General features: G+C 58.6%; 3 protein-coding genes across 11 annotated transcripts; 2 read left to right on the top strand and 1 right to left on the bottom strand.

Moving 5' to 3' along the window:
- Positions 1-8,717: 8,717 nt before the first annotated feature.
- Positions 8,718-26,893, top strand: GTF3C5 (general transcription factor IIIC subunit 5). 4 transcript variants are annotated; one of them, XM_061154327.1, is made up of 12 exons: positions 8,718-9,144; positions 14,694-14,913; positions 16,108-16,306; positions 19,969-20,164; positions 20,965-21,069; positions 22,336-22,450; positions 22,660-22,719; positions 22,893-22,973; positions 23,167-23,264; positions 24,281-24,363; positions 25,342-25,484; positions 26,310-26,893. In XM_061154327.1, the coding sequence occupies exons 1-12, from the start codon at positions 8,977-8,979 to the stop codon at positions 26,468-26,470; spliced, it is 1,629 nt and encodes a 542-aa protein (XP_061010310.1). In that variant the 5' UTR covers positions 8,718-8,976; the 3' UTR covers positions 26,471-26,893. The 4 variants fall into 4 exon arrangements, with proteins under 4 accessions (XP_061010310.1, XP_061010309.1, XP_061010312.1 ...); XM_061154326.1 differs by having other exon boundaries at positions 23,143-23,264; XM_061154329.1 differs by lacking the exon at positions 22,660-22,719.
- Positions 26,894-29,524: 2,631 nt separating this feature from the next.
- Positions 29,525-38,629, top strand: CEL (carboxyl ester lipase). The gene is made up of 11 exons (XM_061156154.1): positions 29,525-29,632; positions 31,720-31,870; positions 31,948-32,070; positions 32,278-32,475; positions 33,067-33,197; positions 33,358-33,465; positions 33,565-33,682; positions 35,695-35,881; positions 36,376-36,579; positions 37,769-37,969; positions 38,265-38,629. The coding sequence occupies exons 1-11, from the start codon at positions 29,567-29,569 to the stop codon at positions 38,578-38,580; spliced, it is 1,803 nt and encodes a 600-aa protein (XP_061012137.1). The 5' UTR covers positions 29,525-29,566; the 3' UTR covers positions 38,581-38,629.
- A 5,308-nt stretch (positions 38,630-43,937) lies between these two features.
- RALGDS (ral guanine nucleotide dissociation stimulator) lies at positions 43,938-67,419 on the bottom strand. Of its 6 annotated transcripts, none has more exons than XM_061154319.1 (18): positions 67,237-67,419; positions 57,655-57,765; positions 56,179-56,372; positions 55,321-55,416; positions 54,491-54,684; positions 53,909-54,219; positions 52,681-52,896; positions 52,365-52,468; positions 51,809-51,893; positions 50,577-50,645; positions 50,085-50,171; positions 49,644-49,676; positions 49,207-49,328; positions 48,922-49,017; positions 48,453-48,654; positions 48,073-48,315; positions 46,797-46,911; positions 43,938-44,961 (listed from the first exon to the last, which is right to left on the bottom strand). In XM_061154319.1, the coding sequence occupies exons 1-18, from the start codon at positions 67,417-67,419 to the stop codon at positions 44,783-44,785; spliced, it is 2,640 nt and encodes an 879-aa protein (XP_061010302.1). In that variant the 3' UTR covers positions 43,938-44,782. The 6 variants fall into 6 exon arrangements, with proteins under 6 accessions (XP_061010302.1, XP_061010307.1, XP_061010308.1 ...); XM_061154324.1 differs by having other exon boundaries at positions 48,073-48,144; XM_061154325.1 differs by having other exon boundaries at positions 48,073-48,141.
- Positions 67,420-67,675: the final 256 nt, after the last annotated feature.

Raw genomic sequence — 67,675 nt, 5'->3', positions numbered from 1 at the left:
TGAATTGATATTTCCCAAGATATACTGTCCCATGAAAAAGGCGGATATGGAAGGGAGTGTGTAGTAAACCCATGTGTCATCAATTCATTTAGAGCTGACTACATTTTGCCCCTGCGACAGGCGGGATCTTAGTTCCCTGACCAGGGATCGAACCTGTGACCCTGTAGAGGAAATAAGGAGTCCTAACCACCAGACCGCCAGGGAAGTCCGTAGAGTTCACTTTAAAAGATCAAGGATTCATGTTATAGCCTCTCGGGAGCCAGCAGGAGCATGTTCAGCTGTCTATGAGAGGGAGAAGAGACGAACAAAACCCCTTTGTGGGTTAGTGGTTTACTTTTTAAGGGGGGTGAAGAATATACAATTTTACCTTTAACTCTGTAGATTATCTCTAGAGAGATAAATAAGAAACTGATAATATTAGTCACCTCCAGAGAAAAGATGAGTCCCGTGTCTGGGAAAGGAGTGGGAAGGAGGTCTTTTTACCAAAAGGCTTTGGTGTCGTTGAGATTTTGAACCACCTGTATTTAGCTACGCATCCTCCTGAGAGAAAAATGTAAGTGGACGTGGAACACCTGTTAGGAGGCTGTTACAGTGGTTGCGTTGAGAGGTGAAGTGAGCTGGGCTGATGGATGCGCTGCATTTGTTTATCCATTCATCTGTCCCAGGACACTAGGGTTGCTTCTGCCATTTGGCTATTGCGAGTGACGGTGTTATGAACCCCGGTCTACAGATAGGTCTTTGGGGCTCTGTTTTTTAATTATGTTGGATGTATACCCAGGCGTGGAATTGCTGGACCGTGTGGTCATTCTGTTTTTAATTTTGAGGAACTGCCATACTGTTTTCCACAGGATACATCATTTATTTTACTTTGTTTATTTATCCTTGGCTGCACTGGGTCTTCACTGCCACACACGGGCTTTTCTCTAGTTGCGGCGCCGGGCTTCTCACTGCGGGGGCTTCTCCTGTTGCAGGGCAAGGGCTCGAGGCACACAGCCTTTGGTAGTCACGGCTCCCAGGCTCTGGAGCGCAGGCTTGGTAGCTGTGGCTTAGGGGCTTAGTGGCTTCACGGCGTGGGGGATCTTCCCGGCCGAGGGGCGCAACCCGCGTCCCCTGCAGTGGCAGGCGGATTCTTCACCACTGAGCCACCAGGCAAGCCACTCAGGGCCGCCCCATTTTACCTTCCCCTACTGGGTGGAGGGATTTTCCGCAGACCAGCTTCCGGTTCTTACTGCTGTATTGCCTCTGGCTCTGGACCTTCATATCATAGCACCAGCAAATTGTCACAGAAGTTGGTAAGACTGCATCTCTGGGAACCATTCCAGATGGCCATCAATAACTTAGCTATCACAGAAGGGACCACATTCTCAAAAACCTAAAATCAGAAGTACCACAAAAGTCAGCAAGTCCACTCCTGGGTATATATCCGAAAAAACCAAAAACACTAATTCAAAAACATACATACGCCACAATGCTCACACAATCATTTATAATTGCCAAGATAATGGAAGTAACCTAAATGTCCATCAACAGATGCATGGACAAAGAATATGTGATTAATACATTTACACGCACACATGCACGGGAGACCTGGGTTCGATCCCTGGGTCGGGAAGATCCCCTGGAGAAGGGAAAGGCCACCCACTCCAGTATTCTGGCCTGGAGAATTCCATGGGCTATACAGTCCATGGGGTTGCAAAGAGTCGGACACAACTGAGTGACTTTCACTTTCACGCACACACACGTATATATACACATACACACAATGGAATACTACTCAGCCATAAAAAGAATTAAATTTTGCCCATTTGCAGCAACGTGGATGGACTTGGAGGGCATTATGCTGAGCAAAATAAATCAGACAGAGAAAGACAAATACTATGTGATATCATTTACATGTGGAATCAAAAAAATACAACAAACTGGTGACTATAACAGAAAAAGGAGCAGACTCACAGACTGGGGAGACAGACTAGTGGTCACCGTGGGGAGAGGGGAGGGGGGCAGTGTTGGCACGCTTAAATTCTGTTAGCTTCATTGATATTTGCCTCTGCCTGGCACATTTTTGAAAATATTTAACTCGGCCATGTAAACTCTGTTTGTGATCAGTCTTTGATGTTCAGCCCTGGAGGTGGATGCTTATGAATTGTGGTACTGGAGAAGACTCTTGGGCCAGTCCAGTCCATGGACTCTCCAACCAGTCCATCGTAAAGGAAATCAGTCCTGAACATTCATTGGAAGGACTGATGCTGAAGCTGAAGCTCCAATACTTCGGCCACCTGATGCAAAGCACAAGCTGGAATCAAGATTGCCGGGAGAAATATCAATAACCTCAGATATGCAGATAACACCACCCTTATGGCAGAAAGTGAAGAACTAAAGAGCTTCTTGATGAAAGTGAAAGAGGAGAGTGAAAAAGTTGGCTTAAAGCTCAACATTCAGAAAACTAAGATCATGGCATCCGGTCCCATCACTTCATGGCAAATAGATGGGGAAACAGTGGAAACAGTGGCTGACTTTATTTTTCTGGGCTCCAAAATCACTGCAGATGGTGATTGCAGTCATGAAATTAAAAGATGCTTACTCCTTGGAAGGAAGGTTATGACCAACCTAGACAGCATGTTAAAAAGCAGAGACATTACTTTGTCAACAAGGTCTGTCTCGTCAAGGCTATGGTTTTTCCAGTAGTCCTGTATGGATGTGAGAGTTGGACTATAAAGGAAGCTGAGCATCAAAGAATTGATTCTTTTGAACTGTGGTGTTGGAGAAGAATCTTGAGTCCCTTGGACTGCAAGGAGATCCAACCAGTCCATCCTAAAGGAGATCAGTCCTGGGTGTTCATTGGAAGGACTGATGTTGAAGCTGAAACTCCAATACTTTGGCCACCTGATGCGAAGAACTGACTCATTTGAAAAGACCTTGATGCTGGGAAAGATTGAAGGCAGGAGGAGAAGGGGACGACAGAGGATGAGATGGTTGGATAGCATCACCGACTCGATGGACATGGGTTTGGGTGGACTCCGCCAAGTTTATGATGGACAGGGAGGCCTGGTGTGCTGTGATTCATGGGGTCGCAAAGAGTCAGACATGACTGAGCGACTGAACTGAACTGATGCAAAGAGCTGACTCATTGGAAAAGACCTTGATGCAGGGAAAGATTGAAGGCGGGAGGAGAAGGGGACGACAGAGGATGAGATGGCTGGATGGCATCACTGACTCAATGGACATGAGTCTGAGTAAACTCTGGGAGATGGTGATGGACAGGGAGGCCTGGTATGCTGCAGTCCATGGGGTCGCAGAGTCGGACACGACTGAGCGCTTGAAGAACAACAACCTGTAGGTACGTAGTTTAATTTTGCTTTGGAACCAGTTAACTAGGCAGACGAACGTCCTCTGGAACAGGGTGTCCCACTTGGAAGAAAAAAGAAAACCACTCCCCACGTCCCCATCATTGACCGTCATTGGTGGCACTGTGTGGGAGCATTCCGGGACCTGTGGCCACGCCTCCCGGGGGTCAGACCTGATGGGGAGGGTCTGACATCGCCCCCGCCCCCCGCCGCCGCCCAGAGCAGGCCTCTTGTTAGGCTCTGCTCCCGGTGCCCCCAACCAGGCGGCCTTCCTCTGCCGCAACGTCTCCCTTTCTCTTTTAGGGTGTCATGGACGTTGAGGACCACCAGGTGGCGGTGTCTGCTCATGGGGCGCTCTGTCGCCACCTCGTGGCCTAAAGTGAGCATTACGCCTTCTCCCCCGTCCCAAGGGTGCAGTGAGAATCCAGTTCCAGCTGGCAAGGGTTAACCCTTCACTCTGTGTTCTGTGGGCTGACCCAGAGGCCCAGGAAGGAATATTCAGATTCTGGGGCCTAAAGGAAACATTTTTCAAAGCCTTCCTTGCTCTCGGTTGATTGCATTATTCTTGGTGTTGAGTCACTAACTCCGACTCTTTGGGACCCCATGGACTGCCACACGCCAGCCTTCCCTGTCCATCACCATCTCCCGGAGCTTGCTCAAACTCATGTCCACTGAGTGGGTGATGCCATCCAACCATCTCATCTTCTATCCCCCTGACCTTCTCCCCTTGCCCTCAATCTTTGCCAGCATCAGGGTCTTTTTGCAAAGTGTCATTGTTCAGTTCAGTTCAGTCGCTCAGTCGTGTCCAACTCTGCCACCTCATGGACTGCAGCACATCAGGCCTCCCTGTCCATCATCAACTCCCGGAGTCCACCCAAACTCATGTCCATTGAGTCGGAGATGCCATCCAACCATCTCATCCTCTGTCGTCCCCTTCTCCTCCCGCCCTCAATCTTTCCCAGCATCAGGGTCTTTTCAAATGAGTCCGTTCTTCGCATCAGGTAGCCAAAGTACTGGAGTTTCAGCTTCAGCATCAGTTCTTCAGGACTGATCTCCTTTAGGATGGACTGGTTGGATCTCCTTGCAGTCTAAGGGACTCTCAAGAGCCTTCTCCAACACCACAGTTCAAAAGCATCAATTCTTTGGCGCTCAACTTTCTTTATAGTTCAACTCTCACATCCATACCTGACCACTGGAAGTGTCATTGTTACCTGTTCCCAATGCTATGAGGCTTCAGGGAAAGCCCCAGCTGCTTCTTTAAGGTTCCCGAGCCTTCCTGGCCTCTCTCTCGCCTCCCGGCCCTGCCTGCCCGCCCCACCTCTGCCTCTGACCTCTCCACCGTGGATCCCAGGCAGGACCACGGCCTCGTCCTTGGGAAGCTGCTGCTTTGGGGGAGAAGCGATAAACAAGAGGGCTTCCCTGGTGACTCAGTGGTAAAAAATCCGCTTGCCAGTTCAAGAGATGCGAGTTCAATCCTTGATCCGGGAAGATCCCACAAGTCCGTGTGCCACAACTACTGAGCCTGTGCCCCAGAGCCCGGGAGCTGCAGCAGAAGCCCCCGCGGTGAGAAGCCCACACAGCGCAACTAGAGAGTAGCCTCCACCGACCGCAGCTAGAGAACAGCCCAATCTGCAAGGAAGACGCAGCACGGCCCAAAAGAAACAAAATTACATTAAAAAAGAAAAGCAATGAAACAGCACTGCAGGCTCTGTGATGGGATGAGTTTGTGTGTAACAGGCCCAGAGCATGACCCCAAACGCTCCAGGCAAGGTGAACTCTAAGCTGCACCCTGAAGGATGCTGAGGAGTCAGCAGGCGGCAGATGGAGAATGGGTGGGGGAGTCACTGGAGACAGGTGAGATTTCATTCCAGAGCGATCACTTCTGCTTCCGTGAAAGAACAGGTTTGCAGAGACAAAGCCAGAGGGTCACTGGGTGGGAGCTAGGGGGTGGTCAGGGCCTCAGGAGCCTCCCTAAGGAGGTGGGTAGTTCATGTTTTTAATGTTTTGCTTATTTTTGGTTGTGCTGGGGCCGGCATCGCTGCAGGGGCTTTTCTCTAGTTGCCGTGTGTGGGTTTGTCTTGTGGTCATGGGTTCTAGGGCACACGGGCTTCAGTAGTCATGGCACATGGGCTCAGTAGTTGCAGCTCGAAGGCTCTGGAACAAGGGCTCAGAAGTTGTGGCCCACGGGCTTCGCTGCTCAGCAGCCTGTGGGATCTTCCCGGATGAGGGATCAAACCCGTGTCCCCTGCGTCAGCAGGCTGATTCTTCACCACTGAGGCCCCAGGGAAGCCCTGGTTGTGGATAGCTTAGAATCAGCTTTGCAGGTTCAGAAACTCATTTCCTTCAATATCCAAAGATACGTGTGCCATATTTAGCAAATAAAAAATACACCTACCTAATTGGAATTTCAGATAAATTATGAAAAAATGGTTATATGAGTATATATAACCATAAGTATGTATAACTTATAAGTATACTTATAAACATAAGTATGTCCCTAATATCATGTGAAATTCTAATTTAACAGTGTATCTAATGTTTTATCCATCAACTAGACTGTCAATGACAGACTTCAGGACTGACTCATGTGTATCAAACTCACAGGGGACTAATAGAAACACACCGATTTATTAATTTACAGTGGTGGAAAGGGCTAAGAATACACATCTCTTATTCAGACTCTCCTTTCTGGCAAATTAAACCAACCGATGCTCACTGCTTGGTGAGCATGGAATGAGAGCAAAGGACATGAGAAGTTTGAAAGGACATTTCATCTCAAGGTGAAACCGTTGGGTGTCGTTGCCAGGGCTCCCAAGAGCTGTGGCACCACACGCCTTTATGTTTCAACCCAGAAAGGAATTCAGCGAGAGGCCAAGTGGTAGCTAAGAAGCGACTTATTAGGACACTCGTAAGGTTCACAAGTGGGCAGGCAAGCACTGCACTGTCTCTGATACTCAGGGGGTTACACTTCTATAATCAGAGGAAGAGAGGGGAGGAGGAGAAGACCTTTTTTGTCTTTCTTGAGTAGACATGTCTCTATCATCAATTCCTCCCTCAGATAGGGCAGGGCTGTTTACTCGCCCCTCCCAATACAGGCAGGCCAGGATTGTCATAGCACCTTGGAAAAATATTTTCAGGTCTCAGTACAATGACAGTCTTTCATTTTGAGGAGTCACCTTCCCATAAAAGATTGCTTTTTGCGTGCACAGAGCCTGTCTTGGGGGTCATTAAGTTCGTGACCCCACTGGGCATGTTGTAGGCCTTATTTTTTTTTTTATTGTTTTGGGGGGTTACTAACTTACTGAGCTCACGGGGAGGATGTAGGTCTCATGCCACCATTGTTTTTGTTTGTTTGGGGACATGTCTTCTGCTTCTGTTGCATGGTTTTGTTGCTAAGCAAGTTAGCTGGATTTTGTCATTAAGATGGCCAATCTGACTCTGATGCTAAGTGATTTGTTTTGCTTCATGAGTGAAGCAAGCCCATATTGCTTCAGAATTTTCCCATTACTTTCTTGAGTGATCATTAGTCTTACTGTGGTCTCCCAAATCCCCCTGAAGTTCCCTATCTATAATTCCCTAATGGAGAATTCTGTCCTTATCCAAGGCATGGGAAAGTGGAGTATTATCCTGGCCTCACAGCTTAGAACCTTCTTTGGTAATAGAATAGGCAAGTTCCCACAGAACGAGGTAGGTCAGGGGCTGCAGTCCTCACGTCCACCCTCCTCTGGCTCGTCTGCCACGTTCTCTTGGTTGATTCCTGTGTTCTCAGAGGGGCCTTCCTTTCAAAGTCTCGGAGTCTCAATTTTGGATTACACATTTTTCTTTTAAAAACATATTTCTGTGGTATTTATTTGGCCTTCTTAAATCCATCTAGGCTAAAAAGGTAGTCTTTTGACTCAGAAGTCACTTCAGAAACTTGGGGTATCCATATCCAAGGGGCCCCGTGCTCTGACTTTTATCTCCTTTAACATCCTCAAATCCAGTCCCTTCTTTCCATCCTCACTGCCACTTCCTTGGTCTCAAGCAGCATCCCTTGCCTGGATTATACAGCCTCTCTGTTAGTTTGGGCTTCCGTGATAGCTCAGTAGATAAAGAATCCGCTTGCAATGCAGGAGACCTCAGTTCCATTCCTGGGATGGGAAGATCTGCTGGGGAAGGGATAGGCTACCCACTTCAGTATTCTTGGGCTTCCCTTGTGGCTCTGCTGGTAAAGAATCTGCCTGCAATGCGGGAGACCTGAGTTTGATCCCGGGGTCAGGAAGATCCTCTGGAGAAGGGAAAGGCTACCCACACCAATATTCTGGCCTGGAGAATTCCATGGACTGATCACAAAGAGCTGGACTCGACTGAGCGACTTTCACTTCGTTAGTTTATCTGAATCCACTTTTGCCTTTTCTGGTCTATTCTCTACACAACAGCCGCAGTCTTTTATATGCATAAGCCAGATTCTGGTACTCCCTGCATAAAACCCCTCAAGGGTTCTCCATCGCACTCAGAAAAAGCCAATCTGTTAGGTACATCCTTTTCAGGATCTGTCTGGCCTATGTCTACCTCTAACCCTTCATCTCCCCATCACACACTTTTCTCCCTATAGTTTTTGTCCTCGTAATTCTCTAGAATGGCCCCCGGCCCCTTGGTTCGGGGTCTTCCACACAGCTGCTCACTTAACGCTTCACAACAGGCGTTAAATAACTCTTAAGAAACAAAGGACCGACGCCTGCACTCTGCCCCAGCCGGGGGTGAGTGGGGGGCACTTCCAGGTTTGCCCTGTGTGGAGGCGGACGAGCACTCAAGGCGCAATTCCCGGGAGTTCCCTGGCGATCCGGTGGCGATCTTAGACTTCTGGGCTTTCACCAGATCACTGAGATCCTGAAAGGCGCGCAGAATGGCAAAAAAAAAAAAAAAAAAAAAAAATTCAGAGCACAATTCTCTCGCTCTCGCCATTTCCAGACTGAACTCCTCGTGGCCTCTGTCTTCGGAGGGCCAGCAGGAGTGGGGTAGAGGTGGGGAGTGGGGGGTTCCCAGCCCCTCAAGAAACCTCTTGAGGTGAGCGCCCGGAAACCAATTCATTATTGGGACCTACCCGCCAAAGACAACACACCGGAAGTCCGCCTCGAACCCGCCCTCGAGCTGTCAGTGGGAGGAATTCGAGGAAGGGGCGGGGCACCGCCTACGACTGGTTTGTTATTAGCGGAAAGGAAACCAGAAGGAGGGGGCCGGAACCCGGCTTCCTCTCGGCTCCTCATTGGCTAAAAGACTGCGGGCCCCTCGGGTTCTCATTGGTTAAAGTCTCACAGGGCGTATCTTACACGTCCTCCGGGTCCCTCGCGGGTTGGTTGATGAAATTGGCCTCTACCCCGCCCCTCGGGTGCTTCATCTTATTATCTTACACACAGACGTGGGGTTCCGCGCGGTCGTTTGCCGCCGAGGCTCGGGCCTTCTCCTCAGCCGTGTCCTCCTCGAAGCCTTCGAGCCTCACGGAAGTCAGGGATATAGACTACAAGCGAGTGGGGAGGGGACTCCGGAACGATTCCTTCGCGGAACCATTGAGACGAGGCTTCCAGGAGCGTGTGGAGGGGACGTTCCCCCTCCATCCCCCCGCCCCGCGGTGGGCCTGACTGGACTGGCAGGGATGGCGGCGGCGGCGGCGGCGGCGGCGGGGGCAGACGCTCGGCCGGGCGCCGCCATCCCAGTGGAGCTGCGGCGCGAGAGGCGCATGGTGTGTGTGGAGTACCCGGGCGTGGTGCGCGACGTGTCTAAGATGCTGCGGACCCTGGGCGGCGAGGAAGGCGTCTCCCGGGTGAGGAGCGGGGAGTCCCCAGGGGAGCGCCGAGTCGCGGGACTGCGGCTGAGGGGCGAGACCACCCCGGGAGGGATCTGAGGTTGCCTTGGCAACGGAGCTCCAGTCGGTTCTGGAGCGGCCAGAACCGGTTCTGGGGGCGGGGGGTCTGCTTTTGGGGCTGCCGGGCGTAGACTGATTTCCTCTAGGATCTGAGGGTACAGGGGCTTCCCTGGTGGCCCAGTGGCTAAGAATCCGCCTGCAGTGCAGGAGACGCGCCGTTCGAAGATCCTGGAGAGGAAATGGCAACCCACTCCAGTGTTCGTGCCTGGAAAGTCCCATGGACCAGAGGAGCCCGGAGGGCTGCAGTCCATGGGGGTCGCAAAGAGTCGGACCGACCAAGCGACACAACAACAGACCTACATGAGAAGGGGAGGAAGGATTATGTTATTAGAGTTAAAGAGTAGTAATGTATGTGTGTTAGTCCCTCAGTCATGTCCGACTCTTCGCGACCCCACGGACTGTAGCCAGCCAGGTTTCTCTTATGTCCATGGAATTCTCCAGGCAAGAATACTGGAGTGAATTGCCATTCCCTTCTCCAGAGAACTTCCCAACTCAGGGATCGAACCCTGGTCTCCTGCAAATTTATTCTGCACCAGCTATATTTCTAGGATCTTTACCTACATTCGCATCGCATCAGAACCCTGCCATTGAGGAGCGTGGTTGTCCAGATTTTACAGGAAAACTGAAATACAGCTTGTTCAAGTTCCCCCAGGAAACAGTGGAGCTGGGATGAATTCTTTACCTCGTGCAAAGCTGTATGTCAGTGACTTAAATGTACCAGGTCTTGAAGTGTCTCTATTTTAGAGAGTCCTTCCTTGACTGCCCTTACTAAAGTGGCTGCTGGCAGTTCACCTACTAATTCCAATCTGAAGTTGTGTTTTAGAGTCTTTGTTGTCTGTCTTGGACCCTTGGTTCTGAGATGATCAGCTCTTGTGGGTCCTGGTCTCTCTTGATCATTCTTGTAATCTGAACATCCCTAATTGTGCCTGCTTCCAAAATATTGTTTGAATGCATGATTGAATCTTCACAGCCATCTAGTGATGAACTCACAGTTCAGTTCAGTCGCTCAGTTGTGTCCGACTCTTTGTGAACCACACAGTCAAACGCTTTGGCATAGTCAATAAAGCAGAAGTAGATGTTTTTCTGGAACTCTCTTGCTTTTTCGATGATCCACTGAATGGTGGCAATTTGATCTCTGGTTCCTCTGTCTTTTCTAAAACCAGCTTGAACATCTGGAAGTTCACGGTTCATGTACTGTTGAAGCTTGGCTTGGAGAATTTTGAGCATTACTTTACTAGCCTGTGAGATGAGTGCAATTGTGTGGTAGTTTGAGCATTCTTTGGCATTGCCTTTCTTAGGGATTGGAATGAAAACTGACCTTTTCCAGTCCTGTAGCCACTGCTGAGTTTTCCAAATTTGCTGGCATATTGAGTGCAGCACTTTCATAGCATCATCTTTTAGGATTTGAAATAGTTCAACTGGAATTTCATCACCTTCACTAGCTTTGTTCGTAGTGATGCTTCCTAAGGCCCACTTGACTTCCCACTCCAGGGTGTCTGGCTCTAGGTGAGTGATCACACGATCGTGATTATCTGGGTTGTGAAGATCTTTTTTGTATAGTTCTTCTGTGTATTCTTGCCACCTCTTCTTAATATCTTCTGCTTCTGTTAGGTCCATACCATTTCTGTCTTTTATTGTGCCCGTCTTTGCATGAAATGTTCCCTTGGTATCTTTAATTTTCTCGAAGAGATCTCTAGTCTTTCCCATTCTATTGTTTTCCTGTATTTCTTTGCATTGATCGCTGAGGAAGGCTTTCTTATCTCTCCTTGCTGTTCTTTGGAACTCTGCATTCAAATGGGTATATCTTTTCTTTTCTCCTTTGCTTTTCACTTCTCTACTTTTCACAGCTATTTGTAAGGCCTTCTCAGACAGCCACTTTGCATTTTTGCATTTCTTTTCCATGGGGATGGTCTTGATCCCTGTCTCCTGTACAGTGTCACAAACCTCTGTCCATAATTCTTCAGGCACTCTATCAGATCTGATCCTTTGAATCTGCTTTTCACTTCCACTGTATAATTGTAAGGGATTTGATTTAGGCTATACCTGAATGGTCTAGTGGTTTTCCCTAGTTTCTTCATTTTAAGTCTGAATTTGGCAATAAGGAGTTCATGATCTGAGCTACAGTCAGCTTCTGGTCTTGTTTTTGCTGACTGTTTAGAGCTTCTCCATCTTTGGCTACAAAGAATATAATCAATCAGTTTCGGTGTTGACCATCTGGTGATGTCCAAGTGTAGAGTCTTCTCTTGTGTTGTTGGAAGAGGGTGTTTGCTATGACCAGTGCGTTCTCTTGGCAAAACTCTATTAGCCTTTTCCCTGCTTCCTTCTGTATTCCAAGGCCAAATTTGCCTGTTACTCCAGGTGTCTTTTGACTTGGATGGTTTGCCCTGGAAAGGAACAGAGCTCATTCTGTCGTTTCTGAGATCGCACCAAGTGCTGCATTCTGGACTCTTTGTGGACTCTGATGGCTACTCCATTTCTTCTAAGGGATTCCTGCCCACAGTAGTAGATATAATGGTCATCTGAGTTAAACTCACCCATTCCAGTCCGTTTTAGTTCTCGGATTCCTAAAATGTTGACGTTCACTCTTACCATCTCCTGTTTGACCACTTCCAATTTGCCTTGATTCATGGACCAACATTCCAGGTTCCTAAGCAGTGTTGCTCTGTACAGCTTTGGGCTTTACTTCCATCACCAGTCACAACCACAGCTGGGTGTTGTTTTTGCTTTGGCTCTGTCTCTTCATTCTTTCTGAAGTTATTTCTCCACTGATCTCTAGTAGCATATTGGGCACCTACCGACCTGTGGAGTCTATCTTTCAGTGTCCTATCTTTTTGCCTTTTCATACTGTTCATATTGCGGTGTTGGAGAAGACTCTTGAGAGTCCCTTGGACTGCAAGGAGATCTAACCAGTCCATCCTAAAGGAGATTGGTCCTAAGTGTTCATTGGAAGGACTGATGCTGAAGCTGAAACTCCAATACTTTGGCCACCTGATGCGAAGAGGGTCTTTGAAAAGACCCTGATGCTGGGAAAGATTGAAGGCGGGAGGAGAAGGGGGCAACAGAGGATGAGATGGTTGGATGGCATCACCGACTCAATGGACATGAGTTTGGGTAAACTCTGGGAGTTGGTGATGGACAGGGAGGCCTGGCGTGCTCTGGTCCATGGGATCCCAAAGAGTCGGACACGACTGAGCAACTGAACTGAACTGAACTGTTCATGGGGTTCTCAAGGCAAGAATACTGAAGTGGTTTGCCATTCCCTTCTCCAGTGGATCACATTTTGTCAGAATTCTCCTCCATGACCTGTCCGTCTTGGATGGCCTCCACAGCATGGGTCATAGTTTCATTGAGTTAGACAAGGCTGTGGTCCATGTTATCAGATTGGTTAGTTTTCTGTGATTGTGGTTTTCAGTCTGTCTGCCCTCTGATGGAGAAGGTTAAGAGGCTTATGGAAGCTTCCTGATGGGAGAGACTGACTGAGGGGGAAACTGGGTCTTGTTCTGATGGGCAAGGCCATGCTCAGTAAATCTTTAGTCCAATTTTCTGTTGATGGGTGAAGTTGTATTCCCTCCCTGTTATTTACCTGGGGCCAAACTATGGTGGAAGTAATGAAGATAATGGCGACTTCCTTCAAAAGGTCTCGTGCGCACACTGCTACATTCAGTGCCCCCAACCCTGCAGCAGGCCACCGCCGACCCACGCCTCCGCCAGAGACTCCTGGACACTCCCGGGCAAGTCTGGGTCAGTCTCTTTTGGGATCACTGCTCCTTTCTCCTGGGTCCTGGTGCACACAAGTTTCTGTTTGTGCCCTCCAAGAGTCTGTTTCCCAGACCCTTGTAAGTTCTGGCAGTTCTGTGATGGGGTTAATGGCGACCTCCTCCAAGAGGGCTTATGCCACACCCAGATCTGCTGCACCCAGAGACCCTGCCCCTGCGGCAGGCCACTGCTGACCCAGACCTCCTCAGGAGACACTCAAACGCAGTTCTGTGAGTTAGGTACCATTATTATTCCCATTTTTTAGGTAAAGACACAGGAAGAAAAGTTGGGTCAAACAAGCCCCTACATAGTACAGTGGGAATTTAAACACATGCATGCCTCCCTCTGAAGTCTGAACTTTTATTAATTCTGCTTCCTCATCCTTTATGAATATTGAAAAGCCTGAATGTGTCATTAGCACAGGAGGCTCATAGAGGCCCAGTCAGTCACATCTTGTTCTTTTACCCTTACTTGCTTTACTGTGGCTTTGACAGGATCCGTACTCCTGCTAACCCCAGGGGTGTTTGTACCGAGGTACAGGGTGAGCCCTTTGGGGAAGAGACTGGTCACTCATTCATTCCATTCCTGTTTCTTGTGCACTCACTCTGTGCCAGGCCCACATCTAGGGTCATTCCTGGCACAGCAGTCTAATAGACCTATTCCCTGATGATAGGGGCTTTTTTTAACCTCCTTTCCCTAGATGCTTCCTGAACACCTGCTAAGGGCCAGGCTGTGTCCTGGGTGTTGGGCACCAGCAGGTAGGTGGCCTTGGCCTAGGGGACGTTGTTGGTGCTTTCACATGCACACAGCTGACACTTACTGTTGCCTCTTAGCCCGTGTGGGACAGGCACTCCTGTATGGATGACACGGGTGGAGTGTTTACCATGGTTTAGGTGTCAGGCTAAGCACCTGACATATATGTTCAATTAGTCATTGTAAGAATCTGAGGAGTAGATACTCCTATTACCATTTTAAGGAGAAGGAACCAAGGCCTGGAAAGGAGAAGTCACATGAGTCAGGGCCAAAGTGCTTGTTATTGATTTCGTCTCCTTTGGACCTGGAAACATTTGTAAATGAGGCTGAATACTCGGATCTTTTGGGGTGAGTAGTTCCTAACCCTAGACAAGTCATGCCGTTCCCACCCAGACTCTCCATGGCAGACACAGGGGTAACACCTCCACGAAGTGCTGCCGGAAGAATGGCGGTTCCTTGCACTGACCAGGCTTTGCTTAACTGGCAGTTATTGTCTCCAACTTTGCCGCTTTACAACCTTTTAGAAGAAAGAAGGTGTTAGTCACACAGTCGTGTCCAACTCTGTGCGACCCCATGGACTGTAGCCCACCAGACTTCTCTGTCCATGGGATGATCCAGACAAGATTACTGGAGTGGGTAGCCATGCCCTTCTCTAGGGGATCTTCCCGACTCAGGAAGGAACCCTGGTCTCGCACATTGCAGGCAGACTCTTTACCATCTGAGCCATCAGGGAAGCTTTAGAAAGGAAGAGGCTGTCCTCATGTTCTCTACCAGATAAAAGCTGAGATCCTTGGGTTTGGAAAATGAGTCTTTTGGGAACTAAGAGCCCAGAACACAAAACAGAAGAAGCCTCCAGGGTCCCCATCGGGCCTTCACTGAGGGAGGAGCTGCCCGCTCAGCCAGCCTCCACGTCACCGTCTCCTTTGGCCTCACCGCAGATCTACTCAGATGCCACCAAGAGGCTGGAGCTTTACTTCCGGCCGAAGGACCCCTACTGCCACCCCGTGTGTGCCAACCGCTTCAGCACCAACAGCCTGCTGCTCCGGATCAAGCGGAAGACCAGGCGACAGAGCGGGGCACTGGGGCCTGAGGCTCGCCCCCGGGTCACGTACGACATAGAGAGCCTTGGAGTCGTCTCCACTGTCTTCAAATTTCAAGGTAACTGCGAGATGCATTCTTCCTGCCTGGGTTATTTCCGGGCCTGTGTCCCTCGTGCCTGCGGGGCTGTGTGGATCATCTGCCCGTGAAGGGGGCCAGGCTGTGCCCAGGCGTGAGGGTGGGGGCAGAGCATGGGCCCCGTCCAGGAGGCACGCTGCCTTCACTCCAGCCAGCAGCTCCCTATGGACCCTGGGCTCTTGGCCGCTGGAGTTCTCTGAGAAATCTCATGTTTAAAACCATTTTGTGGGGCCAAAGGGAAAGGTCCACAGGCCTCCAATTTTCAACCCCATCCCCTCACTTGTATCTGGGGACCCTTGACCGCTGCTGGTCTTGTCTGCTGTCTGAATCCTTCCCAGATCACCTCAACCCCTCAGGACCTCATGTCCTTTGACCTCTTAGCCAACTAGATGTCTCCCGTGGGGTCCTCACAGGGGTGCGGCGTGGAGTAAGGAAGAGAGTCATGCCTGCCTGAGCCTCCCTGGGTCTGCTTGTCTGACAGTGGGGGCTCTGAGTCCCTTAGGCCCCCATGGGGATTCGGGAGATGATGCTGTGTAGAGAGCTGATTCATGTGCACGGGAAGCACTTGGCAAATAACTAACAAGTCTGGAGCGTGTCTGTAGTAGCAACTGCAGTTCTAAGATAGAAACTGAAGGAAACAAAAGACTGAAAACGAAGAATAGAAAGTGTACAAAGACTAACGCAGGTCTTGGGAGCCCCACATGTTGGGCGTTTTGAATGTCCATCGCTGGTGGAATGTGTCTTCACCAGAAAGGGCTGTCCTTCCCGGGACGGGGCTCTCCCCATGATGCATTTTTCGTCTCTAACTGAGCCGGCAGTTCCTGCTCAGTGTGTGTCCCAGACCGGCAACATCAGCCTCACCTGGGGCTCGTGAGAGGTGCGGCGTCTCAGCGCTGCACGGTGCGGCATGCGCATTCCCAACCTGGACTCCATCCTCAGGGTCAGGTAACCCCCCGCCCCCTAAATAACATCTCTCCAGGTGACTCGGAGCACCCGGGGCCGAGCTCCCAGAAGCAATTCAAGGCGGGGGTGGTTTCAGCTCCTGCCACTCTTGCCCAGCAGCCTCTCCCGTAAGGCCCCCTCACCGCCCCCAAGCAGACGTGGGCCTTGTGTGGCAGCTGCTAGGGCCTGGGCGGTGTTAAAGGGCATCCGCCATCCATCTGCTCCCCCCCCCAGGAATGTCCGACTTCCAGTACCTGGCAGTGCACACGGAGGCGGGCGGCAGGCAGGTGTCCATGTACGACAAGGTGCTCATGCTCAAGCCCCAGAAGGAGAGCTTCTTCCACCAGGACCTGCCGCTCTACATCCCCCCGCCCATCTTCTCCAGGCTGGACACGCCGGTGGACTACTACTACCGCCCAGAGACGCAGCACCGGTGAGTGCCGCCCTTGGCCGCCGCTGCGCGGCATCGGGATTCAGGGCCAGGGCCCCATACTCAGAGGGCTGGACGCTGCCACTCACGGGCCCAGGGGCCAGGGCAGCTGGCTTTGCTCAGGCCCATGGCCCCAGTGCCTCTAACAGCAGAGCAGCTGGTGACCAGGGGAGTCAGGAACCGGCCCTGGTCCCTGCGTCTCACCCAGAGTCCTTGCTTAGGGCTGTCCCCACACCATGGAATGTCAGTCAAGATGTCGCCCCAGGACTTGAGGGCCCATCGCCAAAGGTGTGTACCTGGAAGTAGGGAGAGACAGACCCCTCCTACCCGGGAGCACCAAGAACGAGGTTGGTTGACTGTTTTGGAGAGCGATCTGGCAGAATTTATTACAGTCTTGTTTTATTTTAAGTTTGGCCATACCAGAGGCTTAGGGGATCTTAGTTCCCTGACCAGGGATCAAACCCGTATTCCCTGTAGTAGAAGCACGTAGTCCTAACCACTGGACCACCAGGGAATTCCCCTGCTGTGGTGTTAAATGTTCTTTCCAGGCGACCAAGTGGTTCCTCCTGTAGGAACTTATCCCATAGTGATTCCCACCTCAGTGCTCGAAGATAATACACTGATGAGTGCGTTTCCTGGCTGGCTGTGGGCAGGAAGCTGGGAGAACCTGGTGTGGTGGGAGAGCCCGGGCTGGCGGGGCCTGTGTTCAGGTCCTGGGCCTGTGATCCCACAAGAGCCCCAACCTCCTGCTCCCGCCTCTCCGCCTGATAGCAATAGTAATAGTCCCCGCATCTCTGCATAGTTAGAGAGCTGCATGACGGAAGCTCTTGGGAATACTCAGAACAGTGAGCGCTGGCAGAGTGTGAGACAGTGGATAAGCGGATGGCGACCAGTCCATGAATAGGGGCCATGTAGTTAATTAAATGACGGCCTGTCTGTGCCAGGGAAGACCACGCTGCCTTGACCAGAGCCAGCTCCGTGGGCCGAGGTGGCTCATGTCCAGAGAACCGAGCCAGAGCAGACTGCATGCTATAAAAACAAACTGAGTTTGAGAACAGAAGCCTGGGAGAACCGGGAAGGTGGGGCCAGGCAGTCATCTCTGGAGGGGCGGGCGGACGAGCACCTTCTCCCTCATCAAGGATTTCCAGCAATGAGCACTGCCCGCCTGGCGGGGCCCAGGCCTCCCCTTGGAGCCAGAGTCGGAGGGAACACGACAGGCGGCTCTGTAGGGGCCCAGCTGGGGAGCTGGCAGACCACATGGGGTAGAATGAGTGGGTGGCGGGGGCCAGTGGGCAGGCGTGTGTCCTAAAGGGGTCAGGTGGGGAGTGGGCTGTTGTGGACCATGCGTGGGGCATAGGGAGCACTCCTGGGGGCCGTGACCTTTGAAACAGCCACAGCCGGGCAGGTGAAGATCCGGGGAGGGAGGGCGTGCCAGACCCGGGTGCTGCTGCTGGCCGCTGCAGAGGACTGGTCTAGGGGCGTCGTCCCCGAAGCCGAGAGACTGGTGGCTGAGGGTCCCGTGGACCCCACGGAGGAGCTTAGATTCTGCCCTGAAGAGAAAGAGGAATGGTTCTCTTCCTTTAAAAAATGCATTCTGTGGAGTTCCAAAAGGAGAGGGGCGGTGTCTGGGCCCCCGACCCACATCACCAGCTTCAGCCATTAGCAGCCTTCCGCTGCTGGCTTCCTCTCCCGCTCCGCCACCCTGGCCTCACAGCACGTCCTCCAGAACCAAGTCGGCATGTGTCTCTGACGGGAAGGACTAAGGTGGCCACAGCACCGTCTGCAGAACGCGCAAGCGTAACAGTGTCCTCAGCGTCATCCCAGCCCAGGCCTCTCTGCTGCCCCGTTGTCTCCAAGGTGACTCGAGAGCCAGGCAAGGGTCGCCGTCTCCATTATCCCACCCCGCTGGCTGGTGGCATTGGAGTCACTTCTCTGTCCCCTGGGGCCAGCAGACAGCCGTCCCCCCACCTCTGGAAGGGGGACTAGGGTGGAAAGCCAGCTGCCCTGGCACCCACGGGCCCTGTTTTTCTCCTGTGTGTTTTATCGATTTTCTGGCACATGAAAAGAGTCTGCCTTTTCTCCCAGGGCTGCTATCGATTTTTCTGCCCTGCTGACCTTCCTGGGTACCGAGGACTGGCGGAGGAGGCCTGGCGTCCACCTCACTGGCCTGCCCTGGTCCAGGGAGGTTCACCTTCCTAGATGACCCGTGAACTCCTGACGGGGTCCCTCCTCCTTGAGGCAGTTGAGGTGGAGGGAGACTGCCAGGCTGGGGGGTTCTCCTTGCAGCTGTCGCCTGGCCCAGGGGGGCCGCCAGGGGTTTTCCTGCTCGGGTATCTGGGGCTTCAGGGAGGTGTCTTTGAAAACTGGACAACATTCGGGGGGTTTCAGATGGAGTCACGCTTTTGAAAAAAGGCACAGGTTTGATCCCATCTTTGTAATTCTGTTTCCCAATGTGAAAAGTCACTTTGTTGTTCTTTGTAAATATGCAGATGATGTGTACTCATGGAAAATTAAGGTGAAGTGGAAAGAGATTTAAAAGGGAATAATCCCCTGTGTGACATCCAGGATGCACTTTAAAAAGTACTTCAAAATGATTCAGTGGGTTGGGGTGGGGCCTGGATGGTGTGGAAGTGGCCATGTGATGGCAGTTGTGGGAGATGATGGGGGCATCTGGGGGTCCCTGGGGCTGCTCCCCTGCTTCAGCGAGGCCGTACGCTCCGACTCCCACCGCAGAGGAAGGCGCTCGGAGCCTCCTGGGAGGTGTTGGCCCTGTGTGTTCCGTGCTCATAAAGGCAGGTCCAGCACAGTTGCTGGCGACAGAGCGCGTTTTTCTTTTTTAATTTGCTTGTTTCCAGTTGAAGGATAATTGCCTTACAGTACTGCGTTGTTTTCTGCTGTAGAAACGGAGCCCTTTTTAAACACTTGTTTTATTCTTGGCCATACCACATGGTTTGCGGGATCTGAGTTCCCAAGCAGAGAGGGAACCTGTGTCCCCGCAGTGGAAGGAGAGTCCTGTTAGCCTCTGTGCTCTGTGACGAGACCGTTCGGCAGTATCCGTCCTCCCTTCACTGCAGTATCGTTGAGATGCTTCCAAGTCAGGGACTCGGGCTCCATCGCAGGCGGCCGGACAGCGGTCGGTGCCACCGCCACCCACCCCTGCATCTCGCTGCCCAGCCTCCCGGGGCTGGAATCCCAGCTCTGTCTCCTTGAATTCTGGCCCAAGCAGGTCTCCAACCCCCATGGCCTCAGGGACTTGTGGAAGTTGGGTCCTTCGTTATGGGAAGATGGAGGGACCGTTTTGAGGGTTAGATGAGCAAGCTGGGATGTCAGTAAGCCCAGCCGACAGAGGCTCTGTGGTTCCTGTGTGGCCACACCTCCGCTGATTGCCCGCTCCCTGCCCGACGGACGCTGGGCTGCTCCCAGCTTCTCGCTGGCTGGACGGTGCCGTGACAGCTCAATGCGGGTGTGAGGTCATCAGCCTCTGGGACTTGAGGCCCAGCTTCAGAGCCTCCCCGAGCTCTCAGACTCGCTGCCCCTTCTCCCCCAGATGGCACCAAGGTCCTCCCCTTGCCCAGGTTCCAGTGGAAGCACCCAGACGTGGGCCACCAGTGTCCAGCCGGGCCCACGCCTGGCGCTCCTGCCCTCACCCCTCTCTCTGCCCCTAGGGAAGGCTACAACAATCCCGCCATCTCGGGCGAGAACCTGATCGGCCTGAGCAGGGCCCGGCGCCCCCACAACGCCATCTTTGTCAACTTTGAGGGGGATGAGGTGCCCGAGCGGCCGATGGAGGCCGCGGTCCAGACGTGGAAGAAGGTCTGCACCAACCCCGTGGACCACAGAGTGGAGGAGGAGCTGAGGAAGGTGCGCCCGCCGCCCCCCCCACCCCCGCCGGCCGCCCATTTACCCGCGGGCCCCGTCGGCCGCCCCGTTTACCCGCGGGGCCCCATGCTGGTCTCAGACTTGTTTATTAACTCGCGGGAACCGTTACCTCCAGATGCCACGTCTAAAGCTCTGCCCGTGTACACCCTGCCTTCCCAAGGCTGAAAGTGTTCTTCAGCCTCCTCCGAGGTCCTCTGGGGGTCACCATGGTCCAGGCGTGACTGCAATCTGGAGCTCCGGGGTCCTAGAAACTTCCTTCCTCCAGTCATCGGCCCGGGCACATCAGCTGGGGCACCTGCTGCGTGCCAGGCCTGGCCCTTCCTCCCCATTAGAGTCGGCTGGCCGGGCGGCCCCGGGAGGAGGCAGCCTTCCGCCTGGCCCAAGTCACTGGGTCGGGGACCTAGGGCCACTCTCCGAACCTCATCCCCCGCATCCTCTGCACGCAGCCTAGCCTCTTCGTGGCTCGGGGCCACTCCTGCCCTGGCCTGCCCCCCTCGCGGCCCTGCTCTGACACCTTTGGTCGTCTGCCTCCCCTTTTACCCTTTGAGCTACGAAAGGACAGGGACGGTGCCCCGCGTGGTCCTTCCAGGACACCCGGGCCCAGCTGCCCTGGACATGACCTGGGTGCACAGGCCGCTTCCGAGGGAGGGACAAGCCAGCGCGCAGCGGCTCTTGGAGGCGGCTCCCTGCCAGCTGCCCCTCTGGGGCCAGACCCTGCGGGGGCCCTGGGGCCGGCGGGCAAGCTGCCTACCCTCCTCTCAGCCTTGGCTTTGACCCTCCAGCTGTTTGACATCCGTCCCATCTGGTCACGCAACGCCCTCAAGGCCAACATCAGCGTCCACCCTGACAAGCTCAAGATCTTGCTGCCCTTCGTGGCCTATTACATGGTAAGGGTCCGCCCGCCGCCTCCTGGGTTCCTGCCAGGGTCGTCCTGATCCCGGCACCCCCTGGGCGGCTCGTTACCGCCCCTGCAGAGGCCCTCCCCAGCCTCCCCGGTCACGCGTCGGCCACATTGGGGTGACTGTGGGATTCAAGACTGATCACGTAACTTGCAAGTAAAGGGATTGTGTGTTTTTTAATGGCCTTGAGCTGAGAGCTTTCTAGGACCAGGGGCTGGGGTAAGTGCTGTGCGCACAGCCTCCTTTCTTCTCTGCAGGCGCGGCAGCAGGGACGTTGCTCTGGTGAGGATGGTAGGCTTGGCCTGGGGGCTCAACGTGCCAGCGTCCTGCAGCCAGCACGTGGCAGAGCTCCTGGGGCCCCTGGCCACAGTGCCGCCTACATTCACCCTTTCTCCCAGGTCGAGTGGCCTTCAGTGCACAGCAGATGTACCTTGGACTGAGTCCAAGAGGGCACAGAGATGGGGTGTCGTTGTCGAGATTCCCCAAGGGGCTACAAGGAGGCGCTCCTGCTGGTCAGGGGTTGAACGTGGGGCCCTGGGGGGGCAGGCAAACTGTGTGACTGTGATGGCAGGCGGGGTGGGGGGCGCGGGGGTGGGCGGCACCAGACGGGCTCGGCCCTCCTCGGCCTAGACCCGGCCTCACGAAGCTGCCTTTCGGCCTTGGCTCTCTGGACAGCACCATCAGAGCTCTTGTGGGGCCAGAGCCTCCGTCCGTCAGCATGGTGGTGACGGTTCTCAAGCTCGTCCTCTGTGCCAGGCACTGTGCCAAGGGCTCCAGGGCCTCCGTCTCCTTTGTTGCTGTTCAGTCACTCAGTGTCCGACTGTTTGCAGCCCCACAGACCGCAGCACGCCAGGCTTCCCTGTCCTTCATCTCCTTCACGAGTTTGCTCACACTCCTGTTCATTGAGTCTGTGATGCCATCCAACCATCTCACCCTCTGTCTTCTCCTTCTCCTCCTGCCCTCAGTCTTTCCCAGCATCAGGGTCTTTTCCAGTGAGTCGGCTTTTCTCATCAGGCGACCAAAGTATTGGAGCTTCAGCTTTAATACTCCTTTAATCCTCTCAAAAATGCCCTCTGACAGGAAGACCAAGGTTTGGAAGGGTCAAGTGACCCATCCCAGGTGACAGAGCCACATGTGCGCACCTGGGGGGCAAGGGCTGCAGAGCCCCACCTGGGCAGCCCCCGGGCCTGCATCTCAGGGGAGCCGAGGATTGGCCGGAAGCTCACCTCGCACCCCCATCCTTTCTGTCTCCAGATAACAGGCCCCTGGAGAAGCCTGTGGATTCGATTTGGATTTGACCCCCGAAAACGCCCAGAGGCCAAGATTTATCAAGTGCTTGACTTCCGAATCCGATGTGGAATGAAATACGGTAAACAGTCACTGAAACCTTTGCTTTCCTTTTCCCTTCCTAGCTTTGCGTTTGCAGCTTTCTCTTGGGTAATGAGAATAGGTCCGCATGGAGAGAAAGTGCCTTCCGCCCTCGGCAGGCTTGTTGGAGGCAGGCTAGCGCAGCCAAGGCCCCGAGCTCCCGTCCTGGCCCCGTGGTGCCGCTCTAGTGGTCCTTCTGTTCTTCCACAGTTACTTGTGGCTCCTGCCGTGCAGGCCAGGCGTCCGGTCAGTGTCCGTCCCCCGCCTGCGGTGAGTCCCCCGCACACCAAGCACCGAGACACGGTGGCTCCTGTCTCTCCAGCTCGGGGGCCGCTGTCCCTCTCTCAGGAGCTGCCCCCGGGAGCCCCGGTGCACCTGTGGTGCAGGCCGCGCTGCCAGGGGCTCTGCACCCCCTAGCCTGACGCGCCCGCCCTCTCCGGCAGGTTACGCCCCCAGCGACATGCCCGTCAAGGCCAAGCGCAGCACCTACAACTACAGCCTCCCCATCACCGTCAAAAAGACCAGTAAGGGCCTCGGGCTCCCTTGCAGAGCAGGCGCCGGGAAAGAGGGGCATCCAGACTGCGGGAGGGGCAGGGGCCTCCCGAAGGGTCACTCTAGGGCCCTGCTGGCCAGCGCGCCCCAGAGTGGGAGGGGGCGGTCGGGGGGCGGGAGAAATACCCCCCTGTATTCCAGACCCCTGCCGTGGTCCCCTCGCAGCCAGCCAGCTCGTCACCATGCATGACCTGAAGCAAGGCCTGGGCCCCTCAGGGTCGGCCAGTGCACAGAAGTCGAGTCCCAACAAGTACAAGCTCAAGGTGGGTGTCGGCAGGCTGTCTGCCTGGGTGAGAGTGAGGGGTGGGTGGAGCGGCGGCCCTCCCCTGGGCAGGCCAGGCTCTGCTGCCCATGCTGAGCCTCGCCTGTGACGCGGGGAGGCTCTGACGGAGGCTGCATGGTCCTTCTGGTCCCTTCACCCAACTCCCACCTTCCCAGCACAGCCTCCAAACACAACTCAGGATGCAAGCCCCCAGGGGCGGGGGTGTTGACCACCGGGGCACGTCCGTCTCAGGGAGGGTCCTCAGACACCAGCAGCCGCATGCACTGCCCTCTGAGTTGGGCCCTAAGGCCCCTGTGACCCCCCGGGAAGGGTGAGACGGAGGGCTGTGAGCCCAGAGCCACAGCAGACCACCTGCACCCAGCCGTGGGCTGGACGAGGGCTGCCCTCCCAGCCTCGGGCCTACTCAGCACAGCCACCCAGCAGACGCAGCGACGTCCCAAGGCCTGACGTGAGCTGCTGCAGGCCTGGGGAGGAGTCCCCGGCCACAGAGGGCTGGGGCCAGCTATCTGCCGTAGCACCCGTCTCCTCTCTGCTCAGGGAGGGAGGCCGCATCCTCGCCTGAGCGGCCATCCGCCTTCGGGGGCTTATTTTAGGCCGCAGTCCCCACCTCTGGAACTGGTCTGCAGCTCTTCCTGAGATGACCAGATAGGAGAAGTGAGGCGGCCTCCCTTCAGAGGCGGCGAGGCAGAGCCCAACCCCAGTCGGCCTCCCCACCAGACGCGCCTGGCTGGTCCTGGGGGTGGCTCGAGGGTCCTGGGGTCCTGGCTGCTTCCACCCCATCCACGCTGGGGGGTTACAGCTCATGTCCTCCCGGCCTCTGGCCCATCCGCCCACCTGAATCCAGAGAGGAGAGCCAAGCCTGCCAGGTCTCGTGGCTGGCACAGGCCGCTGCCCTGGGAGAGGGCCCGGGGAGCCACCCACTGTGGGGTCTCCAGCGCTGTCCTCCCCCGGGACGCTCCCCTGACCTTCCCGGCTCGTCTCGGCCCTCCTTTCCAGGACTCGGTCTACATCTTCCAGGAGGGGGCCTTGCCGCCGTACCGACAGATGTTTTACCAGTTCTGTGACCTGAATGTGGAGGAGTACGTACCTGCGGGGCACTGAGGCGGGGGCCGGGGGGCTTAGGCGCAGAGCAGAAAGCCCCAGGGACCGAAGGGTGTCCTGCCTCTCTTCCCTTTCACATCCGCCGTGACCCCTCAGGGGATGGCCGGGGGGAGCGAGTGCTGCCGACCCTCCTCTGGCCGGGCTCGCGCAGCACACAGCAGCGGCTTTCTGGGGGCCCCGTGGGCCACCCTGCCCCTAGCAGCCAGCCATCCTGGGCGCAGAGCGTGGCACTGGGCTGGGTCTTTGTCTTCCTCCTATGTGGCCCACATGGGGGTTCCTGACATGATTCCCAGTCCCCAGAGCTGACAGAACCCCAGACTCGTTTAACCCAGCTGTTCACAGTGATGTTTAGAAAGCTGGGGGCGGGGTGCTGGGCTGGAGGAGCAGCTTACCCCAGGCTGGAGTCCGGAGCGGCTTTCAAGGACGCCCTCCGTGACCACACTTGTCCACGGGGCAGCGCTCCGTGTGCTGTTTTTCTGAACACAACGCCAGCTCTGCCGAAACCGCTTACTGGCACCTGTGAGCAGAGACACCCCCCCAAGCCCAGACCTTTGAGCAGACCCCCACCCCAGACCTTTGAGCAGAGACCCGCACCCTGGACCTTTGAGCAGAAACCCCCCCCCCCCCAGAATGTTTAACAGAGACCCCCCCCCAACCCCAGACCTTTGAGCAGACCCCCACCTCGGACCTTGAGCAGAGACCCCCTACCCCATACCTTTGAGCAGAGATACCCCCCCCAAGAACTTTGAACAGAGACCCACACCCTGGACCTTTGAGCAGAGACACCCCCCCCCCCACCTTTGAGCAGAGATGCCCCCGAACTTTTGAGCAGAGACCCCCCCAGCCTTTGAGCAGAGACCCCCCCACCTTTGAGCAGAGATGCCCCCCACCTTTGAGCAGAGATGCCCCCCAGCCTTTGAGCAGAGCCCCCCCCGACCCTTGTCTCCGACGCCCAGGCTGCAGAGAATCATTCACCGCAATGACGGGGCGGAGAGCTCGTGCACCGAGCGTGACGGCTGGTGCCTCCCCAAGACCACGGACGAGCTGAGGGACACCATGTCCCTCATGATCCGGCAGACCATCCGCTCCAAGAGGCCTGGTGAGAGCTGCTTGCCCCGCGTGCGTGGGCCTCCCCGGGGCTGGAGCAGGCATCCCTCAAGGACCTGCTCCCCAGGAAACCTTACCCCGTGGGAGCCTCCTACCCTGACGAGGGTGGGAGCCAGGAGCCAGCACCCCACCCCACCCCCGGCAGCCCCCTGAGGCGCTCAGCCCTGGGCGTCCAGGCAGGAACCCGGCCCAGAAGAGTGGGGCTGGGGCTGCCCTCGGGGCCGCCACTTCACGCCTGGACATGACCCTGCGTCCTGCGGCCACATGTGGGCAGGCCGCTCCTGTCTCTCCTGGGGGGCGGGGGCCCTGGCGCTGTGTGCTGCCCACCCTCCCCTGGGCGTGGGGAGGGAGTGAGCCCTGTGCTGGCCCGCGGCTCTGACGGAGCTGGGGGAGAGTAGGGGAAAGGACCCCTCTCTGGGGCTCCTTCCAGGCTCGGGGTGGGGGCGTCCCAGACCACCGACCCCCACAGAGCTGACAGGAGCCGGGGCGCTCAGCCTCCCCCAGGACGCCGGCCCCTCTGAGCGCCCAGTTGAGGAAAGCTAGCCTGGGCCCACTCCTGCGGGGTCCCCTGGACTCCTGAGCTGCCCGGGGCTGCTCTGGGAAGGTTCCTAAGGCCCTGGGCATCAGTGTTGCTCTGAGGTGCTGGTTAGACCAGTCCGAGCCCACAAGCCACCGTACTTCCCGGAGCAGCTTCAGAGCTGGAGCCCCAGCCCCTGAATTTGTAGATAGGCCCCCTGGGGCTGAGACCAGGGATGGCCGGTGCGGGGGCCACCCGGGGCCAGCGTCGGGACACACCCGCCCTGCTCTCTGGGCCCAGCCCTCTTCTCCAGCCCGACCAAAGCGGACAGTGGGAAGGAGCAGCTGACCGGCGAGTCCGGGGAAGACGAGGAGGAGGACGAGGAGGAGGAGGAGGAGGAGTTTAAGCCGTCCGACGGGAGCGAGAACGAGATGGAGACGGAGATCCTGGACTACGTGTAACGCGGCCCTGGGCCCTCGGCCGGGCCCCCGCCCAGGCCCACTGAGGGGCCGGGACACGGCAGGGACCCCAGAGCTGCCTGCAGCAGCCAGCACGGCCCTAGGCGGCCCATCTGAGGAGGGCAGTGGGGTGCGCTGCCCCTGGTCCCGCCCAGGCTTCCCCGTGGCCCCGAGTACCTGTGCCCGACCTCGCCAGCCCGGCGCCCAGCCCCGCCCCTGGCTGAGCCCAGCGGGAGCTGAGGTGGGGATGGTGCAGCTGGGGAGGGGCCGGCTGCGGCTCAGACTGGAGGTGAGGGCGGGGCGGGGACCCTGGTCCAGATCACGGTGGCGAAGACTGTCCTCAGGTTTAGACCCCATCTGTTGGGGTGACCTGGCAAAGGGCAGGCCCAGCTGGAACTGCCCTCATTAAAGACGTTTCCCCAAGGAGTCTGGGTGTCTCCGTGCGGGTGTCAGAATCCGAGAGGGGTTTTTTCTGGCCTCGGGGCTTGGGCTCCAGCCGGACGTCATTTGTCCCTTCAGTTGCTCATCAGTGACCCGATGCTGGTGATGCTGGGATGGCTGAGAATAGGCCGGGCGCCCCTCGGCGGGTGGGCCAGGCGAGAGCCGCCTCGGAGGGCGCTCCAGCCACGCGCTCACCCCTTCGTGTTCCACAAGGACGTGTTGCGGAGGGGTTCCCGGGGACGACGTAGTCGTCTCAACACTGCCTGGTGGGAAACCAGAGGGCAAGCAGGTCCCTGGGTGGGACCGAACCTACGCTCCTGGGGTGCACACCCCACACGCTGCCCCAGCCAGAGGGGAGCCCATCAGCCTGCGTCAGCCCGAAGGCCAGAAGCAGCTGTTCCGAAGGGCAGGCCAGGCCTGCCCATGCCTCACCTCTGCAAGGCTTTCCCTCACGCCGCCGGTCCTGGCCAGCGGATCTCAGCTAGGACTTGTCCCACCTCTCCTGAGCCATGCTGCTAAGCTCAGACCTCAGTGGAGAGGGTCTGGGTTCTGGCCCCCCGCCCGGGAAACCGCAAGCACCCTGCCTCTGCAGCTCAGCCCCACGGTTCCCAGAGCCTGCCTACCGGGTGCCAGCCTGCGTGGCCTTGCCGGGTCCTGACAGGTGTTCGGTGAGTCTCAGCTTTGAAGCCTACATGCCTGCACCACCACCACCACCCCCTTTAAAGAAGCGTTTTGTTTATGGGAAAGAACAAACATACACGAAAATACTGCATACTGTATAAAAAGTCCCATTTACCTTCTACCAAACCTGTTGCATCTACTCCTGATTTAAAAACCGCACTTGCTAGTTTAGCTGTGCCGTGTCTTTTTTGTGGCACGTGGCTTCTTTCGGTTGCAGCATGCAGGATATTTAGTGGTGGCATGCGGGGTCTGGCTTTCTGGCCAGGGGTTGAACCCTGGGCCCCCTGCAACGGGAGCATGGAATCAGCCACTGGACCACCAGGGAAATCCCTGTCCACGTTTCTGTTCTATTTCATATTTGTGTTTTGCTGGAACTGTTTTAAGGAAATCCGGTACTTCAGTGTATGTTTCTAACACATCAAGGCTTTTGTTTTAAAAACACAGTGATGCTGTCATCACACCTAACAAATTAACGGCAATTCAGCTTCAGATGGGCCCGTGCAGTTGGGAGGCTCCAGTGTCTGCTGGGCCCCTGCAGAGACACGAGCACTGATTGACCCCGGCAGGTTGGGTTGTGGTCACCCTCGTCCCCTGGCCTCATTTCTGGCCCTGGTGATGACCAGGGGGACGTTTTTAGCTTTGTGATGGTTTGTTTCAATCAATCTCAGTCTTGCTTTTTGCTGCCCAGCTCGTCTCATCTCTGCCCTGAGAACAGCCCCAGGCTGGCTGCTGTGTCCTTCGACATACCATCTGGTCTTCCCAGCCTTCTTGCTTCTGGGCACCGTGATGGCCCAGGCTCCTCCACCTCACTTCTGGTGTTAGACCCAGCCCACCGTTTGCTCTCGGGTGCCCCGCCTGCCTTGGTTTCTATTGCCACTGAACTTCCTCCAGCACAGGAGGCTTCCCCTCCCCCATATTCAGAGTCACTTCCTTTAGAGCAGATTCTTAGAACTGGGAGGGCTGGACAAAGGTGTGAGCCAAGTGCATCTTCCTGTCATTGCCGGCATCCCTCAAACCTCTGAGGCCCAGCCCAGCCTACACTGTTCCTTCTTCCCAGCATCCTAACTCCTGGCTCCCACCTGCAGCCACCCACCCCTCCCACATTTCTCCAGCCTCTCCACTCACTCTGCATCACAGAAGATCTGGGTGCTGGAAATGATAGGCAGACAGGCAGTTTGACCAACTGTGTTTCTGCAGGTCTCTGTGGGTCTTGGCCACAGGCTGGTGACCCCGGGGTCTTTGCTTGGGCCCTCTGTGGCTGGAAAGGCTGGCCCTCCCTTTCCTTGGGGAAAACCTCCAGGCTGGACCGGAGTCTCGTCCCCGCCTGGGCCAGCACTGTGCTGCCGAAAGCCCGGTGACGACCTGGCGCTGCTTCAGTCCCCACCCCTGCCTCACACCAGTACAGACACCCAGAGCACCCTGGGTACCAGCAGGGGGCCACACCAGCCGCCCGGTAGCCCATGGCCAGCTCTGTTCCAGAAGTCAGGCCCAAACCCTGTAAATGGCCTCTGCTGAACTGCAGTCAGGGCACGGGGACAAAGCGAGCCCATTTCCCCAAGGGCAAAAGCAAGTCCTCTGTCAGGGCACTGCGCGCCCAGCCAAGCTCCAGTCCTTGAGCCCCTGCCCTCCCCGCCGCCCTGCCATCTGCCTGGGCTCCCAGGTAGGCGTCATCTGCACAGGTGCCCTGTGGGGACCAGGTCACGCGGGAGCAGCGGACCCTGGGAAAGACAGACCATCCCTGCACGTGTGTGCGTGTTTTGTGTGTGTCTGCATGTGACCCTGGCCCAGCCCGAGCCCCGCTGGAAACAGCAGCTGTCCCCTGGCCCCAGGTATGCCACCTGGAGTGCGGCCAGCCTGGAGGAAGGACCAATGACAGGAGGAGGAGAAGGGTCCCTCCGCAGGCAGCTCTGGGCTGGCTCCAGCCCCATAAATACCCGCAGGCTCCGAGGGCAGGTGTCACAGAGGCAGCCGCACACCATGGGGCGCTGGGAGCTACTCGTCTTGGGCCTCGCCTGCTGCTTGGTAGTCGCGAGTGCGGCGAAGGTAAGTGAGAGCCCAGCCAAGGGGTCGGCCAGGGGAGGGATCCCCCTCTCACCTCCACTAAGCCAGACCTGGAACCTGGGGACAGGGCCCAGCAGGGGGAAGACAGAGTCACTGGCAGAACCCGACCACCATTGTTAACAGCATCTCCCAGGCACTTATTCTGCATTTCTAGCAGGATGACTCGGGCTGCCAAATACAGAATATCCAATTCAACTGGAATTTCACATAAACCATGAGTCAATTTTGGTGTGTTTCACCCAATGATTAGGACATAGACTTAAATATATATATATCATTGTTTATTTGAAATTGAAGTGTAACTGGTCAACCTTGCTAAGTCAGCCACCTGACCCACAACCCCCATCTGGCTCCGTCGTCTCTCTAGAGACATCAACGTGGTCCCCCTTTCCCAAAAGGGGTGACAGGGGCCCAGAGCAGGCAAGCGATTTGCCCATATCACACAGCCACTGTAGCCAAGCAGGACTCTGGAACCCGCATTAGTCCAACCCTGGAGTCTGTCTCCCGGTGTAACCTCCATCTCCTGCTCTTCTAGCACCTGCTTGCCACAGCTTCTCTGCCCAGACACAAGTCAGGAGGCCCAGCCAACCCTCCCGGGGGGTTGCTGCCCTCCATCACTGACCTGCGGGTGTGAGCACCCGGGCAGGGAGACACTTCCAGGACGGAGCCAACGGCCACCTGCAGATGGTGTGGGTGCTCCGGCAGGGCTCTGGTCAGGGGCCCCAGCCCCCCACCAGGCTGGTCCCTCCACCGCTCAGCCTGCTCCTCAGACCCCTGCTGCCTAGGGCTTCAGGCCCTGGTCCTGGGCACCTTTTGCCCCTCTCCTTCCGGGGGGTTCTTTTCTGGGGGCTGAAGGGACTCTGGTTTCCTCTGTGCTGCGCCAGCAGCCAGCGACACCCCTCCCCAGGCTGCCGCCACGGCCAGGGTCCCCAGGCCCTGTCCACCATGCGGGGCCTTCAGGCCGGCCTCGGTCACACAGAGCTGTCGACCCCTAGTCCCCGACTGTCCTCTCCCAGCAGCCGGGGAGGCTGTTCAGGAAACACGCCTAGAGCATGGAGGGATGGGAGAGACAGGGACCCAGCTCCCAGGGCAGCCGGCAGGCACTTCTTCCAGCTCCTTCCTCCGCAGTTCCAGCCGGCCTGGAACTTTGCTCCCCCTGCCCCAGTGAGGCAGGGGGCCCCTCCTAGCCCAGACTTAGATCACAGGGCGGCTGGGATCCGTCCAGGCCTGGGACGTGGGGCTGGCCTGCTCTCGCCCACCTGGAACCTAGTTCAGGTGAGATCCAGGAAGCCCGGACCTGCGCCCCCCACCCCCAGATCAGGGGGGCAAAGCCCTGGGAGAGAAGGGTCTGGCTCTGCGGTCAGACAGGAGCTGCCCAGCAGTGACTCCAAACAGGAAAGCCTCAGCTTCCTTCAGGAAAAGTGGGTTGATGGGCGCCAGCACCCAGGACGCCGGTGAGGGCTGGACACATTGGCCCATCTGGCAACCTTGGGGAGGAGGCAGGGGTCTTTCCTGGCTTGGCGCACAGGGGCTGTGAGGATTTGAGGGGACTCAATCGAGGGGGAGATGAGGGCAGGAGGAAGAAGGGCCTGCTGATCAGGGAGTTTACTGCTGGGCGTGAACCATTCGGCGGCCCTGGGGCGCCAACCACTGCCGACAGCTGGACAAGCCAACAGGCCACGAGGGGGGGATAGTGTTGCCACTCATCTTACAGGCGGGTAAACCGAGGCTCAAGGTCACGGGCAGCCATGGTGAGAAGCCAAACCTCCACCCCACCTGTCCTAGCCTTCTTGGAATGCTTCCCTGAGTGAGGACACATGGCTTGAACCAGCCTCCTCTGAGATTCAGGGAGCAGAACACCCCGGGGGTAGGTGTGGGGTGGGGTGGGGAGTGAACCAGCTCTTCCAATAATGTGAGCAGGTGGCAGGGGTCTCGGTCCCAGATGCAGGAGGGCCCTTCCTTGAAGCTGTCTCGGGGGAACCTCTGGGAAGCCGGAGACTGCAGGGGGGCTATCCTCCTCCGGGGGTCCGCCAGCCAGAGCTCCCCTGAACTCTCCCCTCCCCGGCCAGCTGGGCTCCGTGTACACAGAAGGCGGCTTCGTGGAGGGCGTCAACAAGAAGCTGAGCCTCTTTGGCGACTCTGTCGACATCTTCAAGGGCATCCCCTTCGCCGCCGCCCCCAAGGCCCTGGAGAAGGCTGAGCGACACCCCGGCTGGCAAGGTGGGAGCAGGCGAGGGCGGGCCGGGTCCCGAGGCTGGGGGGCCCACCCTCACGCTAGCCCCTCCGGCCACCCGCAGGGACCCTGAAGGCCAAGGACTTCAAGAAACGGTGCCTGCAGGCCACCCTCACCCAGGACAGCACCTATGGAAATGAGGACTGCCTCTACCTTAACATCTGGGTCCCCCAGGGCAGGAAGGAAGGTCCGTTCCCCCCCACGCCCTCCACCTCCCCAGGCAGCCAGAGGCCTGGGTCCGGCCCCTGGGTTGTGTCTGGGGGATCCAGAGCTGAACTTCCTGACATCAGCACAGATCGGACTGGGTCGGGGGGATGGGAAGGAAGTGGGAGGGGCGTGGGGGTGTCGGAGGGGTGTATCTGACATCACAGAGCCTGCTTCCCCTCCCCCTCAGTCTCCCATGACCTGCCCGTCATGATCTGGATCTACGGAGGTGCCTTCCTCATGGGGTCCGGACATGGGGCCAACTTTCTCAGCAACTACCTCTACGACGGGGAGGAGATCGCCACGCGGGGCAACGTCATCGTGGTCACTTTCAACTACCGCGTCGGGCCCCTGGGCTTTCTCAGCACCGGGGACGCCAACCTGCCAGGTCTGCCGGGCACCGGGCCAGGGGAGCCAAGGTGCCTGGGCCCTGAGCTCTGAGCCCAGAGGGGACGCCCCTCAGCATCCTTCGTCCCCAGATAACTCCCCACAGCCGCCTAGAAAGGGCCCAGCCTCCCATCTGCTCAATGAGGTGGGCTGGCGCTGGACCATGAGACACAGGAGCCGCTTGGCAGCTGAAGCGAAAGAGAAGAGGCCGCCGGCCAGCTGGCCAGACCCCAAGAGACGTGGGGGTGGGAGCCACAGGGAGACAGGAGCGGGCACAGCCAGGCGGCACCTCGGGGCGGGGGGGCCACACAGAAGTCCCCGGATGGCAGGAGGGACTCTGGCCGGACAGAAAAGAGCTGAGCCCTGGGCCTCCAGCTCCCCTTCCCCGGCCTGAGACCCACCCCTCCCCCAGCACCTGCTCACCCAGCCTCCTGGGGACACACCACGCACCACCCTGGGGCTGGAGAGGGTCTCCACGCCGTCGGGGACGATCTCATCCCACCCACACGGACTGTGCGCCTAGTGTGGGCCAGGCCCCTGGCATCCAGGTGAAGCCCCCTGATGAAGCCCCCTCCACCCCTGCCGCCCGCAGGTAACTACGGCCTTTGGGATCAGCATATGGCCATTGCCTGGGTGAAGAGGAACATTGAGGCCTTCGGGGGGGACCCCGACAACATCACCCTCTTTGGGGAGTCGGCTGGAGGCGCCAGCGTCTCTCTGCAGGTTTGGGGGCCCCTAAAAGGGTTGCTGCCCTCAGAGGAGTGGGACGGAGTTGATGGTGACGGGGAGAAGCAAGGCTGACGGGCGCCGCCGTGGGAGTGTCCCTGGCCGAGCCCTGCAGACAGGTGGGCGTGGGAGGTGACAGGACCTCTCTGTATTGCAGACCCTCTCTCCCCACAACAAGGGCCTCATCAAGCGAGCCATCAGCCAGAGTGGCGTGGGTCTGTGCCCCTGGGCCATCCAGGAGAACCCCCTCTTCTGGGCCAAAAAGGTAAGGGGGCACTGTTGGGGAGCGGCCTCCCTCCTTCCCACTCTCTTCTGGACCCTGTGCCCAGCGCCCTGAGCACGCACTCTCTCTCCCCAACCCCAGATCGCAGAGAAGGTGGGCTGCCCTGTGGATGATACCAGCAAGATGGCCGGGTGTCTGAAGATCACCGACCCCCGTGCCCTGACGCTGGCCTATAAGCTGCCCCTGGGAACCACGGAATGTGAGTAGGGGCTGCTGGGGGCTGGGGGGCCGGGGGCTCCCCCCCGGGTACCGGATCTCATCCCGGCTCTGTTGCCAGCTCGCCGGCGTCCCCACACACCTCGTTGCCACCACCGCCCTGGTAGGCCTCTGGGGGGAGGAGTCTTTCCTCTTGTCTTTGGTGGGTCATGACCCCTTGGACAACAGTTTGGGCCCCATCCCCAACCATGTACACATAGGCGGTCGGTCATTCGTACATGATTTTCAGCAGATTTATGGACCCTAGATCAAGAGAGCCTCTGCACTAGATAAGCATTCATTCTTTCCTCCACTCATGAATTCAGCAAACATCTCCTGAACACCTGCTGTAGCATTTCCCTTCCAGCTCTGCTGCTCTGTACCCCAGGAAGGCCAGGGGGGCCCAGCAGCAAAATCCTGAAAGTGTCAATCTCATCAACCCAGAAAGCAATCATTCTCTCTTACTCCTTTTAAGGCAAAGTGCAGTGGGACCCACGGTTTGCATCTGGACCTAATGTGAAGTAAACCATAAGTGCTACGTAAACATTTTGGCCCAAGATGCAGACCAACTTCATATCTGACAGTTCCCCATCTGGGGAGTCAAGCAACTGCAGACCGAAAACATTAAAAAGAAATTCCAGGAAGTTCCAAAAAGCAAAACTTGAATTGGCTCCCCGCCCCCCACCACCGCCCCCACCCCCCACCACCGCAGGGCTTTTCTGATAGTTCTGTAAAGAATCCGCCTGCAATGCAGGAGACCCTGGTTCAATTCCTGGGTCAGGAAGATCTGATGGAGAAGGGATAGACTACCCACTCCAGTATTCTTGGGCGTCCCTGGTGGCTCAGCTGGTTAAGAATCTGCCTGCAATGCTGGAGACCTGGATTCAATCCCCGGGTGGGGAAGATCCCCTGGAGAAGGGAACGGCTATCCACTCCAGTATTCTGGCCTGGAGAATTCCATGGCAGTCAGACACGCAAAAAGTCGGACATGACTGAACAACTTTCACTTTCACTCCCACCCCCTGCAACTATTTGCATAACATTTGCATAGCATTCACAATTATTTACATAGTGTTTACTTTGCATTAGGTATTAAAAGTCATCTAGAAATGATTTAAAGTATATGGGAGGATGGGGGTTTCCCAGGTAGCTCAGTGGTAAAGAATCTGCATGCCAATGCAGGAGATGGGGGTTCGATCCCTCGGTTGGGAAGATCCCCTGGAGAAGGAAATAGCAACCCACTCCAGTATTCCTGCCAGGATAATCCCATGGACAGAGGCGCCACACACACATACATACACGGGGAGATGTTGGTAGATTGTATGCAAATAGTGTACCATTTTATATAAGAGACTTGAGCACTTGGATATTGGTGTCCTGGTAACAATACTCATGGATTTGCAGAAATGCGACTGTATTTTCTTTTGAGCTGAATTGGAGGGAAAACGGGCCAGGCCTAATGGTGGCAGGGCATACAAGCCTTTTGGGGCCACTTCAGGGGTCTCGCACTGCCTCTGGCTTACACACTGGAACCCACCACTGAGAGGGGGCACGTCTCTCTCCAACGGTCCCCTCCAGGATTTCCAGACTTTCCTCCTCCTTGATTTAAGAGGGTAAGCGAACAGGGACAGGAGAAGGGCATCAGGTTGCAGTGAGAGGACAGGCCTGGCGCCTGGACCAGTGGTTCTCGTCCTGGGTGATTCTGTGCCCAGGGAACGTGGGCAGAGCCTGCAGACGGTTCTGGTGGCTGCAGCTGGGGAGGGGGCACCTCTGGCGTCTAGTGGGTCAAGGTCAGGGAGGCTGCTAACACTCTACACTGCTCAGGACTGCGCCCCCACGACACAGAATGAAGGGGTCAGAAGGTCAATAATCCTGAAGCCGAGGTACCCCGATCTCCATCCAAGGAGGTGCAGCTCCTTGGTGGCCTCCGGATGGAGTCAGTTCCTGCCCCCGAGGTCTGGGGGAGGGGCAGGTGGGTACTGGAAGGTTTGAGAACCTGCTGCTCTTCGCCCCCAGACCCCAAGCTGCACTATCTATCCTTCGTCCCCGTCATCGATGGAGACTTCATTCCTGATGACCCCATCAACCTGTACGCCAACGCTGCGGACATCGACTACATAGCAGGCACCAACGACATGGACGGCCACCTCTTCGTTGGGCTCGACGTGCCAGCCATCAACAGCAACACACGGGACGTCACGGAGTAAGCTGGGGAAGTGGAGGGGGTGTGGAGGGGGTGGCGTCAGCCGAATGAGGGTCGGCACCATGATGGTGGTGAGGGGCTGTCCGTGGCCCTCTGCTGCATTGGTGTTACTGGTGCTCAGTTGCTTGGTCATGTCTGACTCTGCAACCCCATGGACTGCTGCATGCTAGGCTTCCCTGTCCTTCACCATCTCCTGGAGCTTGCTCAAACTCCTGTCCATCGAGTCAGTGATGCCATCCAACCATCTCATCCTCGGTCATCCCCTTCTCCTCCCTCCTTCAATCTTTCCCAGCATCAGGGTCTTTTCCAATGAGTCGGCTCTTCACATCAGGTGGCCAAAGTACTGGAGCTTCAGCTTCAGCATCAGTCCTTCCAGCGAATAGTCAGGGTTGATTTCCTTGAGGAGTGACTGGTTCGATCTTGCAGTCACAGGGTGGCAGATACCCTCCTGTGGGCACAGGGTGGAGGGTCCAGTGCCTGTTTGGTGTCTGCAGGGAGGACTTCTATAAGCTGGTCAGCGGACTCACTGTCACCAAGGGACTCAGAGGTGCCAATGCCACGTACGAGGCGTACACCGAGCCCTGGGCCCAGGACTCGTCCCAGGAGACCAGGAAGAAGACCATGGTGGACCTGGAGACCGACATCCTCTTCCTGATGCCCACGAAGATGGCCGTGGCCCAGCACAAGAGCAACGCCAAGTGAGGAGGGTGGGTGGGGGTGGCCCACCAGGGATCCCAAACACCTTCCTGGTGAGGCCTCGTGGCGGGCAGCTCCCAGGTGTCCAGAGGCCTGGGAAATCCAGGCTCGGTTCCTACTTGTGCCTGCGCTGTCTGCCAGGCCTGAGAGTGCCCCTCCTCCAAGCCTCGGCTCGGGGGCTTCACCGAACCCTCCTGTGACTCCCGGTCCAGGTCAGGTCTGCACGCTACACCCCTTGGCCCTCCCCATCAGAAAGTCCTTGAGTCGGCCTTCCATCCGCAGGCTGTCTGGAAGGCGGGGCCACTGGGTGATGTTCTCTGCGGTGGGTTTCGAATTTGACAACTTTCAGAACAAGCCTGCGGCCACTTTTAAACCCTCCATGTGATAATAGCCAACGAAAATGAAAAATTAGCTAGGGGTGCTTAAAAAGTAGGAAGATAAAATTTCACCTAGAACCCAGGTGGCACAGTGGTAAAGAATCCGCCTGCCAATACGGGAGACACATGTTCGATCCCTGGGTCGGGAAGATCTCCGGGAGGAAGGAATGGCAACCCTCTCCAGCAGTCTTGCCTGGAGAATCCCCAGGGACAGAGTCGTCCATGGGGTCGCAGGGTCAGACATGACTGAGCACACACACACAGAAATCTAGGATGAAAACTCGGCAATAAATTTGGCTCAGAGCTTCCTATCAGTCAAGGCCAAAAGGAAACAGCTGAGGGCACACAAATCAAGAATACAGATTCATGTGCAGAGAAAAGCAATCTTTCTTTATACTGAATTACGAAGGAAGATGCCTCTATACAGTTGGTGCAGACCAAGTGTAAATGCACTTGAAACTGTAGAATCCACGAAGTCAAATGCTTGGCCACAGTTTTTCTTCTCCCGGGTGAAAAGATCCAGATCCTTCCTCTTTTTTTTTTTTAAATTTTTATTTATTTATGTATTTATTTTGGACTTAATGCATAGTTTGCAGGATTCAGTTCCCCAATCAGGTATTGAACCTGTGCCCTTGGCAGTGAAAGCGCTGATTCCTAACCACTGGGCTGCCAGGGAATTCCCCTTCCTGAGTCTTGTGAGAATTGTCCAGACCGTTCCCTACTCCCCCACGGCCTCCCCCTAGGGCCCATGTCCTGGGTGGGTGGCCCCAGGTGGGCACACTGCCAACCTGGGCGGTCTCCCCTCCCTCCTCAGGAGCGCCAACACCTACACCTACCTGTTCTCCCACCCGTCTCGGATGCCCCTAGTCTACCCCAAGTGGATGGGGGCTGACCATGCCGATGACCTCCAGTACGTCTTCGGGAAGCCCTTCGCCACCCCCCTGGGCTACCGGGCCCAAGACAGGACTGTCTCCAAGGCCATGATCGCCTACTGGACCAACTTTGCCAGAACTGGGTAAGGCAGAGGTGGGGACAGCCTCTGTCCACATCACCCTGCAGGCTGGGGGTTCAGTCCCTGTTCCCTTAAACGCTTACCCTCCCTGAGCCCGGGGCACCCCATCCGTGTGAGGCCAAGGTCTCCTGGCTGGCCCCCAGGAGGTTCACGTGCCCAGCCAGCACCCGGGAGACAGGTACAGGCCCCTGGGGCAGAGGGTGGAAGATGGCCCAGGGGAGTGGGGGATGGGGCTCTCCAGCCTCCTGTGGGCCCCCTGGCCCCACCCAGCCACCCAGCCTTTTTTCTCACTCTGCAGGGACCCTAACACGGGCCACTCGTCGGTGCCCACAAACTGGGATCCCTACACCCTGGAAGATGGCAACTACCTGGAAATCAACAAGCAGATGGACAGCAACTCTATGAAGCTGCACCTGAGGACCAACTACCTGCAGTTCTGGACCCAGACCTACCAGGCCCTGCCCACGGTGACTGGAGAGGGGGCCAGCCTGGTGCCTCCCGTGGACAACTCTGAGGCCAGCCCTGTGCCCCCTGCGGACAACTCCGAGGCCGCCACCGAACCCTCCGCGGGTGACTCTGAGGTGGCTCAGATGCCCGTCGTCATTGGCTTCTAAAGTCCTTGGCCTCCAGAGGCCACAGGGTGAGACCCCAGCACCCACCTTCCCTCCCAAGTGCCTCCTGAATAAAGCCTCAACCATCTCTGTCTGGTGTTTCTTTTTGCTCCCAAGACTCAGCGGGAGGAAAAGGGGGTCTTCAGTTATCACAAGCCCCAGGCGTCTGGCCCAAGGAATTCCCCCCATCCGTCAGCTCTCGAGCCCAGATAGCCAACAGGATCATCCTCTTTAAAGAGGAGGAAACAGGTCTATAGAAGTGAAGCATCAGGCCAGGACTGGGACTCAGGTGTGGACCCCGCCCATGAAAGGCTGCCCGGTCCTGGGCGCTGGGCTCTGCTCCCGAGGGTGGGCGGGGCTGCAGCCAAGAGAAAAACTGGGCTCTGCAAGAGACCCCCGCCTCTGGCGTCAGGTCCTCTGGGACGTGGGGAGAGACCACGGTGTTCTAACCACAGTCTGGGGGAGAGAATCGGATTCTGCCTCCAGGTGGCTCCACGTCCATGAGGACAGAGCATCGCATCGGAAGGACAGGAGCAGAGGGCGCAAGAGGAACGCACGTGGGGCTGTGCCCCGTGGTGGGGGTGAGAGGCAGAGGGCAGAGTCAGGGTCGTCTCCGCCGCTGGGAATCCGGCCTGCGCATGTGCCCGAGGACATCAGAGCAGGAGTCAAACGCAGAGACTCCAAAGGCAGTGCTTGCAACAAGGCCGGGGGCTCCCTCTCTCCCCTCCCCTCGACCGTCCTGTGGTCGCTGTGGGGTGGGGGTGAGGGACCACCGATGCCAGGGTCCTGGGTGGGCGCGTGGGGCAGCCGCGCCGGCTGCCAGCCCCAGGCTCCCTCCCTGGAGAGTCCTGCCCCCGAGGCCGCAGGTGTGAGACCTTGCAGCAAGGCCCAGAAGCAGAGCCCAGGACCAAGACCACCGCCGAAGCCGACTGAGCCCCTTCATAACTTGCCAAAGGCCCCTGATGGTCACTAACAAGCTTCTTCCTGACTCCCCCTTAGGCAAAGATGCCCACTCCGGTAAGCGCCCTTTAGCACCCCAACCAATCACCTAATGCCAACCTTCCGGCAGGAATCTTGTCTCGAGGCTCTAAGACTTGGCTATTAGCTCAGGAAAACTGTCGGCTCTTCCCTGATCTGTCAGGACGTCACTGTGCTCACTGTGCCCACTTGATCTCTGCTCCTTGTTCTCAATAAGTCCACTCCCTTCTGAAATGCTCCGTGTCTGGAGATTCTTTTCCAACCCGCCCTTGGACCACCTCAACACTCGCCAGCCACAGTGGCGGGCTGAGCCTGGACTGGGCCCCAGGCAGCAGAGTTGAACAAGGGGCAAACCCGGCCCCCCAAGGAGCAGACCAGCCTGGCCCATGACCACTTTGTCTGCGCTGGGCTTCCTGGTCAGTCCAGGGCTCTCAGGTATGAAAGACTGAGATGCCCCCAGTGTGGGCTCTCCTGGGGGCCATCCCTGCTCTCAGCTGATGGAGCCAAGGATGCCATCTATCCGCCTCTGTCACATAAACACTCACATGACCTCGCAAAGTGTTTCTACCTGCGGGGTCTGTTCTCAGGAGCCTCCTCGGGGCCTGGGCCATCCTGCGACGTGGCACTTCCCTCCCTCGCTGGGGGACAGCTCAGCCATGCCTGTCATGCAGGAAATCACGTCCCCGGAGGGCTGGGCCACGTCAGGATATGTGCTCAGACCCTGCACTGCACAGACATGGCCAGGCAGAAGCGAGCCTGGCCATGTGTCTGGGTGACACTTGCAGCCACAGGGACGCCTCGTAATTCGTCGGGCTGTTGCCTTTCCAGGCTTTCTCCAGGGTATGAAGCAGAAAATACTTACCAAGGTGCAGGCTAGAGGCCTGTCCAGGGTCCTGGAGTCTCCCTGCTGGGTCAAGAGGTGACCCTTTAACTCCTATTAGGGTGCAGCCAGGAGGGGACACGCGAGGGAGCGCTGGTCAGAGTCCATTCACCACCCTGATGAGATGTGGTGCTTCGGTATTTCATGGGCAAGGCTGTGCCCGAGCGTGCCTGTGGGTTGGCAGTCTTGGGGGCATCCCCTGCCCCCCATGCCTCATCTTTCAGCCTTCCCCACAGAAAAGGGTCAAGCCTCCCATCTCCCCGTGACGTGACCACAACATACACATGGACAAAGAACGCAGCCATCCTATGGGCTGCAGCTCCAAGGGTTCCAGTCCTTGGAGCTCAGGCTCACTGGTTGTGGAGCACAAAAACTGAAGTTACCCCGTGCGTGGCACGTGGGATCTTCCTGGACCAAGGATCGAACCTGTGTCCCCTGCATTGGCAGGCAGATTCTTAACCACGGGACTGCCAGGCAAGTCCTAGTATTCTCTTATAATCCTTCTTTCTGTAAAGTCGGTAATGATGGTCCTGCTTTCATTTTTTAGTTATCTGAACACCCATTTCGTTAATTTTTTCCCCAAAGAATCAAGGTTTGGTTTTGTTGACTTTTCTCCATTTCCCTACACTCTTGTTTCTCTCCATTGCCATCTTCATCGTTTTCTTCCTTCAGTTAGCTTGGAGTTTAGTTTGCTCTTTTTCTAATTCTTTAAGTGTAGAGTCAGGTTACTGATTTGAAGTCTTATTTTTTAATGCAGGCGTGGAAAGCTGTAAAATTCCCTCTTTGCACTACTTTTTCTGTATCCCGTAAGTTTTGTTCGCTTTGCTCTTGTTTTCATTTGTCTCAAGGCAATTTTCTTTTTAAAAAAATATTTGTTTCTTTGCCTGCGCCAGGTCTTAGCTGCAGCCCTCAGAATCTTTGCTCTTCCCTTGAGACGTGTGGGAGCTGACTCCCTGGCCAGGGGTCAAACCTGGACCCCTTCATTGGGAGCGTGGAGTCTTAACCACTGGACCACCAGGAGTCCCTGAGTTTGCATTTTAAATCATATAGGGAAAAAAGGTACAAACGAAAGTCAACAATAAAGGCTTTTAGAATTACCAATTCGTTACTTCTCCTAGTGTTCTTTACTTTTTCACATGGCTTTGAGTTACTGTCTAGGGCTTTTTCATTTGGCCTAAAGGGCTCCCTTTAGAATTTCTTGTAGGCAGGACTATTCATAACAAACTCCGGTAACTTTGCTTATCTGGAAACATCTTGATTTCCTTTTACCCTTAAAGGATAGTTTACTGGATATAGAATTCTTTTTCTTTCAACATTTGAAATATGTTATTTCACTGCCACCTGGTTGTCATGGTTTCTGATGAAAAAAGTCAGCTGTTAATCTTATTGGGGACAGCCCTTCCACAGGACTGTTTCTTTCTTGCTACTTTCAAGATCTCCTCTTTGTCTTTCAACAACTGTGTAGTAACGTGCTTTGTGTGGCTCTCTGAGTTTATCTTGCTTGGAGTTCATTGAGCTTCTTAATGCGTAGATTTATGTCTTTTGTTAAAGTTGAGATGTTTTCAGCCATTATTTCTTCAAATAATCGCTTCTTCTGGGACTCTCACTACGCATATGTTGTTACATTTGATGGTGTTGCCAAAGTCCCTCTGAGGCTGTTCAATTTTCTTCCTTCTTTCTCCTTTCTGCTCCTCAGACAGAATAACTTCAATTGCTATAACACATTACTGACCAGGGGATTTTTGCCGAAATGAACACTGTGGCCGGCGGTTTGTCACGTAAGTGCATATTGAAATGTCTCTGGTCAATAACGTTCAGGTAACACAAAATAGATGACTACTTCTCTGGTCAATGAATTGTTAACTTCAAGTTCACGGATTCTTTCTTCTGCCTACTCAAATCTGCCAGGGAACCCCTCTAGTGAGCTTTTCACTTCAGGTACTGTACTTTTCAGCACCAGAATCTCCATCTGGTTTCTTTTCGGAATTTCTACCTTTTATTAAAATTTTATGTATTTAATTGTTGGCTGCGCTGGGCCTTCGCTGCTTGCTCGGGCTGCTCTCTAGTTGTGGCGAGTGGGGGCTCCTGTCCGCTGTGGGCCCGGGGTACCCATCGCGGTGGCCGCTCTGGTCGCCGAGCACAGACTCCAGGTGTGTGGGTTTCAGTGGCTGCGGCACAGGGGCCCCGTAGTTTCTGCACACGGGCACTGCAGTTGCAACTTGTGGGCTCTAGACCACGGACTCAGCAGCTGGGGCACATGAACTTAGCTGCTCCATAGCATGTGGGATCTTCCTGGGTCAGGGGTCAGACTTGTGTCCCCTGCATTGGCAGGAGGACTCTTAGTCACTGTACCACCAGGGAAGTCCCTATCATTTCTACCTTTTTACTAAATCCCTATTCTTACATTGTCCTCTTGATTTCCTTTAGTTTCTTGTCCATGGTTTCTTTCAGCTGAGCATATTTAAGACAGTTCATTTGATGTCTTTGATTATTTTAATATCTGAGCTGCCTCAGGTAGTTTCTGTCAAATTCCTTTTTTCCTGTGAACAAGCCCTGTTTTCGGTTTCTTGATATGGTCTGTGATCTGTTGAGAACTGAATGTGGAGTATTATAATATGTCAGCTCTGGAAAGCAGATTCTCCCCCTCCTCGGGATTTGCATTTGTTGCCTGGGGGCTGCTGTTTTCCATTTCTGTGGTCACTTTCCCAAACTTTTTGCAAGACCTGTATTCCCTGTTGTGTGTGTAGTCATTGCATCCTCTGCCCCCTTGTCCCAGGGGGTCGGGGGTGTGACCTGGCGCAGAGGTCCGTAACAGCTGAAGTCCAGCAGCATCACCTTTCTTCAAGCGCTCTCCTGGGTGTCATGTCTGATAACATTGCTGAGCCCCAGAAGTGTTGATTCTGATAGCTTCCTCCCCCAGCCTGATCGCTGTTTCCGTGGAGAGACTGTCCCTTATGCTGTCACTTTCTCTTGTGCTTAGCTGCATCTGACTCTTTGCAACCCTGTGGACGGTGGCCCCCTGGGGTCCTCTGTCCGTAGGATTCTTTCAGGGAAGAATACTGGAGTGGGTTGTCATTGGCTATGCCTGGGGATCTCCCCAACCCAGGGATTGAACCTGCATCTGCTGTGGTTCCTGCACCGCAGGCAGATTCTTTACCTTCCGAGCCATCAAAATGTGATTTTTAAAAACACTGGAATTTCATAGGTTGTTGTTATGCCATGTGAAAGCACTTCCAAATTCAAATACCAGGGGTTCTGAGGAGGTGTCTCAGCGTGTGGCCCAGTTTAATGACACTGAAGTGAATATACAGTCTGCGAAAGGTGAACGTCTCTGTTTCCTAAAGTGAGCCTGAGGAGGCTGGCTGGCCCTTCTTGCTTTTCCTGCACAAAATAAACCAATAACCCTGCCAGATTTCCTATCTGAACACAGAACGTGAGAGCCTGTGTCTCATTTAAATGAGCACGGGCCCTGAAAAGAACAAATTCACCACAACTCTCAGGCTATAGTAGAAACAGGATTTTAATATAAGATTCAAGTCTAGCATTTGCTATTTACAACAAATAAATATTGCCCCTCCCCAACTGGTAAACATTTTTTTTTCACCTTTTATACAAATATTCAGTCCCCCTCCCCTCCCCCCAATCCCTCCTTTTCCCACTAACCCCTGTCTCGTGTGGTCTCGTTAAGCCCAGGATGCAGCGGCGAACAGCACTTGCAGGGTCAGGAGATCCGACATCAGTGGGACTCGCCCGAGACCATCCTCACTCACCAGTTAGAGAGTCTGGTCCGTGAAGGGGGTCTCTCTCTCTCTCTCCTCTCCCGGGGGAGGGCTGGAGTGGGCAGTGGGTGAGACTCCCTCACCTTCGGTTGGCCCTGATGATGGAATCTTTGGTGCAGCCTGAGACAAGGCCAGAGTGGTGGGAGAAGAGAACTGCAGTGGTGAGACCCGGTGGAGAAGTGGGTGCCCTGGGGTGCTCACGGGCACAGGTGGCAGTGGTCCACACCTGGGAGGGCGTGCGGGAGGTGTGCGGGGGGCCCGGGCCCGGCGGCAGGCAGGGCTCCGCGCCCACTGGCCGCGCTCCTTGGCAAAGGTTCAGCTAGTCCTCTGGTTCCAGACAGCAGAAGGCACCTAAGGCAGCGAGTGGTCCACGGGAGGCCAGGTCAGCCCATCGGCAGGCAGGCGTCAATCCCGGCAACAGGGGAGGTTTGGGGTGAAATGAGTCTGGAGGTGGCCTGGGCTGGGCGGGTCGGGCAGACGTGTCCGCCTGGCCTGGCTCACTGGAGTCTTTAAGTGCTTAGTTGCCTGGCTAGCCAGACCCTGGAAAGGGTGGCTCTGTGGCTGGCAGCTAAGGGAAGATGCCCTTGGCAATCTTGAGTCCCTTCTGCTTCATGCGGGGGAGGGTCGAGCTGGCTCCATGCCTGACCTTTGTCCCCTTGGTGAAGGTCCGTTTCTTTAGGACAAAGTCATAGTTGGCGGTAGAGTTCATGGCGTAGAACACGTTGGCGTTGTCAGGGATCTTCAACTCTGGTCGGGGAGGGGCAGAGGGTCAGCTGGGCTTACGGGAACCCCACAGCACACCGCACCCCTGGAGAGCCCCCCCAGGGCAGGCTTGATCCAGAGACATGAGGCGCCCCCCTGCAACTCTAGGGCCACCAAGGGCCCCTCTTAATGACACTGCCTGAGATGTTTTACTGAGGCAGTGATGGAAACCAACGACTCTTGTTTAAAGATGGGCTCTGACTCCAGAAAGCCCCACCTCAGTCTGCAGCTGGCAAAGGGTCGCCCCCTTCTGTCCCCTGCTGCCTCCACTGAACAGGATTCTCCAGGTGGAGTAAGTTTTCCAGAGCCCAGACCACCTCCCCTGAATCCCACCCAACTTAGGAAAGGGTTCTGGGGTTCTGTGAAGGGCAGGCTTTGCCCCTGGCCCAGCGCAGGGTTTCAGGGAGGCCTCCATGCCCCCGGGGCCCCAGGGCCCCAGCAGGCAGCTGCTCTTGGCTCTGCTTCCCACCCCCTCCTCTGCCTTGAGCCAGCTATTCCCCACAGCTGGGCTGGAAGGTGTGCTCTGGTCCTCAACCTGGCTAAGCCCCAGTCTTCCTTTTCTGTAAGAGGGGCGAGTCCCACCCACCCTGTTCACCTCACCTAAAACGGGGCAAGAAGGTGAGAGAGGATTTAGAAAATAACTTCCAGGGACTGTGGCTCAGATGGTAAAGAATCCGCCTGCAGTGCAGGAGACCCAGATTCGATCCCTGAGTCAGGAAGATCCCCCGGAGAAGGGAAAGGCTACCCACTCCAGCATTCTTGCCTGGAGAATTCCACGGACAGAGAAGCCTGGCGGGCTACAGTCCCTGGGGTTGCAGAGAGTCAGACATGACTGAGCAACTAATAACACTTCCTAGGGACTGTGGGGGTCATTGCTAACTGGGTGATGGCTATGCGTGGGTGATCAGCTCATGGGAAAGAGGCTAAGAGTGACGATAATATTTGCAGTTCTGGCGCGTTGATGGCACTCGTGCATACATGAGCATGTAATCCATATAAACATGGATCAGCTCACTGCCTATTCCATCTCCATGTCGGGACGGGAAAACAGGCACAAAGGCTTCAGTTAGTCGCCTGAGGGCTCCAAGCCGACGCTGCCTGGCTCCAAGTCTGCTTGTTTGCGATCCTTTCCCCGTCCCCCTTTCTACCCAGAGTCTCTGAGCTCAGCATCTGCTCCAGGCTCAAATTTGTGTTCTCTCTAAATTCCCCGGAATCCCAACTTCCAAGGTGATGGGATTGGAAGGTGGGGGCTTTGGGAGGCCATGAGGTCATGAGGGTGGAGCCCCATGAAGGAGGACGTTTGCTCTTATAAAAGGGACCCCCAGAGAGCTCCCTACCCCCTTTCACTGTGAGGGGACACCAGGAACCCAGAAGAGGGCCTTCACCAGAACCTGACCACGCTGGCACGCTGACCCGGGACTCAGAAGCCACCAGCGGGGGTACATTGTTACGGCAGCCAGAACAGGCTTAGACAGGGTCACGCGTGCGTGGACTTTCACAGAGTCGAGGCTCTGGCCCCGGCCGGCACGGTTCTCCCCGAAGGACACATTTTCCATCTCAGCCAGAAAGTGCCTCTTCGAACAGCCTGTGGGCTCAGCCATGTGGCTGCCTGGCCCCAGGAGAAAAGCCTTTTTTTCTCTCCCTTCCTCAACAATGCCCGCGCTGATCGGGGTTTCCCACTGACTGTTCACGGCCAGGAAGGGGCAGGAGACAGGGCCCAGCGGCCAGCAGGGGCCATAAGGAGACCCTAGGCAGGTCAGTGTCTGGACAAAACCCACTTCTCCCCTGCCCCAGCACCCACCCGGCCAGCCCTGACTCACTCCGATCATCCGAAATAACCTGCACCAGCTCATAGTCCTCGGGTTCGTCCTCATCCAGGTTGTGTTTGTCCATGGCCTTGCGGATTACAGCCGGAGCCTTGTCTTGGCTGGTCACCTGGATGGGGCAGGGGATGGGCCGTCAGGGCAGGGGTCTGGGGTGGGCCCTCAGAGCTGTGTCAGCGCAGTGCGCACGGCTCACAGCCTTTGGCCGGGTGCTGGGTCCATGCGGGTCACACCAGCTTTTCCTGCTCCTCTGGGGAGGCCTCCATGCAATGACGAGGGGTCTTTCCCAATCACTCTTGCCTCCCATTTCCTGAAAACCTGCCCCCACTTGCCACACCACCTAGGGAAACCGCCTGCCCCTGGGGGGCTGCTCCCCTCAACCCTGCCCACCCAGGTCAACGGTATCCACGTGGTCTGGGTACAGACAGCATCTAGTCCTGCCCTGGAGGGGAGAGAGGAGGAGCCGGCTGGATGCCTGGTGGCCGCCTCCGTGCCAGGCCTGCGCGGCCTGGAGGCTGTAGCGGTGGACAGTGTGGACCCCTGCTGCCTCGACCCCGAGGACCAGATCACAGGCAGGCCTTGGACACAGGGTGACAAAGGTGATGGTGTTATAAAGGGACTCCTGACCCAGTGGGGGTGGATAGGAAGGGTCGTGGGGTGTGCAAATGGCTCATCAGCAGCCTGAGCTCTGGAGAATGAGAAGAGTCCCCCCAGTGACTGCCCCCCAGTACATACAGCGTTTGCGGGCAACTCCCGCTGGCTAGATGTCAGAACTTCTAATTATATCCCGTGTCTGAGACTGCCGGCCACCAGCCTGGTGCAGCGCCAGCAGCCTCCTAACCGGCCTCCCTGCCCATCCCCCAGGGAGAAGCCAAAAGTCACTGCTGGTCCTCCTCTGCTCCAGCTTACAGGGGCTCCCACCTCCCTCCCCGCAGGTCCAGGCCCCTGACACTCCCCTGACCCCGACTTGTCCCCTGACGCCGGCTCCTTCACCCAGGGCCTCCTGCTGCTCCCCCCAAGCCCCAGGCACACGCCTCTCCCCAACTCAGACCCTTTACCAGGGAGGCCCTGCCCCACTGCTGCTGAAACCCCTGGTCCACCGCCCCCAGCACTGGTCACCATTGGTGACCAACACTGGTCTCTTCAGTCCTGCATCTGGTTGGCCCTCTGTCCTCCCCACCCCACAGGGAGGCCAGCTCCAGGGGGGCAGGGATGACCACGGTGGTCAATACGGGTCTGCTGCCCGGCAGGACGAGGGGGCCCTCCGACTCACCAGGATGCTCTTGTACATGTTGCCGTTGTCCACGTCCAGGCTCACCCGGATGATGCAGGAGTCGCCCACCTGCTGGTTGTAGAGGGGCAGTGAGGAGCCGTAGCTGCAGACCCCGGACACGGAGCGCTTGTGGGTGCGCGTGCTGGCCACGGGCGTGGTGGAGGCTGAGGAGGAGGACGTGCTGCTGGAGGCCGAGCTGATGCCGGAGGTCTCCGGGGACGACTGGGAGGCCGACTCCCAGAACTGTGGGCAACGGCACGGTCAGCAGGTGCCCCAGGCCAGCGTCCAGCGCGGGAGGGGCTTCTAGCGTGGAGCGGGGGACCTTGGCCCTAGGAACCGAGGGCTGGGAAGGGCTGTTGGGGAAGTGGGGGGATGGTCACCTTCTTCTCCTGGCCGTCGGGGGACTCTGGGACGAAGCTCATGTTGATCTCCTCCACGTCAGAGCTGGAGGAGCCGGCCGAGTGGACGCTGAGTGCGTCAGCAATGTCCCCGCTGCTGAGGTAGGGGCCGCACCTGAGTTGGTCACAGGACTTGGAGTGGCAGCTGCCGCCGGTACTGAGCTCCGCGCTGGGGGCCTGGCGGCTGCACAGAACGGCTGGCTTACTGTCCTGTCCCCTGCCCTCTGTGCTGGGTGCTCAGGCAATCACCCCATGGGCTCCAGCCTCCAACAGGTCATTTAACATCAACCCATTTCACAGAGGCAACAACTGAGGCCAAGAGGAGTGAGGCAGATGGCCCCGTCCCAGGGCTGTAAGTGGAGGAGCTGTGATCTCACTGCCAGCTGTCTGGATCTCCCCTCAAAGCTTCCCTCACCCCAAGAGAGCCTTCCCCCACCACCCGGGCACTCACTCGCTCCAGCGCTTGACGATGGCCGTGTTCTTCTTGACCTTGAGAGTGTTGCTGGCCGACTCGGAGGGGGGCTCCAGCTCGCATGACAATGTGTAGCTACAGGACAGAGCAGGGCTGTGAGGCTACCAGAAGCCACACTCGGGGCTCTGACCCTGAGCCTGTCCGGCAGAGGGAGTCCAGGGGCCCGGCTGTCACCAGCGGCAGAGCCGGAGGTTGGCCAGGACCCCAGTCCACAGGCTCTCGGGAGTGGCCTGGCCACGGCCTGCGAGCCCCTGCCAGACTCACCTCTCAGCCTCGCTGAGCCGCTCCATGGCCCGGAACCAGGCCCCGAAGTGCTCTTCGGGTGTGATGCTGTAATTGTTGCAGGCCGACTGAAGCAGCTTGATCTGGGCGATCACTTCGAATTCCTGGGGGCCAGAGGGAAGGATGGGATGCTGACGGCTGGGGTGGGTGAGGGGGCCGGGCCTGGGACAGCCTCTGGGTCCCCTCTTCCCACCTTGTCCTCAAAGCCGGGTTCAAACAGCCCCCCAGATGCTGTTCTTGACTCGACTTCCTGTCCCACCCTCCTGTGGGAGAAGCTCCCCCACCATTTCCGGATCCAACTCTCCTCCAAAATGTAACAGGGAGGGGGACGGTGGCGCCAGGTGTTCTAAATGGGTGGGACTCTGACCTCCCTAGCCCCCTAACACCTGTCCCCTTCCTGTGAGGTTGCGGCCACTCACCTTCCTCCTCTTCTCGAAGTTGATCAGTCTCCCCTGCAAAGTAGACAGCCAGCATCCATTAGAAAGGGTCCCCTTGCTCACAACCACCCCCTCACCCCCACTCAGGCTGCACTACCCAGAAAAAAACGCCAGGGGGCAGCGTAGCACACAGCCGGACCTGGGTGGGATCAGGGCGGTGGCCCGAGGCTCCGGGTCTGGCGACGGCGGGGAGACTGAGGCCCTGGGCAGGAGGGCCCAGCCTCTCTCCACCCACAGCCACCGCCTGCGGGACGGGCTGTAGCCTGCTCCCCTTGCGGCCCAAGCCCCACCCACCGGCAGATAGGCGGGTGTCTCCCGGACACAGGGGCGGCCGGGGGCTCTCGTGAGACGAGGCACGCCCTCTGCTGAGTGCAGGGCCCGGGGGCCCCAGCCCAGCCCAGCCCAGCCCCTGGGCTCACTCACATACAGATAGTCCTTCATGGCAGTGTCCAGCATCACCAGGTCCGTGAGGAACGTGCCCAAGTAGGGAACGGTGCCCTGGATGACACCCTGGGACATGGGGGGGTGGGTGATGAGTAAGGCCCCAGGCCCCTCTCCCCAGCCCCGCCCAGGCCCCCACCTGGAGCACCCTGGGCACCTTTATCATCTTCCCGCAACTCCCTCCCAGGGTCCGCGGACCCCAAACTCCCTCTAGTCGCCCTCAAGGCTGGCATGTGGCAAATCCCCCCAGATCACACGGTCCCTGGCCCCTGTCCCCCATCCCCACCACCAAACCCCACTGAGCCAGCTCTTCTGGGACTCTGCTCTGGCGGCCACAGTCCCCCGGGACACCAGCTGGTCAGGACACCACCAGGGCCTGGAGGGGGTCTAGCTAACAGGCACGTCCAGCAACGCAGCCCCAGGAGCGGGGCTCAAGGGGCTTCCCCCGCCGCCCCCAGCCTCAAGCATGCTCACCGCCTCTTTCGGGCGCCTCTGGGCTCGCTTGGGGTTCATCTCCAGGGTGGCAAACTTGGAGGTCCCCTCCTGCAGGGCCGAGGACAGCGTCGGTGAGCCCTCCTGCCCCATCCCCCTCCTTACGTCACCAGCAGACCCACCTTGGCCTTGGTCACTGGCACAAACGCTCCAGCCACCCCAGCACACCCGGCTTCTAGAACTGCACCCCTGACCCGGCCCTCATGGGGTGGGAACCTGGGCCTGTCTCCTCATCTGGAAAGAGGACCACACCTGCCCCATGGGGTCTCCCAGGACTGGGTCACACCTCCATCACCTGTGCTGCCCACCCCCATCTCCCTCATCTCGGATGCACTCAGGAGAGCAGGCATCTGGCCACCGCCCCCCCCCCCCCCCGCCCCCGTCCCCCACCGCTGCCCTCCAGGGAGCAGGTCCTGGGCTCAGAGCTCAGGCAGGCCTTGGCGAGAGGGACTGGGACTCTGGGGGCTGGCTGGGGCGGGGTGTCCACCGTGCCGAAGGCGCCAGAGCCGCCTGGAGCCCATCTGGATGTCTCCGGCACAGAACTGCGCCCTCGCCCACTCCGGAGGGGTCTCCTGCGTGCCACCTCTGACAGGGGGAGCTGGGGCTGCCACTCTGCTTCCCTTTTTCTGCGGAAGCTTCTGTGGAGGGGCCCCGGTGAACACGGGGACCCCCTGCACTTGCCCCCAGCCGTCTGGGGTATTTGTAACGGCCGAGAGGGGCCCCGTGGTGAGAATCCGAGAAGTGTCCACGGGATGCATCGGCAGGGTCTGCCCTGGGACAGCGTGAGGAGCCCCCAGCCTCCAGGCCCACCTCCCGGGCCGGCTCACTGGGATTCTGGGCTAGAAGCCCCTGCAGGACAGTCCCTGAGAGGGCAGGGGGCCCAGCCCCCGGGGGCAGTGCAGACAGAGGAGCGGCAGCGCCTGGCTTCCTGGGGACAGGCTGGGCTGGGGCAGGAGGAGACCGCAGCCTGGATCCCGTCCACCCCTGGGGGCCTGGGGGGAACCAGCGAGGACCCAGGGGACTCTGACCTCGCCCCCACCCCCCCAGAGCTCTGCAGCAGCCCTGGCCCGCGCCCTCCTTGGACCAGGGCCTCCTGTCCCCAGAGTGCCCCCCCACAATGGCCCATGGGCCAAACAGACCCCAGGAGCAGTTTTCACAGAAACTTCCAATGGGAACGTCAGCCCCCCCACCCCATCCCACACCCCCTCCTCTACCTTGATGAGCAGCTCTCTGCTTAGGGAGTAGTTGTTCTCGTCTGAGAAAATCTCCGACAGCTTCTGAAAGACGCGGAGGCTGTCCCTGGGGGAGGAAGGAGAAAGTGGGGAATGGCATGGGGTGGGGTTAGCACGGGGGCAAAATCATATAAGGACCCAGAGACTCCCTCTGCCTGCACGGCAGTGGTTTTCAAACAGGGTTCCGCTGCACACTAAGGGCTCCACGTGCCTGGGGAGGCCCTCTTGTGGGTCACCCGGGCCCCCCATGCCCGTTAGACTAAGGGGCCCTGTGTTGATATTAAGTGGACAGAGTTGTGTGGCTGTGAAGTAAACACAAAGAAACCTCCAGGGAGGCTCAATCCAGTACCCGCCAGAGAAGGAAACCGAATCCCGAGGCAGAACCGCAGGCCTAAGGCCAGTGGGCCCTGGGGGACCCCACGCCCCAGGAGGCCGCACATTCTGGCAAGCTCCAGGCTCACTGGGGGAGGACCCCCGAACCCGCGGGAGGGCCCCTGGAGCTCCAGCTTGGAGCCCCTCCGGGGAGAGGCCTGCCCACCTGGAGACCTCCTCCCATGTCTTCTTCAGCCGGTGGATGGAGTTGCTCTGCAGGGCAGAGAGGATGGCGTGGAGGGAGGAGAAGTTCTTGAGGACCCGGCACTCCTGGGGGGCAAGGGGACAGGCCGTGAGGGGGCCCAGCCCTCCTGCTCCGGCTTTGGCCCCTCTCGGCGGGGAGCCCCCTCCCGGAAGAGACGGACGCCCCGGGAGGTGCCCCTGGGACTCTGTGAGGAACGCCCCCCACCCCAGGGGGAAGGTCTGAACTCAGTCCCGGGGTGGAAGTGGGTGGGTCGCCGGGCCCTGGAGGGCGTGCGTACCCTGGCCACCTCGATCCAGTGCTCCACCACCCTGGCCCGGTGGCGGGCCGACACGCTCCGGTCCCCGAGGCAGGTGGTGATGACGCAGTTGGCCACGCTGTTGAACTGGGTGACGGTGGCACGGACGGTGGGGGCCAGGTGCTCCTTGCCCTTCTTGTCCCGCTGGGACCAGATGGAGCCCAGGCAGTGGTAGGGGACCACCTTCTTGAACAGCTCCTGGGGGGGGCGGGGGAGGGTCACCCGGCTCTGCCGCACCCTGACTCAGCACCCCAGGTCCCCCCCAGCCTCCCGGGGTGCCACGGGGTCCCTGGTCAGAGCTGGAGCTCAGAAAGCTGGGGAGGTGGTGCGGTGGGTAGCTGCTTGGCGGGTGAAATCTCAAGGTTTTGTTCCCTGTTCACTGGGGGTGCCCAGCAGGTCAATGACCCAGGATGAAACTGGCAGGAGAGAGCTTGCTGGGCCTTGTCCCCAGCCCATCCTGACTCAGGGCCAGAAAAGGCTCACGCCTGCCCAGCCCAGTGGCATCTTAGCCCTGGGTCATGGCTCAGGCCTGTCCCCTCTGCCGACGCAGCTTCACCTGGGTGCTACAACCACAGCCCTTGTCTGCTGCCTGCCCTGGCCTCTAACACACATCAGATCCCTAATAAATGCAGAAGCCTGGGAGGCCTCCTCAGCAGACCCGGGGCGGGGGATGGGGGGTGTCCCGGGAGCTGGCAGCACCTCAGTGAGCCCTCCTCGCCCCTCCCAAGGGGGCCAGACCCCACCCAACTTCCGACTGTTCCACCCAGTGACATCCACAGTCAATGCGTGTGGAGGGCAGGGCCCCAGGGCCACAGCCTGGAGGCCACCGAGGCTGTGGGGCTGGGAACCTTGCCCAGGTGACACGTGTGTGATGGTGGCACTGGGCCTTGGGGTGGGACACGTGCTCCGGGCTTCCCTCGTAGCTTAGTTGGTAAAGAATCTGCCTGCAGTGCAGGAGACCCAGGTTTAATTTCTGGGTGGGGAAGATCCCCTGGAGAAGGGAATGGCAACCCACTCCAGTATTCTTGCCTGGAAAAATCCTGTGGACGGAGGAGCCTGGTGGGCTACAGTCCATGGGGTTGCAAGAGTTGGACACGACTGAGTGACTAAACCACCACCACCTGCTCTGGACGGGGCCTGGAGGGTCTGGGCGGCAGAGGCCAGAGGGAAGGGGTGCCCGCGCCCACCCCTGTCAAGATGGGCTGCCTACCGCGTCCATCAGCGTGAACTGCTCCGCCACCAGGTCAGGAGGGAAGGCCAGGAGGTGGGGCTTCCCCTCCCCCAGCCCGTTCTCTGTGGCCACGGGCAAAGGCCAGGGGGGCTCTGGGGCTGCAGCTGGCCCGAGCTCTAGAGCTTGCGAGAGAGCCGGCTCGAGCTCTGGAGGCGGCGTCGGAGCTGGCGTCGGAGCTGGCGTCGGGGCTGGCTCCGGGGCCAGTGCCGGGGCTGGCTCGAGGTCTGGGCCTAGGGCGGGCTCTGGCTCAGCAGCTGGTTTCAGAGCTGGAACTGGAGCTGGGGACAGAGCTGCAAGAGGAGAAGAGGTCAGTGTCACATCTGCCCTTCCAAGACAGAAAGCACGCCCCTGCCTTCCAGGGAAGCCTCGGCCCTAAGGCCCAAAACAGGATGTTGTCCCCGGCGGTGGTCCCCACACAGGCGGTCTGAGGCCAGTCTCTGCTCCTGGCCCAGCAGCTGCTGTGGCGGCGCCCCCCGAGTCCAGCGCCCACCCTGCCCTCCTCACCCTCTGGCTCTGCCCTGGGGGCGCCCCTGAGTCCAGCGCCCACCCCGCCCTCCTCACCCTCTGGCTCTGCCTCGCCGAGGTCCGCGTGCTCCAGCTGGGCCAAGAGGAGGTGGGCCCGGCGCTCCAGGTCGGAGCCGGGCATGTTGAGCTGCACGTAGGCCACCAGCTGCCTGAGGCAGGGGAAGTCGGGGGGCTGACAGAAGTCCTCCGAGTACTGGTCCAGCCAGGTGCCCAGGATGGAGGAGATGGCACTGGTGGGGCGGGCGGGCAGCAGAGTCAGGGGCCTGGCCTTTCCTTCCTCTCGGCCCTCCCCGACACCCCTGGGGCTGGGCTTCTGGGCCCACCCCACCCATCTGGAGGCCAAGGCCTGGTCGGCAGTGGGGGCGGGCAGTCTCGGCAGGAGGGAGGCCTCTGTCCACGGTGACCACCTCTCCCTTCCTGGGGGACCCTGACTCACTCCTGTCTGCCCCCCACCTCCACTCTGGGCCCCTCACCCTGGAAAGGGAACTGCAGGAGGGCAGGGAGAGCCACACCTGCTCTGTTCATTGGTTTGGCCTGGCCGCACACAGTAGGTGCCGCACACAGTAGGTGCTGCACACACATGGGAGGGAGGAGGGGACAAGCAGAGCCCCCCGCCCGGCCATCACGAGCCTCCTGCACCTGAACTTGCCCTGCCTTCCCCCTCTGCTTCCTGGGGACCCGGGACCCCAGCCACAGCCCTCCAACCCCTTTCCTCCTGCAGGAGCAGCGCCCAGACCTCGGCCCTCCAGCGGGAATCACAAAATAGGGGGGAGCCAGGGTTCTGCCCAGGCCTCCCCAGCCTCAGCCCCCGCCGGTCCCCACCCTGTAGAGAGGAGACCCTCCCCCCAGACCCGAGGTGCACTCACTTTCTGAGTTGGTCCTGGGGTCCGCCGTCCTCACTGGAGTAGGGAAGGATGCACCCGTATCTAGAGGAGGCCGTGAGGGCGTCACATCTACCGTACCTGCTATGACGTCCAGCGTTACTGGCTGACCCCCCGACTCGCATGGAAGCCTGGGAGGGCAGGATTCCTGTCTGCCCCCTTCCCTGAATTAAGCCAAAAGCCCAGAAAAGTGCCTGCACACAGTAGGTGCTTCATATGGATTTGCTGAATGAATGAACCCCAACCAGCACCTTATAGACACCTGAGTGGCCCGGGGCCCTCTGCCAGCCCCCAGCGATCCCTGCTCTGGCCAATCCCAGGAGGGGGCCCCGAGACAGGATCCTGAACTTCCTTACAAATGGGAAGACGGCTCTACCCCAGGGTTGGAGGCAGAGAGCTTCTTCATGGGTGGAAAGAGTGAAAGTGAGTCACTCAGTCGTGGCTGACTCTCTGCAACCCCATGGACTGTAGCTCACCAGGCTCCTCTATCCATGGGGTTCTCCAGGCAAGAATACTGGAGTGGGTAGCCACTGCCTTCTCCAGGGGATCTTCCTGACCCAGGGAGTGAACTGGGTCTCCCACATTGCAGGCAGATTCTCTACTGAGCCACCAGGGAAGCCCCTTCACGGTGGAGGAACACCGTAATTAAAACCCCGCCAACCCTCAGCAGCCCGTTCCACAGGGCCGGGCGTGAGGCTGCTAATCTGACGGTCCTGCCAGCGCTGTGAGGCCAGGCCTCCTGCAGCTGGCTTTCACAGGAGCAGACTGAGGCTCAGAGAGGCAAAGTGACGTCCCCAAGACACACAGCCAGCGGGGGGGGGCAGGGAGGAGCGGGGCGCTCACCTCTTGAACAGCAGGTCCAGGACCTGCTGGGTGGTGGTGAAGGCTCGGTAGGTGCACAAGAAGATGGTGACGTAGGAGAGGTCGCTGCCCTGGAAGGCGGGCACCAGGTGCTCCACCAGCTTCTCCAGCGTGCCCGCCTTCACGGTCCGCACCTTGCAGGTCTCGTACAGGTTCAGGGCCGACTCATTTTCACACTGGGGTGAGACAAAGGAGGATGGACGGTCAGCTGCAGCCCAAGCGGTGGGCAGGGGCGTGGCTGGAGCTCAGAGGAAGGCCCAGGTGCTTGGTGACCTCTGGCCGGAGAAGCGAACGTGAGTGCCCCGAACGGAACTAGGGTCTCAGGTTGGACTGAAGGTGGGGGATGATGAAAAACAACTCCTTGAGGTCATTTTGTTAGCTGAGTAGTGGTCATAGCTCGTCAATATGAAGAGTATCATCCCCATGAGCTCTGGCAAAACAGACCCATTTTAGAGGTGAGAAAACAGAGGCTTGTCTCCTGGGTACTGGGAGCAGTATCTCTGGACGCAGAGGCTGTTGGTGCAGCACTGGGGAAACAGCCGCAGAAAGGAACTCTGCCCAGGTCCCGGGCGGCGAAAGCCTGAGTCACGGTGGAAACCGGTCTCCCTTCCGAAAGGCTGTGCCTCCTCCAGGCCCCTGCTCCGACCTGGAGGGGTTGTGGGGCTGGGCTCCATCATAGCGGTTGTGGAGAACACATACAGTAACCTGAGCCCTTCGGGGTTGTTTTTGTTTTTTAAAAAGCCCTAGTAAGTAAAATGATGTAAGCTTGGAGAGGTGTGGGAGGGCGGTCAGGCTGTTGGGCACCCACGACAGCGCCGGGCAGGGCCTTCCCCGGCGGCCCAGTGGTTAAGACTCCACACTTCCAACGCACAAGGCGCAGAACCAACCCACCCAACTGGGGACCGAAGATCCCGCATGCCTGCCGCGTAGTGTGGCCAAACAGTAAAACAATTAAATAAAGGTGGACACCTCCCGATTATCCACAATAGAAAAAGAGAAAAAGAAAAAAGGCAACAACACCTGGGGCAAAATGCATAAATAATCCCTGTAGGGTAACAACCCTGGAGAAGAACAGGCCCCCCTAAGACAGCAGATTTCCACATACATGCCTCTATATACTCACTCTTTTCTTAGCAGCTCACTAATCTGACTGCTGCCCCTTCTCGCCTCATTAAAGGCGACCCGTTCCTGTAAATTGCCGGTCTCAATCTTTTTCCGAACCTTGCCTTCTCTAACTCCCTTACCCTACTATCCCGGCCTAACATGAAGGGAAAGAGTGTGAAAGTGTCTTTTTGATGTTTCACACAAATAAGAGAGCAGTGAACTGTGGGCTGGGCTGTGGGGAGCAGGGTGGGGGCCCAGATCCCTGTGGGAGCAGGACTAGGGGCCTTCTGGCAGGCAAGCCAGGCAGGGAGCCGCGCGGAGTGGCCCCTGGGCCCCGGGCCCTCCCGCACTCACCCCGAGCCAGCGCTGGCCCTTGTTGGCGCCGTGGTGCACTTGGACCTTCCGCAGGGAAATGGAGTAGATGACCCCGTTGACCAGCTCCTCGCCGATCTCCTGTGTGGAGCTCTGCAAAGACAGTGCCCGGCCGCCGGGCGGGGGTGTCAGGGCCTGCCCGGCTGTGCGGCGGTGGGCAGGGGGGACACCCCCGTGTCACCTTCTGTCCCCGGATGAGGCAAAGGGGGGTGGCCACAGGGACCTCCAGTCCAGAATGGAACGGGATCACAGCTGGAGGGGTGGGGACTGCCCCCAGCCCCTGCGTCCTCACCCCGCCAGCCACGGCGGCTGTGGGCAAGACGCACCCACCAAGGTTCCAACCGCAGCCTGATCCGGCCGTGGCCGCCCCCCAGCCCTGAGACGAGAACAGTTACTGGTCATTTCACAGGCGAGTACACGGCAGCGGAGGGAGCTGGGAGGGACCACCCGTCCACGGGCACAGCCCTGTGGGCAAATAAACGGCAGACCCGGGAGCCAAGGCCCTGACTCGGCCAACTGCCCCTAGGGGACTCTGGTCCCTCCCCGGGGCCCCCCTCCACAGCCGACCCCTGCCCTGGAGTCAGCGCCCCAGCTCTGCGGCAAGTGCGGGCGTCCTCGATGGCCACAGACAGAGGCGCTTCCTTCCCCTTCTGCTCATTCATGGCCTTGTGCCTCTTGCGCAACCAAGGAGTTCCCAGTTCTCTGACTGTCCTCACATGCATGGGCACAGCATGAGAAGGGTGACGCTGCCGGCATCCGGGCTGGCGCCCAGACTTCCACAGAACCCCACACCACAGGACTCGCCCTGGACCAGGAGTGGGGTGGGGGGGTGGGTCATCTGGCAGCTCCTGGACCCCGGGCAGAGAGGCCCTTGTTTTAAAAGGTGGCCGCCCCTCCTGCAGGGCAGACAGGCTTTGGCGGGGAGAGGGGGCATTCAGCAAGGCCTGGTCAAGGCCACTTGGTCATTGCTGCCCTGGGGTCTACCCCGTCTCCTCTCCCACTGCTCCTGACCAGGGATGAGGTTAGCCTGAAGTGGGGGAGGGCGGAGTGGGGAGTGGCTAGGAGTAAAGAGAGCTCTGCGAGTTGAGGGAGAAGCAGGGAGGTGCTCGCTGACACGGGGCCATCAATCACAAGGTCAACGCTGGTAACTGGGATCACGGGTCACTGCCCCCGCTCGGGGTGGACGTGGAGCTCAGAGAAGGCCCAGTGAAAGCGCTGACTCAGCCTGGGCCCCGCCAACAGCCCTTCTCTAAAGCCAGCTGCCTCAGCTGGGGCCCCGGGTAGGAACCAGGTGCTCAGGGTGCTGTACCACCGGACATCAGTACCCCCTGGGCTCAGGGCTGAGGCGGGCGGGTGGCTGGGCCTCTCACCTCCTGCCTCCAGGGCTCTGGGAGGGTTCCGGGAGGCCTGGAAAGCCATCCTCCGGAAAGCCACTTCCTCTGACCTGGGGCCACCCTCCCACTCCGGCATCGTACCAACGGGAAAGCCAGGGCAACACGCCGGGGCTCCCGACCCTTCGCCTCCTCCGGAGAGAGAGCCAGGCGTTTCTGGGAAGTCAGCGGGGAACCCACAGGCGGAGGTTCCCCCAGCCAGGCACCTCCTCCCACCCCGCACACCCCCACAGCCCACACTTGGGGAGGTCCAGCCCTGCCATCCGGAGGAGAAATCCCCGTCCTGAAGCAGAAAACCCCAAACAGATGCCCAGCGTCCTCCCTGGCCTCACACACCCCTCCCCCGCCCAGAGGAGGCCATGGTGCTGGGTGACGTCAGGGGCCTGCCATCCACCTGTCCACCCACCTCTGCGTCTCCTTGGGGGCTCTCGGGGGGGGGGGGGGGGATCCGAGACTGCCTCCCACAAAGGCTGCCACCCACCCTGGAAAGGCCTGTCCCTCCCCCGGGGATTCCAGCCACTTCTGGTCCAGCCAGGAGCCAGACAGTGTCCTGAGCACGCAAATCGCCGGCAGCTGCCAGACGTGCCTGCCAGAGGGCGCTGGACTTGAACCCGGAGGGTGCCCACCCAGCTCCCAGCGGGGCTCCAACAAGGCCCGCTGGACGGAAGCACCCCCTGGTCAGGCCGACCCCTGGGGAGGCCTCGCCGTTCCCCAGGCGGGTCTAAATAGCAGCTCCGCAGTGAGTGAGCCACAGGCCTGGCGGGCAGCGGAGCAGCTGGCCGGCCCTGCCCGGGTATCGTGTAATCCTCCAGCCCTGCCCCCACCCGAGGGGCCCCCTCCCGCCAGCCGGGTCGGGGGCGGGGCGGGACGCTGAGCGCCACACATGCTATGCCGGGAAGGGGGGGTCACCACCCCATCGCACAGGTGGGGAGCTGCACCAGCCCCGCGGAGCCCACCCACCCTGTCCCCTCGGGTCGCTTCACAGCAGCAGCAGGAAAAAAAACCAGATTGTCGAAGCAGCGCAGAGAGCAGGCGCCATTTAAACCAACTACTGAGAGACAACAGCGGAGTGGGCTCCTGAGAGAGCTGCCGGGGGCCTCGGCACAAAGCGGTCGAGCAGGGCATCGGCTGCCCGCTCCCACTGCTCTTCCAGGGCCAGAGGAGGGGAATGGCCAACAGCATTTGCCCTGGGACCCCCTGGGGCAGGAAGGGCAGGGCCCTGGCCCCCAAAGGTGACCCATCCTGTTAGCAGAGCAGATAGCGCAGCAGCGTGGGAACTGGGAGCCCGTGTGGACGACACCAAGCTCCCCCCCATGCTCTGGCTGGGGCTGGGGGGCTGCAGGGGGAGGGAGTGGGCAAACAAACAGCACATGCCCTGAGGGGAGGTGTCCATAGCGTTGCCCCGAGCTTTTGAAAAAAAATGAGTGTTCGTCACTCAATCGCGTCTAACTCTTTGTGACCCTGTAGACTGTAGCCTGCCAGGCTCCTCTGTCTGTGGACTTTCTTTCCCAGGCAAGAATACTGGAGTGGGTTGCCATTTCCTTCTCCAGGGGACTTTCCCCACCCAGGGATCGAACCTGCCTCTCCTGCACTGCAGGCAGATTCTTTACCACTGAGCCACCTGGGAAGCAGGGGAAGACAGCCCCACGAGGGCGGCCGTGTCCTCAGAGGGCAGCGCCTCCCGTTCCGCCCCAAGCAGGCACCCAGAGACGTGTCCCTGGGGCCCTGTGGCACCTAGCTGGCAGCTGCCCAGTCTTCTACCACCTGGGTCTGGAGGGAGGGTGGTGAGATACTGCTGGGCCCTGGCGAGCAGAGGCCGGCAGGGCACGCACCAGCGTGCCCCACAGCAACCCCCCACCCCGTCCCTCAGCACAGCCCGGAGCCCCAGGGAGAAGGAAACTGCCGGGGTGGTGGCGTAAGTCAGGGCACCACCTGATCAGCCTTCTTAGGGTGAGGGGCAGCAAGGTGCTGCGCCCCAGCTGACTGCAGGCCGAGCACCTCGAGGCAGAAAAAACAGGGATCAGCCAGGAGCTGATCCCACCCGTATTTCAGGCTAGACCTGACGGGGCCCGCTGGGCCTTTCCCAGCCCTGCCGTCTCCCGCAGGAAGGTGTTCGTGCCTGCACACGGGGAGGCAGCCCTTCTCCCCCCCGGGGACCCCTGCACTCCAGCTCGCCTGTTCGTTTCTGGCGAAAACTGCACCAGAACCACGCGGGGCCTCCAGACCCATGGATGTCTCCAGCTGCAGGATGCTCCCTGCCCCAGGAGACCTGGCCAAGGGGGGAGGCAGGTGGAGAAGGAAGGCTTGAAACCACACTACAGTCTCCCTGTCCCTCCCAACACCCCTGGGGGGCGGGGGCTGCACAAGGAGAAACCTGGTCTCGCTCAGGTCAGGCTGATTGAAGGGGGTGGTGCTGGCCTCCACATGCACAAGCTCACTGCTCAGGGACCTCAGGCACCCCACTGAGCTGTTGCTGAGGGCCACTGAGTCACAGAGGTCCCCTGAGCCCTCAGCCGGCTGCTCACCAGCACCCTGCAGCCCTGGGCACACGAGGCCCCTCTCCAGTGCCCGCTGGGCCCCAGAGTGCTGCTTCCCCTGCAGGGCTCTGCTCCCAGCTTGGCTGAGTCCCGCAGCCCCCAGCCTCAGTGAGCCTGTCTGAGAGATGGGCCAAGGGCAGCAGCACTCAAACAGGGTGAGGTGGTGAGGTCACGAGAAGGGACAAGCGTGAGGAAGGACCAGCTGGGCGCTGGGCATACAAAGCGCTGAGAATGGGGCGTGAGGACACTGTTGCTGGCGCGTAGACGCGGGACACGGGGCGGGGAAAACCTCTTGGGAGACCTGCCAGACGCCCAGGGAACCTGAGGGAGGGCCAGGTGAAAGGGACAGCGGGTCATTCTAAAAGTGCCAGGAGGAGGGAACCAGGCCTGTGGCTTTCTGACCTCTCAGCCTTTTGTTGGAATGCCTTTTGTTGAAAGACACGAGAGTGATCAGCATCAGAGTCAGCTGCTCTGCCTTCAGGAACCCAGGCAAAGTTGCACACCCATTTTACAGAGGTGGAGACTGAGGCCCAGGGAGACGGTCAAGGGACCCAGTTCACCTCTCAGAATGTGTGTCCAACAAGGCAGGGAGAACGAAAATGCCAAGTGTGCGCGACCCTCCCGGTGTGCAACAGGGCCTCGCACCCCGGCCTGCCCCCACCTCAGGTGGGTGGCCTGCACCCTGGGCCCGAATAGAACCTTGCTGTGGGCGGATGGTCAGTGCTGGATAGAGGTGGGCAACACTCCTGGTCCCCAGGTACCACACCCCAGAGGCGGCCTTGATGGCGGCGGGGTCGGGGCGGGGGGGGGGGGGGCGGTGGGGCGGGGACCACACGAGGTGCGTGGGTGGCAGGGCAACCAGGGAGCTTAGTGACCCCAGAAACTGGCATTTGGGGACTGGCCTGGGCTGAGCCCCACAGAGGCTGACCCATCTTCCCAAGAATCTTCCCGGCCAGCTCAAGCCTCGCTGCTCATCAGCATTTAGAAGAGAAACGTGCTTCCAGGGGGCGGGGAGACCAGACCTCAGGCTGGCCTTGCAGACCCCTGTCCGGCTTCAGACTGTCAGGCCTCCAGGGACCAGGCCTGCAAGGGGGCATGGCTGGTGGCAGTGGAGGGCAGGGGCGCCTGTCGGGGGTGGGGGTGGATTGTGCTGGGCAGACCTGGCTGACAATACCAACACGGGCCACAGCATCCAGCCTGTGTGGGCATCTCCTGGGTGCCAGGCCCCTCGCACACCATCACACGTAACCCTCCTGACACCCTCACTTGCAGGTGGGAGCTGATTGCCATCAGGAGCCAGGAAGAGGCAGCCAGGGCAGGACTGAACCCCGGCTTGGGCCCTCGCTGTCCCGTGAAGAACACCCAGGCCTCCGTGCTCTACCTGGACTGTGGCTGCCACGGCCAGTCACAGCCTCCACGTGGAGTCCAGCCCCTGCTCAGACAGAAGCTGCAGGGAGCCCAGAGACGGGACAGGCTTCTTCAGATCACACAGCAGGTGGGGGGGGGGGGGCACAACAGAGCCCAGTGCCCTCAGACCCCCACCTCTCCACGGAGACCGGCCTGGTTGGGGCGCCTATCCCGGGATGGCCAAGGCAGCCACGGCCCAAGGTCAGCTGCAAGAACCCGGCCTGGAAGCACCGCGCTGACCGGGCCAGCCAGTGTCCTCCTGGAGCCCCGGGCACAGGCACTCCCCTGGAACCTTGTCAGAAGACACAATGGTGGCAGGCACGCCTGGCCGGCGCTGACACGGCGCCAGGCACTGGTGGGGACCGCTTTGTCAGGCTGCCTGTCTTGTTCGGGCCTTGCCAGAACTTGAAGCGGAGGAAGTGGCATCAAGTCCATTTTACAGATAAGAAAACCGAGGTTCAGGGAACGAAAGCAGGTCGAGGACTGTGCGGGGCTGAGCCGGGCTTCCAGCCCAGCTCTCCTCCCTTCAGAGCCCAAGTCTGGACCGGCATACGTGGCACTCCCCCCGGGGTCAAAAGGCCAACATCACGCCTCCAGGCGAGACCACAGAACTGGCTGTGCCAGCATCTGAGGCTTCCCTGGGCAGGGGGGGGTGTCGAAGAAAATGCCGGGCCACACCTGCTCCCAAGAGCTGCTCAAACCCCGGCCCCATGCTGGTGCCCGTGCCTGGCTTCCCAAGCACCCTACCCCACCCCCGTCGCAGGCTGGCCAACAGATGGAGACTGGGGCCACTCAGAGACCCACTCCTACACCGGGCTGCCGGTTTCAACTCCCACCTCCGCAGGACTGGGTTGGGGACAGTGACTTCGCTGGAGCCACAGGTCCAATAATGCAGCGCTTCTGGGTCTGGGAGGCTGGGCAGCACGGTGCCACATGTGGGGACCATCCGGGCAGCTGGTCCTGACCGCCCGAGTGCAGCCTCCTGAAACCGCCCCACTGGCCACTCGAGGGCTGTGGGTGGCCCGTGCTACGTCCCCCTCCAAACACTCCTCACCAGCAACGAAGACAGGGCCTGCAAACGGCTAACTGCCGCAAACAGTTAACTTCCAGACTGGGCACGGGGCTGACTCCTTCCAGCGCTGACCCCCACCACTCACTCCTGCTCCGGGGCCATCCTGGAGCCTCCAGACAAATGACCAGACCAGTGGTGGAGAAGTCCCTCCCCCAGATAAGGAACAAAGACACAGTACCAGCCAGATGGCCCCCTCCTGCCTCTTCTCCTAAGGAGGAAAGCAACATGGGAAGTGGTTTCAAGTCTCTGAAGCCCTCCTCATTTCATTCCACGCCCCCGCTGAGCTCAGGGCTTCCAGGCTCATTGCCTGGGGTCAGAATCCTGCCCCTGCCACTTACTGGTGATTTGTGCAACTTAGTGCCTTGGTTCTTCCATCTGTTAAATGGACAGAGGGCGATCGTGACCCCAAAGAGACACCATGCATGCACACTACTCAGCACAGAGCCTCCCACCAAGTGCAGGCTCATATGAGATATTATTTAAACTCTCGGGATCCAGCTGTGGGCTTATTTCTTCCTTGAAGCTCTCCCCCGTGTCTTTTGGCCCAAAGCACTTTCACATACCTCTGGTCTCTAAGCACCCCTACCCTTCACCGACCATGGGGGCTTCTGAGCTGCCTGGGCCTGGTTCTGGCCCCTCCACAGCTCCCCCGTCCTCCAGGGACGCTTGTAATGATCTCACCATGAACTCAGCCCTGTCCTTCTCCAATCCCCATGGGCTCGTGTACACAACAGGCGCCCAGCAGAGAACACAGCCCAGGTTCACATCCGGGCTGCGCTCTCACTGGCTGTGTGTATGTTCGACTCCACTTCTCTGAGCTCCACTGTTAGTTGCTCAGTCGTGTCGACTCTTTCTGATCCCATGGACTATAGTCCCCCAAGCTCCTCTGTCCATGGGATTCTCCAGGCAAGAATACTGCAGTGGGTTGCCATTCCCTTCTCCAGGGGATCTACCTGACCCAAGGATCAAACCGGGTCTCCCACACTGCAGGCAGATTCTTTACCGCCTGAGCCACGAGGGAAGCCTTCTGAGCTTGGCATGTAGTCAAGAGGGTGGGTCAAAGTGAGCTCGAATGAGGGAGTCATGTCTGCAGCCAGTAGGTGCTCTGGACTCTGGGACCCCCCCCCCCACCCGCCTGGCTGAGTCGGTGGCCTGCACAGAGACGGGGATGCGAGCCCAGGGACCTCCACGAAGCACGGAACCGTGCCGGCTGAGCTGGGTCAGCAGTGGCTTGGCTCCGAATCAGGATGACGAGCAGATGCCCAGATGTGCGAGGACATCTGGCAGCCCTAAGAGGGAAGGGCGGGGTGGAGGCTTGGTAGGAAAAGGGGGACTGGGGAGGAAACAGAAACTGCCTCGTGGTTTCCAGACAGGACAGGGACCACAGGCGGCCGCCTCAGCTCTGGCAGGCCACCGCAACCAGGAAATTGGCTGCGGGGGGTGGGGGGGCGGTGTTGGCAGGAGGGACAGGGACTCCCCACGCCCTCCCCAGCCCACAGTAAATGGTCATTGTGTTTGGTTTCCGGCAGTGGCCTTCTCTCCTGCCAGGACCCTGGCTTTCCTGCACTAAGCCAGAAGCTTCCCCCTTTGATATCTAAACAGTGGCCGCGGCCTGGAGGCCATTGCTGGGGCCAGAAGGGAGAGGCGAGAGGGGGCGAAGACAGGCAGACCCCCGGGCAGGGGCAGGCCTCAGATCTGCACTCTCCCTCCGTTCCTTGGGGATACAGATGGACAGGGGGAGGGAGGGAGGGAGGAGAAGCAGCCTGGCGGCCTGCCCCTGTGAGTGCGCCGGCCGGACCCTCCAGCACACAAAGCCCGAGGAGCTGCCAGACATAATGAAAGTCAGATGAGCGCTGGGCTGGTGTCAGGCCTCCCACCCCCACCCTCCCAGGGGTCTCGTTCCAGCCGCCAATGAAGGCCAGAGCTGTGGGTGGATGAGGGTCGGGAAAGAGGCCTGGCCCTGCCGCCTGCCAAGCTCACCGATAAAGGGTCTCCCAGGCCTGCCGTCCTCCCACCAAGAGCTTTCTCCCCCCTCTCCCCCCTCCCACACTGGACAAGATATGCTTTATCCTCCGGTAACTACACATCCAGACCCTGTCTAGGCACTGCGGACACACAGAGAGAGAGGCCCAAGACCCAGGCTGGCAATTACAGCTCACCGAGGCCTAAAGCAACGACGCGGGGGATACCAAGAGGGCCCTAACCAGCATGGGGGCGCAGGACCTCCACTGAGCCCCCTGACCCAGGAACGGCCTCCCTCCTCTCAGGCCCCAGCCCCGGATTCTGCTACCTTGGCCCCAGGGAGGGGGTCAGAGTCAGGTGCAGTCAGGCGGGAGGAGGAGGGCACTGCTCCCCATGACTCACTGGCCCCCTCCTCCCCACAGCGCACTAGAAACAGGAGTCCAGCCCTTACCGAGTTCGCGAGAGGCACACCCCCCTGCTGAATCCTACCCGACCTTCACAAATTCAGGGTGGAAGCACATTTTCTAATCAAACAGAAGGGAGTCACCCCTCCACCTGAGAGGCCCTTGCCCCAACCTCCCCGCCTGGACACCTGGCCCAAAGGTTGGAGGCTTGTCTCCCTCCTTCCCCTACTCCACCCTTTTGACCAGCCCTGAACATCACAGTCCACTTCTGCCCTCCAGGAGGGGCTGCCCGGAAGGCCACTGTGGTCCCAACCACCTCTGAGGATTCCCGGAGGCCGCCGCCCTAATCACTAGTGCACCACCTGCGTTTCAAAGCCAAACCGCCTAAGCAGGCCCCGGGCTGGCCACGGGGATGAAGTACGGCCCAGCCCTGCGGCCGGGAAAGGCAGACTCTGAACACGTCTGCCCGGGCTGCAGGGGCAGCGGGGCCGGTACACCTGGGCTCGGGGCGGGGAGGCACTGGGACGAAGAGAAGGGTCCCAGAGCCGGATCTGGTCCCGAAACTGTTTTGCTCGCCGGGCGGCCACCCCTACGCCCAACCTGGCTGCCCTGGGGGTGGGCACGAGGACTGGAGTTTCTGCGGAAGGACGCTCCCCCGACGCAACTCCCGGGCTGGAGGGTGGGGACCACCGCCACCGCCACCACCACTCGCGGTGAGCGATCCGCTAAGCGCGCTGCGTCCCCACCCACCCCTCGCTCGGCCAAGCGCCGGGCCGGCGACGCTCACCCACCTCCAGGCGCGGCAGGTCGGGGTCGAGCTGCGTGAAGCTGTGAAGCACCACCGGGCAGCTGTCGGGGCCGCCCACCTCCAGGCGCACGGCGTCCCACACGCTGCGGCTCCGCCGGGAGCCCGGAAACAGCGACTCGGCGCCGCCCGCAGGCCCGGCCGCCTCGGCCCACATGCGCTGCACCATGGGCGGCTCGAAGCGGCGCGGGCGGCCGGCCGGGCCGCTGGACCCGGGGCGGCGCGGGCGCGGGGCCGGCCCGGCGCGCAGCGGGGGCGGCAGCGGCGGGCCGCCCGGCTCGGCGCTGCCAGCACTCTGCGCGCGCCAGCCGGCCCCGCGGAGGTCAGGCCGGGGGCGGGGCCGGCTCTCCGGAGGGGCGGGGCTAGAGACGCCGGAGGGGCGGGGCTGGAGACGCCAGAGGGGCGGGGCTGGAGACGCCGGAGGG

This window comes from Dama dama, chromosome 11, assembly GCF_033118175.1.
Source record: "Dama dama isolate Ldn47 chromosome 11, ASM3311817v1, whole genome shotgun sequence".
NCBI lineage: Eukaryota > Metazoa > Chordata > Mammalia > Artiodactyla > Cervidae > Dama > Dama dama.
This window is presented reverse-complemented; position numbering and strand designations above follow the sequence as displayed.

Excerpts from the sequence above, each read along its gene's own strand:
- RALGDS (XM_061154319.1), bottom strand. The coding sequence starts at position 67,419 with ATGGTGCAGCGCATGTGGGCCGAGGCGGCCGGGCCTGCGGGCGGCGCC. Across the intron at positions 52,469-52,680 it reads ACTGGATCGAGGTGGCCAGG|GAGTGCCGGGTCCTCAAGAA; the intron begins GTACGCACGCCC and ends CTTGCCCCCCAG. Across the intron at positions 51,894-52,364 it reads ACATGGGAGGAGGTCTCCAG|GGACAGCCTCCGCGTCTTTC; the intron begins GTGGGCAGGCCT and ends TTCCTCCCCCAG.
- CEL (XM_061156154.1), top strand. The coding sequence starts at position 29,567 with ATGGGGCGCTGGGAGCTACTCGTCTTGGGCCTCGCCTGCTGCTTGGTA. Across the intron at positions 33,466-33,564 it reads CCCTCTTCTGGGCCAAAAAG|ATCGCAGAGAAGGTGGGCTG; the intron begins GTAAGGGGGCAC and ends CCCCAACCCCAG. Across the intron at positions 37,970-38,264 it reads ACCAACTTTGCCAGAACTGG|GGACCCTAACACGGGCCACT; the intron begins GTAAGGCAGAGG and ends CTCACTCTGCAG.
- GTF3C5 (XM_061154326.1), top strand. The coding sequence starts at position 8,977 with ATGGCGGCGGCGGCGGCGGCGGCGGCGGGGGCAGACGCTCGGCCGGGC. Across the intron at positions 14,914-16,107 it reads CACTGTCTTCAAATTTCAAG|GAATGTCCGACTTCCAGTAC; the intron begins GTAACTGCGAGA and ends TCCCCCCCCCAG. Across the intron at positions 20,165-20,964 it reads TGGAGGAGGAGCTGAGGAAG|CTGTTTGACATCCGTCCCAT; the intron begins GTGCGCCCGCCG and ends TTGACCCTCCAG.